At 41.1% G+C, this 72,089-nt stretch overlaps 1 pseudogene; it reads left to right on the top strand.

The window, feature by feature from the left end:
- Window positions 1-17,971: 17,971 nt before the first annotated feature.
- LOC148017532 (putative polygalacturonase) lies at window positions 17,972-46,079 on the top strand (annotated as a pseudogene).
- Window positions 46,080-72,089: the final 26,010 nt, after the last annotated feature.

Below are 72,089 nucleotides of genomic sequence, written 5' to 3'. Positions count from 1 at the left end.
GAGGATGTTGTTGGTCAATTTATGCAGATGCCTAGAAAGCCTCATTTGGATGCAGTTAGACGTATATTGAGGTATGTGAAGTCCACTTTACATTATGGACTTTTTTATGAGGCAGGTAAGGATGTACATGTCTTTGGATACAGAGATGCAAATTGGGCTAGTAGCATGTTAGATAGAAGATCTACAAGTGGATTCATGTTTTCCCTTGGTAGTGCAGCAGTTACATGGAGCTGCAAAAAGCAACCTACAGTTGCTTTATCGAGTACAGAGGCTGAGTATAGAGGTGTTGCTATTGGCAGTATGTGAGGTGGTATGGCTGCAAAAGTTATTAGGTGATTTGGATGTGTAGGGAGATGGTCCAGTTGTCATTCATTGTGACAACATGAGCAGCATACAACTAGCTAGAAATCCAGTGTTCCATGCTAGGACAAAACACATTGAGGTGCACTACCACTTTGTGAGAGAGAAGGTACTTGCAGGAGAGATTGACTTGGTATATGTCAACACACAGGATCAGATAGCTAACATTTTCACAAAGGCATTGGCTGCAGAGAAGCTTTGAAAGTTTTGAAGCATACTTGGAGTTGCAGAGATAGAGTTGAGCTTGAGGGGGAGTGTTGAGATGGCAAGCTCAACATGTGTGGACATTGATGATGGATCGCTTGGCTAGATGGGTCCGCATGTCTACACTTAGCACGTTGGTGGTCATTATGATACTCACATGGCCACTAACTTATCACTTATTATATTTAGTTTGTTACACCTACCTACAATTGGCAAAGACATAGCGTTAGTCGATTAGTGTAGTCGGTTATGCACTGTTTGACTTAGTAGGCCACTTTCCTTTATGTTGTATCTTATCTATACTTTGTGTGCATTGTATAGTGTGTGGAAGAAGAAGAAAAAACTAGCAAGAAAACGTTTTGGTATCCATCTCTCTTCTTGTGTTCTTGAGTAAGCTTCCTCTTGTGTATACAGTGTGTGTTTGGCACCGCAGCTCAAGCAATCCCTCCCCCCCCCCACGCGATTCTTGACAAGTGCAATAAGTTGGATCCCAAGTCTATTAAATGCATCTTTCTTGGTTATGGGGATATTGGTGAGATGGGATATTCCCTATGGGATCTATAGGCTCACAGGGTTATCCGCAACCATGATGTAGTTTTTTATAAGGAAAAGATGCATAAGCAGTCTGAGCAGGTGGTTGAGGTATGCGGGGTGATCTTTCAAGAGGAACCTCCTGCTCTCGTATAGCCACCTAGAGAACCTATAGCAATTGATGATCCAGTGGCCCATGCTCCGCTTATTGCGTAGGATCAGCCTATTTTGAGATGTTCTACTAGAGCTAGACATGAGCGCTTTATGCCCTCCATGGATTATGTTATGGTGACAAATGCACATGAGCCTCTCTTATGTTGAGGAGGCCATGCATAAATATGATAGTCACTCATGAAACAAGGCTATGCAGTCAGAGTTTGACTCCTTATAACCATACATGGGATTTGGTTTCTTTGCCTAGTGGCAAGAATGCATTACCATGCAAGAGGGTATACAAGTTGAAAAGCATCCCTAGATGCCCTAAGCCCGCTTATAAGGCCAAAATTGGTAGCTAAGGGTTTCAAGCAAGAATATGGTGTTGAATTTCATGAAGTCTTTTCTCCTGTGGTCAAAATGACGACCCTACACTTGGTACAAGCATTGATTGCTCTAGACCTTTATTAGATGGATTTCAAGACAGCTTTTCTACATACATTATGAGATTTATATGCAGCAATGTAAGGGCTTTGAAGAAAAAGGCAAGGAGCACCTAGTATGTAAGCTGAGAAAGAGCCTTTATGGCCTTAAGTAGACACCTAGGGAATGGTATCATAAGTTTGATGCTTTCATGCATTCACATGGATATAGTCATAATGCTATAGATCTATGTTTATACACAAAGAAGGCTTGTGATGGTAGCCTTATGATTTTGGTACTCTATGTGGATGATATGCTACTACTGGGAGTGCTCACGATAAGCTAGATGCCTTGAAAACTTAGCTCAATAAGATCTTTGAGATGAAGGATATGGACATGCCTAGCATATTATTAGGATGCACATCACGAGTGATTGCCCTAAGGGGCTCCTTTATCTATTACAGAAGGAGTATATGTGAAAAGTCATTAATTGGTTTCATATGTAGGATGGTAATCTTATTGGGTGTCCTCTACCTTCTCATATGAAGGTTAGTAAAGTTGATTGTCTGTAGTCTAATGAGTAGAAGGCCAAGATCCCTTATGCATCTGCCACAAGTAGTTTGATGTATGCAATGATAGCCACTCATCCTAACATAGCATTTTGCAGTAGGAATTGTGGCATGCTATATGCCTACACCTAGCAAATGACATTATGATGCCATAAAGGGTATCATGAGGTATGTGAAGGGTATAACATCTATGTGTATATGTTACGGTGGCCAAGATACATGAGTTGTGGGATACACGGAATCTGATTATATAGAACATATAGATAGTAGGAAGTCTACCTCTGGCTATGTCTTCACCTTTGCTAGAAGTGTTGTTTCTTGGATGTCTAGGATACACAAATGTATGACCCTCTCTACTACCGAGGCCAAGTATGTTGTAACCAATGAGGCTTGCAAGGAGGCTCTCTGGTTAGGCCGTCTAACTACAGACCTTGGTATTACTGATATGGTCCCTACACTTCATTTGGATTCTATGAGTGCTATCCAATTATAGCCCAAAATGCAATCTTCTATGCAAAGATGAAAAGCATTGAGGTGTGTTACCACTTCATTCGAGAGGTCATTGAGGATAGGTATGTTGACCTTGTCAAGATCTGAACCAACTAAAATCCTACAGATATGCTCATGAAAAGTCTCTTAATGAAAATTTTGCTTTCCTTAGAAAGTTGAATGGGCATTGGATGAGATGATGTTTTTTCTCATCATGTTGTACTTATGTACTCCTCTCACTAGGGGCACATTCACCTTTAAGTGGGAGGTTGTTGGGGGGTAAAGGCATCTATGCCTAGTCGTTGATGTATTACTACATTGACAGTACTCACAGACTTGTACACTACATGTGGAAAATGCCCATCATGGTCACTTCATTCTTTATTCTTTCAATGATATTTGAATAAAGGGAAGGCCAGTCACGCATTATGACTTTTGGAGTTCCCACATCTTTTGTGTGTCTCTCTCTCTCCCTTGCTCTTGCTCCTTCCACCATAGCTCTTGCTTGCGCTCGTGTGCTTCCACTCTAAGCTCACTCCCTTTATTTATGCATGGGAAACTATATGTGGCTTTTTATCGAGTTAAATCATCTAGTGGACTTAAGATCTTGCTACATGATAATGATCTTGCTACAAGTTCCTTTGTGTGAATATTGTGTAAAAAGAAGTGTTATAAAGAGTGTGATAAAAGATTGTTTCTTGCAACATGTTTTCTATTTGATTGTTTCAAACATTATTATTTTTTGTACATCATTTGATCCTACTTTGTTTTTCTTTCTCTCACTAGGTTTCTAGGGAAATGAATAGCACAATTTTTTGCTACTATCGTGCATCTCAGAATCAGATGAGATTACAATAGAAATTTGTACCTTTGGCACAAGTTCCTAAAATACATAGATCTCCTACATACATGATTGAGCATCTTTAGAGGCTTCCATTTTTTTAACATGGTGAAGCTATTTTTGTTGAGATTGTTTACAAGTGATAGATGTAGCGTTATTATGTGGCACACATTGTCTTACACCATGCTATGTCTCAGTCACACTGAAGGAGAATTTGTTAGAATATCAAGGGCCGCTCTCGTTACTCTTCAATTAGTCTATCTTTATGTGTGTGACCAAAATTAGCTGGATAAAGCTATACATGTGCATGACATTCAATAAGTCAATGTAGTGAATGACTTAACCACAATTAGTCTTGGTTAGTCTTACCTATGTGTGTAAGTCTCTTTCAGTTTGTATGATGGAAGAATAATGGAAGAAGAACAACAATGAGCTAAGGCTCATCTTCTGCTCCACTCTGTCTCTCTCCCCCTCTTCCAACATAGTATCAGAGCTTGAACACCTGAAGCCTGAAGGCTTGGCAGTGGCCATTTGACATCAAGACATTAGATCTGAAGAAAACATCATCAAAGGAGACTATGCCTATAGCCCGTTTTTTTGCAAAAGTTATATCTTGCTAAAGAAATGGTTTTTGGAGAAATGGCCCGCGATTCCTGACCATTTTGACGTGATCTACAACTTTGCAGCATAAAGATTTTTCAAATTTCTCACAGATTTTGAGATATTCAACACAGACCTATGCAGACTGGTTGTTTGCTGCAGTAAACAACAGATGATTCCAGGGCACTGGTGGCTTTCATCCTAACAATGTATATGCCCTTATTATCATGCATTTGAGCATGATATTGGAGTGTTAAATGCTCAGTTTTAGAGATTATTTGCAGGCTAGAAACAGTGAACTGGTTGCTTTTTTGAATTTGGAAATAATATACCTATAGGGTTGAAGTATATGTGATCCTTATTTGCTAGTGACAAATGCTTGGACCATACCACTTAAGTGGTAGATGCTTTTTGGGATATTGTGAGTGCTCAAATTTCAAAATTTGGACTAATTTGTTGTTGGTTATACCAGGGTATTGACTGGTTATGGTCTGCAAGAAGGATACCTATCATCTTCACTTGACATACATGCAATATATTCTAATCGGTTGGACATGTATCAACTCCTACATAGAGTGGCAATTGAATTAGATGTTTTGGGGTTATTTTGAGGTCTAAATAATCTTGTTTTAACAAAGAATATACTGTTGGTTATAGCAGTGGGCTGGTTGTATTTGGTACTGCTACTTGTATACAGTACAAACATTGATACTTGTATGGACATAGTTTGTTGCTGGGATGTTTTGCCACTACCATCGAATGTTTTGAACTGATTTGAGCTTGGTTTATGCTCAATTGACTGTGTTTTTTCATTGTTGGAATATAGTTTATAGCAAGTAGGTTGTCAGGAAAATTGTCCTAAATTGCAGGAAACTGTCCTGAATAGTAGGAAACTAATCCTGAACTATAGAAAAAAGAGTCAGATACTTGCAGGTTGTATACATCACTGAATACCTAAGTTGCAACTATGGCAAATCCTCAAGACATTGACAATATCACTCAAATTGTGGGAGAAAAGCTGGACAACAAAAAATTTGTTTTTTGGAAGTTCCATATGAAGAATTTTCTGGTTGGCAGAGGTTATTGGGACTTATGTACAGGTGATGAGGCTGAACCTGAAATACATGAAAGGAATCCGAAAAATGATCAGAAAAGGGCTCATAAGCTATGGACTAAGAGAGTATGCAAGGTGTTACATTGGTTTTTCTTATGTATATCGAATGTTATGGTTATAAAAATTACTAGATGCAGTTTCCCAAAGGATGCATGGGATATACTCATGAAGAATTATGGAAATGTAACACATGCAAGAAAGATTCAGCTAAAGCAATAATTCAATAACATGTCTAGGAATGGCAGAAGCATTCAGGCCTACACTACAGAGATCAAGAACATTGCGGATCAACTTGCCACCATTGGATCTTCATTGTTTGAGGATGATATGATTGCAGTAACATTGAATAGACTTGGCAAAGGGTATAAAACATTTGATACGTCTATTTCTGTGAGAGCTGAATCCCATGATTGGGATGAACTGATTGCTTTGTTGTTGCATGAAGAAGTTTAGCTTGGGCTGAATACATGTTCTAGTACGTCTCAAAGTAGATGTAACGTGTCCACCTGTTGTCTTCAAGTCACGTCTTAGCAATCCATCGAAAAGGATGTCTAGAAAGCTCTGCCCGATACTCCCATGGAATGTTACGGGGTTTGCGATCTGGGACTTCCGCGTCTACCATGTAGCAGAAGTATTCTAGCCGTTCCCACTTAGGACCGACCTGAATTAGGGTTTTTCTTATTGGTCATTTCCTAAATGGCAACTAGCGTCGAACCCGAGCGAACTACTTTACGTAGAAATGCCATGTTCGAAGTGGATTCACGCTGCAATTGGTTCAAGGAGAATGGGAAACGAAAGGGATGCAAGGCTCGACCTCTCTGCCATAAGGCATAGTCCCATTCCGTTTCCCTAAAACAGCATAAACCGGGATTATTGTAACTTAGACTTCTAGGTCAGTGCCCTTGCTGTTCGTGTCCTTTGAACGATCTTCTTGCTGTCCATCATGATTGAGAAAAGTTTCTGGCCAACCAGGACTACCCATTCATAGGACGGACCTAAGGCCACATCCTCCGCACTTTCCTCAGGTTATTTTAGTTATTTAATTGCCTAACACATTTAGTTGGACATGTATCAATCAGCTTCCTTAATTAGCCCATTAGGCAGCACTGGTTCCTTCACGTAATCATAGCACTTGACATAGAAAAGCAATGTCAAACAAGTTCCTTTTCAACAAGTTATCATATTTATCTTTGAAATACATAAAGTCCAGCCCGTAGGCTTATCCATAATCCGCCCAAAGGCTATCCCGTAGTCCACAGGGATTACTAATCCAAGATTCCGCCCTTAGACTAGTACGTGGGCCTCGAGATCCAATACCGAGTCACATTGGTCTCTTGTGCAGGGCCCAGAAGGTGAAGGATTTACGGCCAGAGCCCCCTTTGGCACCCATGCACCCTCCTGCTCCAAGTAGCGCTCAATAGAGAGACCTCTTGTGGTAGGTTCGGTCCACCTTCCCGGTGCGGTTAACAACCCCTTTGGTTAGGGTCAGGTAGGCAGTTGGGGGTAACTGAAACTGCCTCTCCCTTCAGGCCTTCAACTTGAAGCATTAGATATCCATTTATCCTTTAATTCTTTGAGTAAACAAAGCAAAACAGTGCTCTTAAAACTGATACAAGCACAATCATTTCCATTGGTTGTTTATTTGGCCAACTGCTAAGGAGTGAATCCTTCTTTCTGAATGCATCCAGCACTCGATCCGGGATCAATTGCGACTTGGCAAGATCCCCAAGAGTTTGTTTATTAACCGTATATCCTTGGGTTAGGGCCGTACCCTATTAACCCAACTTAATCAAAATCTCAAGTTCTATTAGCAGTGAATATGTTATTCCAACTCACTGATTGGTCTTTTGCTTCCAAGGAAATATCTAATCCCCATATCCTGGTCACTTTACCCAAGAAAGGTACTATATTAGGATAATTATTCATCTTCTCACAAGATAAACTTGCATAAGAACCTGCCAATCTCATTCCGAGGAATTGGCCATTTCCTTGTGATCAAATCACAAGATCATGTGACTCTGCAACTTGTTGCACAAGTGTCGCATCAAACTATGGGACTATTTACTCATCGAGTGGAGTCTTATAATCATAAAATCATGATTAGATATAACAATCCGTTCCTGATTGCATTAGGCCGACATTGTCGGTCCTAGGGTTCCAAGTTCAAACCAAGTTTCATTTTTTTAACGAGAGATCCCTAGGGTAGAAACCCTAGATCGTCTCTCACAAGTGTGTCCTATTATCCCTACATTCCGTGAATGTGGTTGAGTCTTTAGGTTTAGGAGTTTTGGCTTTAGCATAAAGAGCGATTATGTAATGTCCTCAACATGCTAACCCTAGTTAGCTCTTTGGGATATGTTGCATTGAATTAACCCTTCCTAAACAAGTACCTCGCATTTTTAGGTGTTTAGGTTTAAACCAATTTAACTTGTCTATTCTTGAAGATAGTTACGCTACCATTTCCGTAACCACATGATTCATTGTCTACGTATAAGTTCATTTACAAATCCTAACTTTTTGGGTTAAGATCAAAGCATAGATTAAGCTATAGCATAATTCCAATTGATCATCCTATAACATGCAAACAAGATTCATGCTACTAAGCTTTAGGATTTTATGTTTAAACATGCAGCCTTTTTCTACTTTCTTTTCCGAATGAATTTTTCGTATGCTAAACTTACACACCCTTTCGTTGATTTAACTTTTTAGCCCACTTGCCTAGAGTTAAATCTTCTTCATGTAGCCCTAGCAATTTCCTACGATTGCTAGTAACTTTCTTTAAGAATCATTTTGAAAAAGATATTCAATAATGGGATATGCGGTTTATTTCTTCCATGCTTAATCGAAGTGTACTGTCATAATTCCGTTTTGTAAAAATGGACATTAATTAATCTAATTTCATTTCTTTGCAATGCATAAAAACCACTTGCTAGAAATGCATAGGAATCCTATGCTCACTTTATTTTGTTCGTTTTATTAAAAAATACTAATGACTGAATCCCTCAATTGTGAGCTATTAGCCAAAGTATTTTCAATCGAAAAAACATGCATCCTAATTCCTCCAATGATACAAGCATAATTGAAATATTACGATGTTAATCAAATTTAGGAAGAAGAACCTGGACTTGCGGTGGAATGTCCACATGGATGTTAGGAGACGATCCTCCTGCGGTTGCACCTTGTGCTTTCTTAGGAGCCATCGCGAATGCAGCCTTTCTGCCTTGGATGCAAATTTATGATGTTGGTCTTCTCCTTTGCATGCGAAACTCCCTGTCTGATTCCACCGTCCTTCAGAATCGAACCTTAGAAATGGGACTTATGAAAATTTTCTTCCTTTCCTAGAAGCTCTGGGGTGCAAATTGTCTACTCGGAAAGGGGGAAAAGAAAATAACTTTGTGGTATGAAAAAGGGGGAAAAGGTAGCTTAGAAATCCGGGTTAAAAGACCCCTTTTGAAAAGGGTTTATAAAAGTCCCTAGGAAGGGCTTTTTAAGATAACGTGTGGGGGGGGGGGGGGGGGGAGGGAGGGGGGAATCCACATGAAAGGATTTGAGGATTTGTGGGGAACCTCACGGAAAGGGGGTTAGGTGGAATTTGCAAGGAAACGGGTGGAAAAATCCCAAGGCAGGGGGTATAAGAATTACAATAGGGCTTTGGATTTCGGGGCGGGGGGTTTTATCAAACCCACACAAACAAGGGCTAGGAGGAAGCCCACAAGGAAGAATTTGCGGGGGGGTAAAATATGAAAGGGGGGTTAGGGAGCCCCCTTGGAAGCTTCTGCCAACGTGGAGAACCCACGTGGAGGGGAGAAAAACTCGAATAAGGGCGGTAGCTGGTGGCAGGGAATCTTCATCAATCCCTCCTCACTCTTGGCCAGCAAAGCGGCGCGATGATTGTCCTCTCCTCCTCTTGACAATTTGTGCAACGCCGTCAGCCTCCCATTTCCTCCTCTACGATAGTAATTTTCCCTCCTCTCTCCTTCTCCGTCACCCTTTCCTCCTCCCCTCCAACTCCCTTGGCCATGGTTTTTATAGGGAGAGGGGAGGGGAACCTCCCTCCCCCACGCAGCCTTACGCATGGCCCTTACCCCCTCCAAGAGCTCCAGCGTGGTGCTCTATCATCGCGCCTCCCGTCCCTCTCCTCCAGCACGACTGTCGGCTAGGGGAGAAGGAGGGGATAATTAAAAAAATTTTCCCTTATCCTTTTGGCCTTGGTAATATTACATTCTCTCCCCCTTGGAGGAATCGAGATGTCCTCATCTTGAGATAAACTGGGGACATTGATGGTTGAGAGTGCTTTCATCTATCCACGTGGCATCCTCCTCGGGATAATCTTTCCACTGGATGAGGCATTCTCTCAAGGTTCTGGATCTCAATTGTCTCTCCCTAACATCTAAGATCCTGTCAGGCCTTAGTTCTGACTAGGCATTACAACTTGTTGGTCATCAAGTACATGGTTAGGAGTAGATACATACTTCTTCAATAGGCTGATATGGAATACATTATGAACCTTTAGGCTCTCCGAGAGTTGTAGTCTATAGGCATTGGATCCTAGGCACTTGAGAATCTTGTATGGTCCACAATACCTTGGACTTAGCTTCTTGCAATCTCCTAAGGATAGAGAACTCTTCTTTGGACGTACACAAATGAAGACCATGTCTCCTTCCTCAAAGATTCTATCTTGACGCTTCAAATCCGTGTATGCCTTCTATCTATCCTTGGCGGCTTGGATGTCCTGTCTTATTGACTTTATTTGGTCATCCATCTCTTCCAACATCTGCCTTGAAGCTTCAACCCTCGAGGTTGGATCTGAGAAGTTTAGGGGACTTCGACAGTCATGACCATACAATGCTTGAAAAGGGGTCATTTGAATGCTTTGTTGGTAAGAAGCATTGTAGGCAAATTCAACCAAAGGCAAGTATTGAATCCACCTTTTTGGCTCACGACAGCAGTGTGCCCTAAGCATATCCTCGATAACTTGATTGACTCGCTCCATTTGACCATCAGTTTGGGGATGGTAAGCTGTGCTAAAACAGAGTTGAGTTCCAATGGCTTCAAAGATAGCTCTCTAGAAATGTGATGTGAAGAGAGAATCATGATCACTAATGATTCTTCTGGGTAGCCCATGTAGCTTGAATATCTCCTTGATAAACAATCTTGCAATGTGTGAGGCTTTATAGTTTGTCTTTAGCTGGAATAAGGTGTGCAACCTTAGTCAGCATGTCAACCACAACCATGATAGAGTTGTATCCTCCCGGAACTTGGGGTAGGCCAACAACAAAGTCCATACTAATGAATTCCCATTTCATTTGGGGAATGTCAAGTGGTTGCAACTTCCCTGGCATCTTGACATGTTCGGCTTTGATACGTTGACAAGACAAACACTCGGTGACATATTTAAGAACGTCACCTTTAAGCCTCTCTGAATAGTAGCTCTTCCTAACTGCATTGAGAGTCTTGGCATAGCCACAATGTCCTGAGAAAGGGGAATCATGAGCTTCCCACAATATCTTCTGCTTAAGTGACTGGCTTGCCAGTATACATAGCCTCGTTCTATAGTAGACAAGTCCACTATTGATAGAGAATTCATGATACTTAGCCTGTAGTTTTTGCTCCTGGTCCTTGATAGGGATCTCCCTTAGCATCTTATGATAGGCTGGATCATGGCATGCTTCTTCTCTGGCCAGCTCAAGTATTGGATTGTTTGGCATGGATACCTTTGTGGCTAGAGATCTAGCTGTTGATGGATTTTGCAAGATTAATGAGTTAAGGAATGCCTTGCGATTGAGTACATCAGCAACTACATTCTTTTTTCATGCTCGGTATTTGATTTCAAAGTCATACTCCTCCAGCACTTCAATCCATTGACGTTGCCTCATGTTGAGCTCGTTCTAGGAAAAGATCCACTTGAGAATCTTATGATCAGTCACTAGAGTAAACTTGTTACCCAACAGGTAGTGTCTCCAAAGCTTTAGAGCATGGATGATAGCTAACAATTCTAGATCATGGGTAGCATAATTCTTCTCATGAATCTTCAGTTTCCTTGAAGAGTATGCTACAAGATGACCTTCTTGCATGAGCACACATCGTAAGGCAAGTGCACTAGCATCAGTTACTACCTCGAACTCCTACTGAGGTCTAGAAGTTTTAGGATAGGTGTTGTTTCCAAACTTTGCTTCAATCTATCAAAGCTAGTTTGTTCAGAAGTTGACCATGCAATGGAAGTTTGCTTCTTCAATAAGTCCATCAGAGGTGCTGCAAACAAAGCATAGTTTTTTATGAAGACCCTATACCATCCTGTCAATCCAAGAAAACTGAGTATTTCTTTGACAGTTGTTGGTATTGGCCATTGTAGCACATCTCTGACCTTGGCTAGGTCCACTGAGATTCCTTCTGCTGATACGATGAATCCCAGATATTCAATTTGATGCTTGAAAAATGCATACTTCTTCATCTTAGCATACAACTTATGTGCCCTCATTGTCTCAAGGACAATCCGAAGTTGGGGTTCATGATCTTCTTCCTGTTTGGAATAGACTAAAGTGTCGTCAAAGAAGACGAGTACGAAGTCATCAAGATATGGCCTAAAGATATCATGCATTAACCTGTTGAAGGTGGCAGGCGCATTCATAAGCCGAATGACATAACTAGGAACTTAAGGTGCCCATATCTTGTGTTGAAGGCCATCTTTGGGATATCTTTGTCCTTGATTCTTATCTGCTAGTAACTAGACCTAAGATCAATCTTGGAGAAGATCTTTGCACCCTGAAGATGATCAAGAAGCTCATCTATTCTAGGAATAGGGTACTTGTTCTTGATAGTTGATTGATTCAACCCTCTGTAATCAATACACAGTTGAAGTGTTCCATCTTTCTTTTTTTGGAATAGTACTGGAGCTCCCCATGGTGAACTGTTAGGATGGATGTAGCCCTGATCTAGCAATTGCTTGAGTTGTTCCTTCAGCTCAATTGCTTCTGGTATGGACATTCTATAAGGCCTCTTTGCAATTGGCACAACTCCTGGTACTAGCTTGATCTCATGATCCACTTCTCTTTGAGGCGGGAGTTCCATCAACTCTTCAGGAAATACATCCGCGTATTCCTTTAGCCATGAAGGTCCTTCACTAGACTCCTTCTTTTGATCTAACTTGTTGAGCTTAATCAAGTAGACATGTAGTCCTTTTCTGACTCCCTTTATAATCCAAGATGCCTTGGCCAATTGAATTTTTGGTACTCCGGCCTCACCTTGAGTTGAGACTAAATCCCCTTCAAAGTTCTGAAAGGAAATTTGTCCATTTCCACAATGAATGTGGGCATCATTAGGTTTAAGCCAGTCCATTCCAAGTAGACACTCATGGATGCCTAAATTCATGACTCTGAATTTGACCGAAGTCGTCTTTCCTCCCAGAAAGAATTCCACCTTAGCAGTTTGCCTGGTACAAGTAACCTCACGACCATTTGCCAATTTCACAAGCAAGATATGTGCTTCTACTGTGGCTATTCCTAATCTTTTTGTAGAAGCTGGTGAGATAAAGGAATGTGTACTGCCACAATCAATCAAGGTTTTGAAACCTTTACCTTGATAGTCCGACGGTGTCTGAATCATTGAGAACTGGCGATTCGGCCCTTTCTTGTGAAGAGCGGCATGGACTATCGCCCTTTCAAATTCTGCTTCCATGGTCAGATCTTCTTCTTCTTCGCACATTTCCCAGTTGGCAACACAGGCGGTTCTTCCTCTGCCTTGAGTATTGGCTCCTTGTCCACAGCCCGTTCCTTAGAAAGGTGCTTGGTGGTGTCCTCCTCCAAGCTTGGGACATTGCCTCTTGAAATGATTGGGCTCATTGCAGTGGAAACAACGAAGGTTTCGGCCATTGCTTTGAGTAGGAACAAAGTTGTTGACATTATTATTCCTTACTTTCTTTCTTTGTACCTGATTCTAACCTTGAACTCTCTTCATTTGAGGCCTATATGCTCCTTTGTTTGGGTCATTATAAGACCAAGTTTTGTTACCCCTTGGTCTAACCTGCACCTCCTGAATTATAGGCATAACTTGAATGAGTGCGTCCTGTAGATCTGATGGGCACATAGATTCGAGATGGGTATTCACTAGTGGATTTAAATCAGCACAAAATTTTGACACCTGCTGTGTCATGTCCATTTGTGGTGCATACTTAAGAAGTGAGATGAATTTACAATAGTATGCATCAAGAGTGAGTCCCAGCTGTTTTAGCTCGTAGAACTCATTCATTCTCTGCGTGCGATACATAGGTGGTAAGTGTCTTCCCTGCACGGCTTCCTTCAGCTTCTCCCAGGTAATGGATCCTTCCGCGATCCCTTGATCTCTGCACCATTACTTCCACCAAAGCCTGGCTTCGCCGGTGAGCTTCAGCTTGGCGAGCATAGCCTGATTGGTGGGTGCAATACTAGCTGCTTCAAAGTAATCCTCCATGGATTCAATCCAAATTTCAGCATCTTCTTGGATGACCTGCCTCTCCCATCAAATTCGGGCGGCTTAATCTGCTTGAGAAGAAACTTCTTCTCCTAGATTACAGCAGTACTTGATATAGGAGGTGAACTGGGGATTTGTCCCTGGGGTTGTACCTGGATAAAGGTTTCTGAACGTTATTACTCGTTAAATGTTATGATTTATATTTCATCTCCAATTCAGCTATCAACCAAGCAATCTAACCACTTAACTTTTTATCAATGAAGTCTTATTATATTTATATGGGCATAGTCCTTTCGGAATACAACATTTCTTGGGATGATAGGGCATCTGTTTACATTTAGTTTGGGGAGAATAATGTTGTATTACATTTATCTACGGGAACTGGATAATAGTATGGTTTTGAGTCATGGATCTTCAGGAATCGGTAAGTCATTGGAAGATCAGGGTATCCTTTCCTTTGGAACCCATTCTTCTCATGGTGCCCCAATACCTTGATGTTGTCGGCGGGGATTACACGGGTCACTTCCTCATATACATATGAGTTTAGCTCAACCCTCCGACCTCGAATATGTAAAGTTGAATTTACGTGAGCCTCCATAAAAATGAACAGCTTCACGACTTTCAGGTCTTCCAACCACTTGATCCTCTTAAGGTTGGTCTGAAGGTATGCAAACCGGTGGGCAGCTATATAGTAGATTCCTGAGGCGCCCATCCATCTTCATTCCATATACAAAGGTGATGGACTATAGATACGCTCTAGGATGTTCATCATCTCAACCCTTTGTCAATAATGCGAGGAATGCATTGCAGTCATAAACATGACTCAGAACACTAAGAACTTGTTCCATGCTTCGTAATTCTGCAAGACAGCATTGAAAGTAAGGAAATGTTCGGAACATCAACATTTGCTTCACTTCATCTTATTAAGATTTCATAAAAATAAATCCTTTTTTGGTTGGCTCTGATACCAACTGTAACGTGTCCACATGTTGTCTTCAGGACACGTCTTAGCAGTCCATCGGAAAGGATGTCTAGAAAGCTCCGCCCGGCACTCCCATGGAATGTTACGGGGTTTGCGATCTGGGACTTCCGCGTCTGCCATGTAGTGGAAGTATTCTGGCCATTCCCACTTAGGACTAACTTGAATCAGGGTTTTTCCTATTGGTCATTTCCTAAACGGCAACTAGCGTCGAACCCGAGCGAACTACTTTACGCAGAAACGCCATGTCCAAAGCGGATTCACGATGCACTTGGTTCAAGGAGAATGGAAAATGAGAGGGATCCAAGGCTCGATCTCTCTGCCATAAGGCATAATCCCATTCCGTTCCCCTAAAACAACGTAAACTGGGATTATTGTAACTTAGACTTCTAGGTTAGTGCCATTGCTATTCGTGTCCTTTCAACGATCTTCTTGATGTCCATCATGATTGAGAAAAGTTCCCGGCCAACCGGGATTACCCATCCATAGGACGAACCTAAGGCCACATCCTCCATACTTTCCTCAGGTTGTTTTAGTTATTTAATTACCTAACACATTTAGTTGGACATGTATCAATCAGCTTCCTTAATTAGCCCGTTAAGCACTAGGTTTAGTTGGACATGTATCATCTTCCTTAATTAGCCCGTTAGGCACTGGTTCCTTCACGTAATCATAGCACTTGACATAGAAAAGCAATGTCAAACAAGTTCCTTTTCAAAAGGTTATCACATTTATCTTTGAAATACATAAAGTCCAACCCATAGGCTTATCCATAATTTGCCCGAAGGCTATCCAGCAATCCACAGGGATTACTAATCCATGATTCCGCCCGTAGACTAGTATGCGGGCCTCGAGATCCAATCCCGAGTCATGTTGGCCTCTTGTACAGGGCCCGGAAGGCAAGGGATTTACAGCCAGAGCCCCCTCTAGTACCCAAGCGTCCTCTTGCTCCACGTAGTGCTCAATGGAGAGACCTCTCGTGGCGGGTTTGGTCCACCTTCCCGGCACGGTTAACAACCCCCTTGGTTAGGGTCCAGGCAGGTAGTCGGGGGTAATTGAAAGTGCCTCTCCCTTCAAGCCTTCAACTTGAAGCATTAGATATCCATTTATCCTTTAATTCTTTGAGCAAACAAAGCAAAACAGTGCTCTTAAAACTGTTACAAGCACAATCATTTCCATTGGTCGTTTATTTGGCCAACTGCTAAGGAGTGAATCCTTCTTTCCGAATGCATCTAGCACTCGATCCGGGATCAATTGCGACTTGGTAAGATCCCCAAGGGTTTTTTTGTTAACCCTATATCCTTGGGTTAGGGCCGTACTCTATTAACCTGACTTAATCAAAATCTTAAGTTCTATTAGCTGTGAATATGTTATTCCAACTCACTGATTGGTCTTTTGCTTCAAAGCAAATATCTAATCCCCGTATCGTGGTCACTTTACCTAAGAAAGGTACTATATTAGGATAATTATTCATCTTCTCATAAGATAAACTTGCGTAAGAACCTTCCAATCTCATTCCGAGGAATTGGCCATTCCCTTGTGATCAAATCACAAGATCATGCGACTCTGCAATTTGTTGCACAAGTGTCGCATCAAACTATGGGACTATTTACCCATCGAGTGGAATCTTATAATCACAAAATCATGATTAGATATAACAATCCGTTCCTAATTTCATTAGGCTGACATTGTCGGTCCTAAGGTTCCAAGTTCAAATCGAGTTTCATTTTTTTAACGAGAGATCCCTAGGGTAGAAACCCTAGATCGTCTCTCGCAAGTGCATCCTATTATCCCTACATTCTGTGAATGTGGTCAAGTCTTTAGGTTTAGGAGTTTCAGCTTTATCAATAAGAGCGATTAGGTAATGTCCTCTACATGCTAACCCTAGTTAGCTCTTTGGGATATGTTGCATTGAATTAACCCTTCCTAAACGAGTACCTCGCATTTTTAGGTGTTTAGGTTTAAACCAATTTAACTTGTCTATTCTTGAAGATAATTACGGTACCATTTCCATAACCACATGATTCATTGTCTACACGTATAAGTTTGATTTACAAACCCTAACTTTTCGGGTTAAGATCAAAGAATAGGTTAAGTTATAGCATAATTCCAATTGATCATCCTATAACATGCAAACAATATTCATGCTACTAAGCTTTAGGATTTTATGTTTAAACATGTAGCCTTTTTCTACTTTCTTTTTCGAATGAATTTGTTGCATGCTGAACTTACACACCCTTTCGTTGATTTAAGTTTTTAGCCCACTTGCCTAGAGTTAAATCTTCTTCATGCAGCCCTAGCAATTTCCTACGATTGCTAGTAACTTTCTTTAAGAATCATTTCGAAAAAAATGTTCAATAATGCGATATGCGGTTTATTTCTTCCATGCTTAATTGAACTGTACTGTCATAATTTTGTTTTGTAAAAATGAACATTAATTAATCTAATTTCATTTCTTTGCAATGCATAAAAACCATCTGCATAGGAATCTTATGCTCACTTTATTTTGTTTGTTTTACTGAAAAATACTAATGACCGAATCCCTCAATTGTGATCTATTAGCCAAAGTATTTTCAATCAAAAAAACATGCATCCTAATTCCTCCAATGATCCAAGCATAATTGAAATATTACGATGTTAATCAAATTTAGGAAGAAGAACCTGGACTTGTGGTGGAATGTCCACATGGATGTTAGGAGACGATCCTCTTGCGGTTGCGCCTTGTGCTTTCTTAGGAGCCATCACGAATGCAGCCTTTCTGCCTTGGATGCAAATTTACGATGTTGGCCTTCTCCTTTGCACACGAAACTCCCTGTATGATTCCACCGTCCTTCAGAATCGAACCTTAGAAATGGGACTTATGAAATTTTCCTTCCTTTCCTAGAAGCTCTGGGGGTGCAAATTGTCTACTCGGAAATGGGGGAAAGAAAATAACTTTGTGGTATGAAAAAGGGGGAAAAGGTAGCTTAGAAATCCAGGTTAAAAGACCCCTTTTGAAAAGGGTTTATAAAAGTCCCTAGGAAGGGCTTTTTAAGATAATGTATTGGGGGGGGGGGGGGGGGGGGAATCCATGGGAAAGCATTTGAGGATTTGTGGGGAACCTCATGGAAAGGGGGTTAGGTGGAATTTGCAAGGAAATGGGTGGAAAAATCCCCAGGCAGGGGGTATAAGAATCGCAATAGGGCTTTGGATTTCAGGGGGGGTTCACACGAACAAGGGCTAGGAGGAAGCCCACAAGGAAGAATTTGTGGGGGGGGTGCAATATGAAAGGGGGATTAGGGAGCCCCCTTGGAAGCTTCAAGAAGCTTCTAGAAACTTCTGCCAACGTGGAGAACCCACATGGAGGGGAGAAAAAGTTGAATAAGGGCGGCAGCTCTGGTGGCAGGAGGCAAACTGCAGTGGCGAATCTTTGTCAATCCCTCCTCACTCTTGGCCAGCAACGCAGCATGATGATTGTCCTCTCCTCCTCTTGACGATTTCCACAACGCCGTCAACCTCCCATCTCCTCCTCTACGGCAGTAATTTTTCCTCCTCTCTCCTTCTCCGTCATCCTTTCCTCCTCCCCTCCAACTCCCTTGGCCATGGTTTTTATAGGGAGAGGGGAGGGGAACCTCCCTCCCCCACGCGGCCTTACGCATGGCCCTTACCCCCTCCAAGAGCTCCAGCATGGTGCTCTGTCATTGCACCTCCCCTCCCTCTCCTCCAGCATGACTGTCGGCTGGGGGAGAAGGAGGGGATAATTAAAAAATTTTGCCCTTATCCTTTTGGCCTCGGTAATATTACAGTAGAGACACTGTTCTTTACTCTAGCCAGCATAGTAGAGGCGGAAAAGGCCGTGGCCCTTTTCGAGGTCGAGAAGACACTCGAAATGCTTATGGACAGTATCAACAGAATGCTTGGCATGGCACAAATACACAGGGCTAGCGTGGATCTGGCGGCTTTAGAGGCAAGGGGAGATCACCCCATGGTAGAGGTGAAATGATCAATCAAACAAAGATAAGGACTGTCATTATTGCGACAGATATGGACACATTGCAAAGGATTGTTACAAGAAGTAGGGAGATATGAAGGCAAAGGGCAAACAACATGGGCACTATGCATCTTCTAGCAATGCTCATGATGAGCAAGTTGAGAGGTTGTTTGCCATGCAACATGTGTCTAAGAATGCATCTAGGCAGAACAGATATGAGAGATGGTACATTGATTCAGGGGCTTCAAATCATATGATACCCCATGGAGAATGGTTTGATGAGATGGTTGCAAGTTCACATGGTTATGTGTGTACTGGGGATGACACCCAATATGACATTCAACACATAGGAATTGTTCCATTGTTGATGCCTGATGGAAAGAAAAAGAGCCTACATGATGTACTACATGTACCTACAATAACCAATAATCTTTTGTCAGTGGACAGATGGCAAAACAAAATTTGCAAGTGAGATTTAATAGAGATGGATGCTTTGTTGAAGAATTTGATAATGGCTGCAAATTGATTGCTAGAGATTGAAGAGATGGCAGAATGTTTACTCTTGATGCGTCAATTCTAGAATTGAAAGCAACCATGTTTGCACATGATAAAGGTGCTATACGGGATGTTGAGATATGGCATATGCGGATTGGCCATGTGAATGTACAAAAACTGAAATCTATGCAGCAAAAGGAGATTGTGCTTGGACTACCTAAGTTCAAGTATCATGACTTTGAACATGTATGTGATGCATGTCAGTTTGCAAGGCAAGGATGCTTTCCATTTATGAGACATGTATGGAATAGCTCATGACCCTTATAGTTGGTACATTCAAATGTATGGGGTCTGTCTCATAATGCTTCGTTTGGTAGTGCTTGTTAGTATGTATCCTTCATTGATGATTTCAGTAGTATACTTGGTTTTACATACTGAAACATAAGAATGATATGTTTGATGCATTCAAGGACTTCAAGAAGCATGCTGAAAATGAGTTGAACTGTAAATTTTCATGTCTTAGATCAAATGGAGGTGGAGAATATGTCTCTAATTACTTTGACAGGTACCTTGCTAAACATGGGATTAGAAGACAATTAACTTGCAGCTATACACCGCAGTAGAATGGTATAGCAGAAAGGAAAAATAGGGCACTGATGGAATCGGCAAGAGCTATGCTGAATGAGAAGAGTTTGCCAAATGGTTATTGGGCTAAAGCAGTAGTAACTGATGTCTATATGCTGAATAGAACCCCCACAGCAAGGATGCATGATGTAACTCCATATGAGATGTTGTATGGTCATAAACCTGACATTTCACACTTGAAGGTATTTGGTAGCATATGTGCATGTTCTTGATGAAAAGAGGAAGAAAATGGATCCTAACACTATCAAGAGTGTGTTCCTTGGTTATGCCCCAGACCGGAAAGCTTACAAATGTTATGTACCATCTACAAATGAGACATTGATTAGTAAAGATGTTTTTTTAAATTAGCTGGCATTGTGGTATGGTAATCCTATTGCAATGGCTACTACTGATGGATCATCCAGCACTAGTAATACTAAAAATACACCTATAGTGAGTACATCTATGAGTGGTCCTATAGGTGATGGGTCACCTACAGTAAGTCCTTGGTCAGGACGCTTGCAGAGTCATACTCCTATGTCCACTGACACGAATATGTCAGTGAGGGGGAGATTGGATAAGGGAAAAGAAAAGATGTTTGAGGATGTGACAGGTCCACTTACAGCAAGTTATGAGTCATCCAACAGTGACAGTTTGGATAGTGAGTTAAGAATTCCATCTATTATGATGCCTGGAGCAAGGCAGAGTCGTTATATACTGCCTCATGAGAGGCAAGCTCAGAGTGAGCCACAATTATGGAGATCTGAGAGAGTAAAAAAACCAGTTGATAGGTTTACATACACTTGTTATTCATCCCACCATTATGCATATATGGCTAGTGTGACAGGTTACAAAGAACCTACAAAGTTTGATGATGCAATTATAGATAATAACTAGTGTGCTACCATGGATGAGAAGTATGCAGCCCTGGCTGAAAATGAGACATGGGAATTGGTTGAGTTGCCTGAAGGCAAAGTCCCCATTGGCTGCAAAGACTTGAAAGGGTTTACTAATATTGATTGGGTCGGTTGTGCCTATGACAGGAGGGCAACCAGTGGTTATGCATTTGGATTGGCCAGCAGTATGATCAGTTGGCAGAGTAAGAAACAGCCTATTGTTGCATTATCTAGTATAGAAGCTAAGTACAAAGAAGCTACCTTAGCGGCTTGCAAAGAAGTTTGGTTGATGAAACTACTGAAAGACTTGGGAATATAGCTGGAAAGCAAAGTGAGATTGCATTGTGGTAACCTCAGCAGTGTTATGTTGGCTAGCAATCCTGTCTACCATGCTAGGTCCAAACATATTGAGGTTCACTACCATTTCATCAGAGAAATGGTTCTTATAGGGCAGATTGACTTGATTCATGTGAAGACTGAAGACCATGTAGCATACATATTTACCAAGTCTCTTGATAAAGAAAAGTTCATATACTTCAGACATCTTCTTGGAGTTTATCAGATGGTTTGAGCTTGAGGGGGAGTGTTAAAATATCAAGCTCCCATTACTCTTCGGTCACTCTATCTTTATGTGTGTGACCGACATTAGCTGGATACAATTATACATGTGTGTGACATTCAATAAGTCAGTGTAGTCAGTGACTTAACCACAGTTAGTCTTGGTTAGTCATACCTATGTATATAAGTCTCTTTCAGTTTGTATGATGGAAGAATAATGGAAGAAGAACAACAATGAGCTGAGGCTCATCTTCCACTCCACTCTGTCTCTGTCCCTCTCTTCCACCTCATTGGTGACGATGGGAGTGTCATGATGTGTGTTGCTTGGTTATGCTACATCAATTGAAAATGGATATCCACCTAGGTATTTCTATATCTTCATTCAATAAATAATATTTCTTTTCATTTGATGTGCATAATAAATATTATCTACGTTGTGTTGTTTTGTGATCTTGCAACCCCCCATAGCATATTCTATGAGGATGAGGCCTACTAAGAGGAGACATCAGTTATGCATGTGAAAAGGAGGACACTTGCTGTCATTGAAAGCAAAGATACAAGAAAAAAAATAACTTAAAGACTAAATAATACTTTGGACATGTGTAAAATGTTGTCCTTATGTGCAGATAATCAAAATTGAGATTGTTTTGGTTTTCAAAGCTATATAACAAATATATTTTTTGGCTACAATAAATAAGTTTAGGGTCTACACCAGGGTGAAAGGGCAAGTATGGTGGCTATTAAATAGCACCCCCTGGGAATTTGTTGCAACACAAATTTGGAGGAATCCTTTTGCACAAAGGTTGGGCAGAGTAAGGCAAGGGGAGAAAATAAATATGATGTTCTATACTACTCCACGTGACAAGATCAAAGCTTAGTAATTTTTTTATTGCAATAAAAAAGCTCGTTAAATAGTTGCAGACCTACATCAATAGAGAAACACACTTCATGACAATAGGAGATTACTCCATGATTTTTTGCCTGAAAGGGGGGTGCACTATTGCTATACAAGGGATGTCACTTTATTGGCCCCTATACCCTACAAGTTTCAAACCCTTGCATTACATGAGCTTGAAAGACCTGGGGTGGGTGCACTATTTGCTGTGTAGACGCCTATTACTTTATCGGTCCCCTTACTCTATAGGTTTCCTACCCTCACATTACACACATGAGTAAGACCTGCACTTGGAGGGGTACAAAGGGCCTAGTATTATTCATTGCTAAAAATACTACACTAGTGAATAGCGCCACAACACACGTAAAAGTGTGTAGGTACCATTAGTATCAGTATTTTATGGGTGTCACACTTTGTAGATGGAGACCGACTATAGGCAGGCACGAGTCAGGGACGTACACACTTGTTCTTGTCATTTTGTTGTGATTCCCTTTCAAGCCCATGCCTCTCTCTGAGCTTCTTCTGCATGCCCATGAGCAGTCAAGCATCACACACACACACACACACACACACACACACACACACACACACACACACACACACACACACACACACACACACACACACACACACACACACACAATATATAACCTTCACCGAATAACTCCTCTCTTGCTAATTACCACAGCTGCACCCTCGTCATCCCCTCAGCCTTTCCCCTGCATGATGAGGATGATCATCATCATCAACCCAGTAAGTAGCCCTGTCATCTTATCTATCACCCACATTGCTCAAACATGCTAGCATAGAGGGGCTCAATAATTATAATATTGCCTTCATCATGCACCTAATAATTGGGCTTGTAATCCAATCTGTGATCCAGCACTACTGAGCTATGCTATATGATAAGAGGGCTGAATAATTATGCTTCCCTTTCTCATGGAGCACAATGCTGCATCCCTGTCATCTGATAATGATCTATGAAATCTACTTCCTAGCTTGCATTCTGCAATTACTCAGCCGGTGCTAGCAATAGTTTTTAAAAACTTTGGTCCCTCAAATTAAGGGCTTAAACAAGGCGCTGGAGCTAGGATGAAGCTTATTGAGGAATTTTGGTCCCCCCAATTGAGTGCTTAAGCACGGGTGCTGGGGCTACAATTAGAAGCCTATTAAGGACTGCTTTTGGAATTGTACAATGTCTTATAAGAGCCCCATAGTGAGCTCAAGTAATTCATGTACATATAACCTTTTGCCAACCATACCTATTTAGTGGAAACCTAAAAATATAACTTAAATATCCAGGTGCAGCTCTCTCCCTCCCTCCCCCTCTCTCTCTCTCTCTCTCTCTCTCTCTCTCTCTCTCTCTCTCTCTCTCTCTCTCTCTCTCTCTCTCTCTCTCTCTGGCACCTATCAATTAGCACTAATGTAGCATTACGTGCATCATCCACACTACCAAGGGAATGATCAAAACTATTATTATATATTTCCAATGTGCATAATTTGTTAGTCTTTTCTTGCAGGCCTCTTGGTTCCTTGTGCTTCATTTGATTTGCATTCTTTGTCAAGGGGATGAATGAAACTGCTATATATTTCCAATGTGCATAATTTATTAGTCTCTCCTTGCAGGCCTCTTGCCAATGCCTTGTGCTTCATTTGATCTGCATTTCTTAGCTTGCATACATTGCCAAAGCTACCCACCACCATGCAACAAGAACTCCAACCATACATGAAGAAGAGCATGCACCAGCTTTGATATGGAAGGTACCTGATAAGGATGTATGTGCCAACCTAAGGAACATACCAAGTAGGCCTCACACTATCTCCATAACTGAGTTTGGGGCTGTGGGTGATGGCACAACACTCAACACGGTCGCATTCTAGAATGCTATCTTCTACTTGAATTCATTTACAAACAAAGGGGGTGCTCAATTGTATGTGCCACCAGGGAAATGGCTCACAGGAAGCTTCAACCTTACCAGCCACCTCACTTTGTTCTTGGACAAGGAAGAAACCATACTTGGATCATAGATTTAGGGATTATAACAACATTTTCCTTTTGCCTACTTGTGCTTTTCATCTCACATATTTGTTCCTGGATCCTGTTAATTCACCTCTGCATACATTCAATGGGTCCAGGCCCTGAAGCATTGGCCAATCATTGACCCACTGCCATCATATGGGAGAGGAAGGGAGTTGCTTGGTGGAAGGCATATTAGCCTTCTCCATGGCTGGAACCTTATTAATGTCATCATAACAGATGCACTTACGCTACACAGATATGTTTCTTGTGCTTGAAAGTTTTTGCCATGTTTTCTAAGAGCTATTGAACACCATATTGGGGAATATGGGAATTTCCCATAAGTTTGGGACATGTGGTCAAATCTTTGGATTTGTCATAGCTTGAACATTATAACTCCAAATGAAGCGCTCTATAGCTCAATAGATTCCATTTTTCAAGTGCTTTCCAATGATAGGTCACATCATATGGTTTTGAGAAACATATGGGCGGGTGCCCCTTTTTTAGTATTCAAAAAATGGAAATTGGGAGATTCCCAAACTTAGTAATATTGTGTTGTTGTGCCTACTTTGCAAAGCATTAGGTCAATGTTCTTAAAGCTTTATGATATGTCAATTCATCTACAATAACATTGTGTGCTGAAGATGTTGCGATATTTCGAGAAGATTCATGTGCTAAGAATATGAAAGCCTGTACACAAGCAATGGTGGAACTGTTGATGTGGTCAAGGAGTAGTTTGGTGGGAGCTCCACAAAAATGGTCACTTGGACTATACCCGAGGACATCTGCTAGAATTGATGGAATCACAAGACATTGTCATTTCAAACCTCACTTTCAAAGACTCTCCCTTTTGGACCATCCATCCAGTCTATTGCAGATTAATACTATTTGAAATATTATGTTCCAATATTTCACATTCCACTCCAAGGATATGGCGGTATAGCAACGGCGGTTTCCGACGTAAAATAGCGGCATCGCTATTAGCATCACAAATGCGACGCAAATAGCGATGCTACTTAGATGAAAAAAATACGAGTCGAAACCCGAGTGCGTCATTTTGTGAGCATACATGAAAGAGAGTGAAAGGGAGAGCGAACATTTTGCATTTGAGAGGGAGAGGGAGAGAAAGAGAGAAAGAGGGAGAAAGAAAGCTTCTCACCACCGCCAGCGGCATTCGCGAAGAAGAGGAGGAGGTGTACGGAGGGTGAAGAGGAGCCGCCGTCACGAAGAGAAGCCGCCAAGCCCTTCTTCGAGCCTTTACGGTGAGTGCATTGTTCCTTCTTGCTTTGCTTTTGTATTTTCTCTTTCTCTTTTACTTGGTTTTGTTAAAATTCGTGTATATTGAGAGAGGAAGAGGAAATAAGAGAGAAAAAGAGAGAGAGGGAGAGGGAGGGAGAGGAAATGAGCGAGGGAGAGGGAGAGGGAGAGGGAGAGGGAGGAAATGAGCGAGGGAGAGGGAGAGGGAGGGAGAGGAAAAGGGAGAGGGAGGGAGACGGAGAGGGAGGGAGAGGAAGAGAGGGAAACATTAAACATAATAGGGAAAGAGAGAAAGAGAGGGAGAGGGAGAGAGAGAGGGAGGAAGAGGAAGAGAGAAAAGGAAATGATAGAGGGAGAGGAGAGAGAAAAAAAATTAAACATAATAGGGAAAGAGAGAAAGAGAGGGAGAGGGAGAGGGTGAGGGTGAGGGAGGGAGAAGAAATGAGGGAGGGAGAGGAAATGAGAGAGGGAGAGGAAGAGAGAAAAGGAAATGAGAGAGGGAGAGGAGAGAGAAAAAATATTAAACATAATAGGGAAAGAGAGAAAGAGAGGGTGAGGGTGAGGGAGGGAGAGGAAATGAGAGAGGGAGAAGAAGGAAAAAACTTTAAACATAATAGGGAAAGAGAGAAAGAGAGGGAGAGGAAGAGGGAGGGAAATGAAATGAGACAGGGAAAGGAAGAGAGAAAAGGAAATGAGAGAGGGAGAGAAGAGAGAAAAAACATTAAACATAATAGGGAAAGAGAGAAAGAGAGGGAGAGGGAGAGGGAGAGGGAGAGGGAGGGAGAGGAAGAGAGAAAAGGAAATGAGAGAGGGAGAGGAGATAAGAGAAAAAACATTAAACATAATAGGGAAAGAGAGAAAGATGGGGAGAGGGTCAGGGAGGGTGAGGAAATGAGAGAGGGAGAGGAAGGGAGAAAATAAAATGAGAGAGGGAGAGGAGAGAGAAAAAATATTAAACATAATAGGGAAAGAGAGAAAGAGAGGGAGAAGGTGAGGGAGTGAGAGGAAATGAGAGAGGGAGAGGAGATAAGAGAAAAAAACATTAAACATAATAGGGAAAGAGAGAAAGAGAGGGAGAGGGTGAGGGAGGGAGAGGAAATGAGAGAGGGAGAGGAAGAGAGAAAAGGAAAGAAAGAACGAGAGAGAGAGAGGGAGAAAACATTAAACATAATAGGGAAAGAGAGAAAGAGAGGGAGAGGGAGAGGGAGGTAGAGAGAGAGGAGGAGGGAGAGGTTATTGTTTTCTTGTTTGTAGTAGTAGTAGTAGTCGTTTTTTTTTTCTTTTCTTATTTATTGTTGTTTAGTTTTCTTGTTTTTTGTAGGAGTAGTAGTAGTAGTAGTAGTAGTAGTAGTAGTAGTAGTAGTAGTAGTAGTAGTAGTAGTATTTTCTTCTTTTCTTGTTTATTGTAATAGTAGTAGTAGTTGTTGTTGTTGTTTTTTTTTTTCCTTCTTTTCTTGTTTATTATAGTGGTAGTCGTAGTCGTAGTCGTAGTCGTAGTCATGGTCATGGTCATGGTCGTGGTGGTGGTGGTGGTGGTGGTGGTAGTAGTAGTAGTAGTAGTTGTTGTTGTTATTGTTGTTGTTATTGTTGTTTTTTCTTCTTTTCTTGTTTAATATAGTGGTAGTGGTAGTGGTAGTGGTAGTGGTCATCGTGGTCATGGCCATAGTCATAGTCGTAGTCGTGATCGTGGTCGTGGTCGTGGTCGTGGTCGTGGTCGTGGTCGTAATCGTAGTCGTAGTTGTAGTCGTAGTCATCGTAGTCGTGGTTGTGGTAGTAGTGGTGGTTTTCTTGTTTGTTGTTGTTATTGTAGTAGTAGTAGTAGTAATGATTTTTTTTGTTTTCTTGTTTATTGTTATCTAGTTTTTTTATTTGTTGTTGTTGTTGTAGTAGTGGTAGTAATATTAGTTTTTCTTTTCTTTTCTTGTTTGTTGTTGTTGTTGTAGTTGTTGTTGTTGTTGTTGTTGTTGTAGAGAAAGAGATATGTTTTGTTAAAGAAAATGAGAGGGGGGGAGGAACAGAAAAAAGAAGAAGGAATGAGAGAGAGGGAATAAACATACAGCATAATAAAGAAAGAGAAAATGAGAGAGAGAGATGGAAGGAGAGGAGATAATAAATGGATAAAAAACAAAGAGAGAGTGGTGGTGAGGTCCGATGAGGTCCGATGCAACACCACGAGATGGGAAACACTCCGACATACGTTAATTTGTGGGTGGGTGGGTGGAGACTTTACATACGTTAATTTTTACCGAGTTACAAGAGAAGAAATCCCTTCTCAAACAATTTAAGAAAGAAAAAAAGAATGGTAACAAAAACAAATTGTTTATCGTAATGTAGACAAAATGGAAAACAATGAAGGTCTTGATGTTCAAGATCGTGAGGTGTATCTTAATCAGCGTGTCCCATGTCCTTGCTCTCAATGCAAGCTGGCAATTAGACGAAAACGTCGATTGTCTATAGAGCACGTATGATGCTTTGGTGAGTTTCAATCTGAGATCATTGATAAGGCGATCTTGGATTTTCAGCAAATGATAAGAAAAGTTAATATCAATTATGCATTGTACTCGCAAGCTAATTGAATACCATATACAAAAAGATTGGGTGTGACTAGTAAATTTTCTATCTAGGGAGGTGACATCTCCTCCCAAGGAGGAGTGCACCCTTTGTGGCTAATTAGAAGAGTTCGTGGGCGTATGATGGATGGAGTGCCTGAGCCAATCCACCACTTGGAAGGTACTACCCAATCTATACTGTCAATACCAGAGGAGACAGGAAGCCTTTCAGACTTACCTACAATCTTGGAGCCTGAGATGGAGGCAATGATCGATGCATTGATTCCCATGGATGTCGAGACTTCTGATCCGCTTAGAGAGGAAGCATCCATACCATTATATGATGGGTGCCGAGTATCTCACCTAAAGACATTGCTTGCACTCATAAGTGTGCAAGCAAAATACGGGTGGAGCGATGGGAGTGTGACCGAGTTGTTCAGGTACCTTGTACGTACGCTTCGTTGATTTCTTTTCGGCACTATCATTAAAAACATTTGTGATTTTTCAAGGTGTTTTAGGATTTTTTTCAGGTTACTGAAATATCATATATTACCACCTGCAAATACCATGCCTGAGTCTCGTGATGATGCACAACATATTTTATGAAAGCTTGGCATGGACTACAACAGCATCCATGCATGTATCAACGATTGCATACTGTTTCGAGGAGAATACAAGACTATGGAGACATGTCCAAAGTGTGGTGCTCACAGGTATCGACAGGTTGCAAGGGCAAACCATCCCTCAAAAAAACTTTCCGCTTATCCCATGCATAAACCACATGTTTCGTATGTCCGGCATGGCGAGCTTGACAAGGTGGCATGCGCAGAATAGGTCCACAGATGGAGTTCAACGAATATCAATGGATTCATGCACGTGGAGCCACATTGACTCTACCTTCCCAAGCTTTGCCCGAGAGCCAAGGAATCTTCGGCTCGGTCCATCAATGGAGCCATATTGACTCTATCTTCCCAGGCTTTGCCCGAGAGCCAAGGAATCTTGAGCTCGGTCCATCAATGGATGGTGTGAATCCATTCAATCTATGCTCAACTTCTTACAATGTGTGGCCTATAGTCCTTGTCAACTACAATATCCCTCCATAGCTTTCTACGATGAAAGGACATCTCATCCTTAGCTTACTCGTCCCCGGCTGCTACAAAGTCAAAAATATGGACGTGTATCTTTGTCCATTAGTCGATGAGCTTAAGATTTTGTGGGAGGAGGGGGTCACCATGCCAGATATGAGCAAGCATGATGGTCGACGGTATGCCAAGAAGTGCTTAAAAATAGCCAAAAATTATGAATTTCAAGGGAAAAATAGACTTCGACGAAGGCGGAAGTGGCAATCAGTGCAATTCTAAGTGGCAATGCTCGGAAAGTGCTTAAAAGAGCCACTAGATGGCAGTCGGGAATTTTTCATAAATTTTTGGCATCACAGACGAGACCCTGGGAGATGCTTGGCAGTGGAGGATTTCAAGACGGACATCCAGGATTTTTTAGACCACGATTCGGGTATCCGACGTGGGAGAGGGAGTGCCCGAAAGTCCAAAGGCCAAAATGCCAAGTGGGAAAGGACTTTAGGAGAGTCCAAAGGGTGTGACCCTTTGGGGCTCCCCCCAAAAATAAAAAAACGTGGGGAGGGGGGAGGGGCATTTTTTTTTCACGCAGGGAAGAAAGAGGGCGCCATGAATCGAAATGGAGGAGAGATGGGTTATGGGGGCAAAGAACAACCCCCCAACTGATCTTAGGTCTGTTCTTCTTTCTATCTTTGCTCTCTATCACTCCACTCCGCTCCTCCAATGGCTGCCCGGTTGTGGAGATACAGATCTAGTCTTTCTCCCTCCTCCATCTCTCTCCTCTAAGCGCGGTGGTTTGCATGCAAGAAATCAAGAAGAAAAGGGGCTGAAGAATGCTTGTCCGACTGTGATCGCATTGCTTCAAGATGAAGAGGAGGCTGAGGAAAGAGGTTCAGCATTGAAGAATGGTTGTTGGTAGGTCCGTGGGCTACCCGGAATAATTATTAAAAAACCCGCAACATGCAAAACACGCAGTATGCTCCAATTTTACAAAGAAAATTGTTTGTTTTTGTTTGTTTGAATCTTTTTTGCATCATGTTTGAGGGATGCAACTACAAAAATGTAGAACCTGTAATGATTTAGAGCCGTTATTAATTTTTTAAAACCCGCAAAATGTTATTTTTTAATGAAAATTAGTGGTTTTTTCGATTTTGAGTTGGAAAAAAAGAGTGAAAATGGGATAAAATCAGAGAAGATGTTAAGTTTCAGTCACAATAATAAGCCAATACAAATAAATTGGAAAATACCTATTTTTTAAGAATAATAAATATTAAAAAATAGTAAAAAATAAAGAAAATTGGGGTTTTCTGGCTTAAAAAATATGGAAAAATAAGATTTATGAGTGAATATTTGGCGAGGTTAAAGCATGAGATCAAGCCTTAGTTTGGCCTCGTCCTTTGTATTATAGTATGTGTTTATTATTTTTTAACATACAAAAATGACACAAAACAACCATTTATACCTATGCAACACAGCAACACTTAAATGGTGAGGGGGAAATGAAGTTTGTGCGACGATCTAATTGCTGAAAAGATACAAATTCTGATTTCTCTCTTTGTGCATAGCATTTAGGGATCGTTCCATAATTAAATATAGGCGACTAGTAGCACGGAAGTTCCGATGCTAGTCCCTAAAACACCGCAGCACGTAACGCTTAGTTAAAATTCATGAAAGGGATGTTTTCTGCACCTCACATGGCTGGTTTTTTTTAAATCATAAAATGATTGTGCACAATCATCATATACCTTGCATCAAGCATGTCACGTGGTGGTATCTCCTAGAATGCATTGCAATTGATTGATAAACTTTGACCAACGCTGAGAGAATAGGAAACCTAAGTTGTGGGTTAGACGGGCGCTTCCGTTGGGGAAATTTTTGTGAGGCAAATCAAAATCTCCTGGAACGCTGAATTATGAAAGAGTGGAGTTTGTGTAAATGTTATATGTGTTAGCAACGTATCTTGGGGCCAATCCCCGAGGTGTAGGAGAGTTGCAGTGGAGCCGCAGCAACAATCAGCCAAGAGGTGCTTCCCTATGGGTGTATTACGAGGCATTATGCCTATATGTTATGGGATCTCCCTTTGAAGACAAGGGAAGGTGAACATTGGACTAAATATTGGATACAAACACAAAATCATCATAAGTATTTAGTGCAAAGTGAGTTTTAGACTCTCCTAGTCCGCGAGGCCGTGTGGTGGGATTGTCTATCATATGCATGAGGTCCTCGGCTAGTGCCATAGCTACTGTCGGCCCATTTTAGGTCCCATCAGTGGTGAGTCTGTCGAGAGCCGCCAACAAGTGGTGGTTCTCGAATCTAGGGTTTTTAGGGACCAAATACTTGGTTTATGTCCTCTGACAAGGATCGTCAAGCCAAAATACAAAAAGCAAAACGTGCCAAGAGGGCTAGATGGCGGTTGGAGATTGTAAGATGCTATTCTCCTCAAAGGAGCAGCCCGTTACGCACAAGTGGCAGTGGTTCTGGTAACCTAGGTGTTAAGAGTAGCTCTTCGAGTGCAAGTGGAAGTCATGGTACTTCCCTATTTCCAGTTAATCAACCCACAACAAGTGGGGGTGTAGTGTTGCCTACACAAACTCTTGTTGTCAATCCGGTTGTAGCCATGGCACAACCTATCACAATTCCAGCAGGTACACCAGATTTACCGACATTAGGATCACCGTTGCCCATTTTCCATGGGTTAGCAGAAGAAGATGGAGAACTCCACATTAAGGAGTTTCAAATGCTCATGTTCAACTATCGAATCCAAGACAAAGGACACCTAATGATGTTCTTCAACATGACATTAAAAGGAAGAGTGGCAGTGTAGTATCATGGTCTAGAAGCCGGAACCATAACTAGCAGTGCCCAATTCTTTACGGCTTTCCGTAGGGAGTTTTCCCCTGAGAAGGGTGGACATATTCGTTGCATGTTCTGAATGTAACATGCCAAGAGCCAAATGAGAATGTCTAGGCATATGTCAAGAAACTAAAGCAAGTTTTCACAAACTTAATGCTTATATTCCCATTCCAATAGCTGCACAGTTGTAATATTTTCTACATGTATTGGATTTTAATATCCAAGTGCAGTTGAGTAATGTTGCTTTGGTCGATATTAACACTTCCATTACCCAAGCAGAAGGAGTAGAGTCGTGCTTGCAAGCAACTTATGCAGCAAGGATAAATTAGAATGGTAATAATTTGACCTTGACCAATGGGATTCAAGGGGACCCCATGTTAAATACGAGTGGCAGAGGGAGTATTATGTCAAATTTTCCTATGTTACCATCTCTTCCTAGCATAACTATGCCTATGGCTAGTCAGGTGGCCTCGCTAAATAGTGGTAGAAACCAAACAATGAATCCTAATGTTGTCCTAGTTGGTGAGCGGCCGATTCCTAATCAAGTGGTTAGGCCCATGGGACAATAGACTTACTATCGCGGCTATGAGTCGAGTGCTTCTAATGTCCTTGGTGAAGTCAAGGACATCATGAAGCACTACACTAATATGATCTCTGAACAGTATCGACAAATAGATGTGGATGTCAATTTCCTTAAGAAGCAATAGAATTTGATAGGGAGCCGATGCCCTGAAGAGGGTGGCCCCTCAAGATTCAACTGTAAGTGGTAATGTCAAATGTGATATTTGCGGGAAGTCTGGCCACTTAACTGCTACCTATTGGAGTAAGATCAGTTCTCTCCAACAAGGGAGTAAACAACTAGGTCTAGTTAACCATAGCGCACAAGGGAATAATCTCCAACAAGATGATGGACCAAGGCAAATACTGCAAAGAGGAAAGGCTGTTGTGTTGAGATGGCAAGCTCAACACATGTGGACATTGATGATGGACCGCCTGGTTAGATGGGTCCACACATCTACACTTAGCACGTCGGTGGTCATTATGACTCTCACATGGCCACTGACTCATTACTTATTATATTCAGGTTGTTACACCTATTTACAGCTGGCATAGTTATAGCGCCAGTCGACTAGTGTAGTCGGTTATGCATTGTTTGACTTAGTAGGCCACTTTCCTTTTATGTTGTATCTTATCTATACTTTATGTACATTGTAAAGTGTGTGGAAGAAGAAGAAGAAATCAGCAAGAAAACGTTTTGGCCTCCATCTCTCTTCTTGTCTTTTGAGTGAGCTTCTCCTTGTGCATTCTATGTGTGTTCGGCGCAGCATCTTGAGCAACCCCCTCCACCATGCGATTCTTGACATGGTATCAGAGCCGCGCCATTGAGAGAGGCTGATTTCGAAGGTTGAAGCAAAGGAGAAGAAGCAAGGTTCGAGCAAGCAAGCTACGGGTAAGAATCTCTCCCATTCTTCCACTCCTTCTCTTGGATAGTGCCTGTGGAGGCACCGGAAGCAGGGTAGAGCAAAAATCTCAGATTGCAGTGAGATTTGGTGTGCGCGAAGAGTGCTGTGTATTCTGCAGATCAGCCCTTTAGGGCTGTCCCGCAGTTATTTTGGGCATCTGAGGCCGTTTCAGGGCCCGTTTTAGAGTCGCAAGGTTGCAAACAACAGTTTCAGGGTACGCTGTGACTTCGACTGTATTGACCGAACGTGGGTGCGCAAGTTACAGATTTCAGATCTGTAAGTTCAAAGGTGTTTATCAGTGAGTAAACACAAGGTTTATCTGCAAACTGGTTGCAGATTGCATGTATTGTTGAGCAGACAGTGGAAAAGGCTGTCTGGTGTATTGCTGTGCACTACAGGTCAAGGGTTGCAGAAGATTTGCTTGCTGTTTGGTATTAATTTTGTGATAATGGCAAAGAATAGTGGAAGCCCCATCATTGAGAAGCTCGACAAGAACAACTACCCTTCATGGAAGTTCCGTGTCACGAACTTCCTTATTGGAAAAGGCCTCTACGAGTTTGTTTCAGGTGAAGAAAAGGAACCGGAGATGAGTGATCCTCCAACTGCAGAAGAGACAAAGGCACGGAAGGAATGGAATGCAAAGGATAAAAAGGTCATGTATTGGTTGTCTGCAGTAATTGACAATAATATGCTGGGACACATTAGAAATGCAGAGAATTCATATGCAGCTTGGACCATACTTGAAAGTATGTTTTTTGTAAATACAAAGGCACGAAAGATTCAACTCAAGCAAGAGTTGAATACATTGAAGAAAGGGAAGATGTCTATCAATGAGTATGCATTGAAGGTAAGAAGCATTGCAGATGCATTGGCAACGATTGATGCAATGCCCGATGATGATGATTTGGTGTCGTCTACCTTGGGTGGACTTAACAATGAAAAGGCTTGGAAGTCTTTTGTAACTTCTGTATATGTCAGAAAGCCATTTCCATATTTCGATGAGTTGGTCTCCCTTATGATCACTGAAGAGATCAACATGCAGAGTGAGACACCTGAAAGAAGTGGTGAACAGGTCCAAGCTTTCTACTCCAGTTCAGGAAGGGGACGTGGCAGGTTCTCTTCAAGAGGCCGTGGAACAGGACGTGGTAGTGACAACCAGCAAAACAGATTGAATCAGCAATTTGGCGATATACAGGTTTCAGGAGGTCGTGGTAACTTTAGAGGCAGGGGGAGCTTTAGAGAAAGAGGTGGATGGCAGAACAGAGGTTCTAACAACTCTGGTATTGTGTGCCACTACTGTGGCAAAACAGGTCATATTGCAGCCCAATGTTATGCTAAGAGAGATGATATCTGCAGTGGTAAGTTGCAGCAAGGAAACTATGCATCGCCTTCACGACAGAATGAAGATAAAAATGAACGTTTGTTCGTTATGCAGCATATGCTGAATGCTGTTACAGGAAAGGGAACACATGAAGATGTTTGGTATGTTGATTCAGGTGCATCCAATCATATGACCAGCCATGCAGAATGGTTTGGGGAGATGCAGGATTTGCAGAATGCAGGTTATGTGCAGACGGGTGATGACTCATGCCACCCAATTTCACACATTGGAAAAGTTCCCTTGTCCTTACATGATGGTAAGACAAAGAGTCTTTCAGATGTATTGCATGTGCCATCTATTACAAAGAACTTGGTATCAGTCGGTCAAATGGTAGAGCAAGGGCTGCAAGTCAGATTTAATGCAAAGGGCTGCTTTGTAGAAGACTTCAATGACAAGTGCAGGTTGGTAGCAAAGGGAAGTAGAGTTGGACGTATGTTCACTCTAGATGCTGGAATTCCTACTATGAATGCTGCTATGTATGCCAAAGGAAAAGGTGTTGTTGCAGACATTGAAATTTGGCACAAACGCATTGGACATGCAAATGTACAAAGGCTGAAATTTATGCAGTCCAAAGGGTTGGTTACAGGTTTGCCTACATTTAAAGTTGCAAAATTTCAGAAGGTATGTGAAGCATGTCAGTTTGGTAAGCAGGCAAGACAACCCTTTTCACATGACAGAGATGTAAGCAGAAATATCCTTGATGTTGTGCATACAGACATTTGGGGGCCTACACAAAATGTATCTCTTGGAGGTAGTTCATACTTCGTCACATTCATTGATGATTGTTCTAGAAAGCTGTGGGTATATTTTATGAAGGAAAAGAGTGAAGCATTTGAGCACTTTAGAACTTTCAAGGCTGCAGTTGAAAGAGAAACAGGCTTGAAAGTAAAGTGCCTGAGGTCAGATGGAGGGGGAGAGTACCTCTCAAATGAGTTCAGTGATTTTCTGAGGTCTCATGGGATAAAGAGACAGTTCACATGCAGGTATACCCCACAGCAAAATGGGGTTACAGAAAGGAAAAACAGGCATATTGCAGAAGTTGCACGCGCCTTGATGGCTGAAAAGAATATGCCTAAGCATTTTTGGTCTGAGGCTGTTCATACTGCTGTTTATATTATGAACAGAACTCCCACAGCTGCAGTTCATGGTATGACCCCCGAAGAATGTTTTACAGGTAAGAAGCCTGATGTTTCACACTTGAAAGTATTTGGCTGCATTGCGTATGTTCATGTGCCAGATGAGTTGCGGAAGAAACTAGATCCAAAGGCTGAAAAGTGTGTCTTTATTGGATACTCTTTAGAGCAGAAAGGGTATCGCTGTTACAACCCTGTCACATGTAAGTTCAGAGTGAGCAGGGATGTCATCTTTGATGAAGTGAGTAGTTGGTATGCATCTAGTGGTGATGCATTGGATGATGATGATGATCATGACACTCATGTGCAGGCTGAAAAGCAAGAATCACGAACTCTTAGTGGACCAGAGACATCATCTGGTAGTCCTTGGTCTGGGAGACTAAGGAGTACCTCTACATCTTCGGGTGCATCTAGTAGCACTACAGGTAAAGACAAAGGAAAAAATAAAGTGTCAGAAGGCATTGATGCAGTTCTTGATGGAGACTCCAGTGGCTCAGAGAGCTTGGATGATGAGCTTGGCATTCCTTCACTGAGGACTCCAGGTGTGCAGAGAGCACGTGTTAATGAAAAGACTCCATTGAGTGATCCAGTGGTACGCAGGTCTAGCAGGGTGAGATACCCTGTTAAAAGATTTGGTTTTGAGGGTTATGCAGCTCACCATTATGCTTATATGGTAAAACTAGTTGAGGATGTTGAGCCCACATGTTTTGAGGAGGCTGTTGGTCATGCTCATTGGGATGCAGCAATGGATGAGGAGATGGCTGCATTAGAGGCCAATAAGACTTGGGATCTAGTATCATTGCCAAAGGGAAAGAAAGCTATTGGATGTAAGTGGGTTTATAAGATTAAGCACAATGCAGATGGTTCTATTAGCAGGTACAAAGCTAGGCTGGTTGCAAAAGGCTATGCCCAAACATATGGCATAGATTATGATGAAACCTTCAGTCCAGTTGCTAGGATGGCAACTGTCAGATGTGTGATTGCTTTGGCAGCAGCCAAAGGTTGGAGGTTGCAGCAAATGGATGTAAAGAATGCCTTCTTGGATGGTGATTTGCAGGAAGAAGTGTATATGGATCAGCCAGCAGGTTATGAAGATTTAGAGCATCCCACGTATGTGTGCAGGTTGAAGAAGGCACTCTATGGGCTCAAGCAAGCACCTAGAGCATGGTCTGACAAGATCAGAGAGTATCTTGTCAATATTGGCTTCTATGTTTCTGATGCTGATCACTCACTTTATGTGAGAAAGGGAGATGCAGGTTTGGTCATGATAGTCATCTATGTGGATGACTTGATTATTACAGGTGACAGTGATAGTGGGATTGCTGAAGTCAAGGACTTTTTGAAGAAGAAGTTTGAGATGAAGGATTTAGGTGAGCTAAGATACTTCCTTGGCATAGAGGTGATCAGATGTGATGATGGTATATGACTGTCCCAAAGACAGTATGGCTTGGATATGTTGTCCAAGTATGGTATGACTGCATGCAAACCACTTTCAGTCCCGTTGGACCAGAATGTAAAGCTGAGTGCTGATGTTGGGGATGAGATAGAAGACCCTACTATGTTCAGGAGGATAGTAGGGAGTTTGATCTACATGACCATTACAAGGCCAGACTTGAGCTACGCTGTTGGTCTTGTGAGTCAGTTTATGCAAGTACCTAGAAAGCCACATTTGGATGCAGTCAGACGCATATCGAGATATGTGAAGTCCACATTACATTATGGAATTTTCTATGAGGCAGGTACAGATGTACAGGTATTTGGATACACAGATGCAGATTGGGCTGGTAGTATGTCTGATAGAAGATCTACCAGCGGATACATGTTCTCTCTTGGTAGTGCAGCAGTTGCATGGAGCAGCAAAAAGCAATCTACAGTTGCTTTGTCGAGTACAGAGGCTGAGTATAGAGGTGCTGCTGTTGCAGCATGTGAGATAGTATGGCTGCAAAAGTTATTGGCTGATTTGGATGTCCAGGTGGAAGGTCCAGTTATCATTTATTGTGACAACATGAGCAGTATACAGTTGGCTAGGAACCCTGTGTTCCATGCCAGGACAAAACATATTGAGGTACACTACCACTTTGTGAGAGAGAAGGTACTAGCAGGTGAGATTGACTTGGTGTATGTCAGCACACAGGATCAGATAGCTGATATCTTCACGAAGGCATTGGGTACAGAGAAGCTTCAAAAGTTTCGAAGCTTACTTGGAGTTGCAGAGATGCAGTTGAGCTTGAGGGGGAGTGTTGAGATGGCAAGCTCAACACATGTGGACATTGATGATGGACCGCCTGGTTAGATGGGTCCACACATCTACACTTAGCACGTCGGTGGTCATTATGACTCTCACATGGCCACTGACTCATTACTTATTATATTCAGGTTGTTACACCTATTTACATCTGGCATAGTTATAGCGCCAGTCGACTAGTGTAGTCGGTTATGCATTGTTTGACTTAGTAGGCCACTTTCCTTTTATGTTGTATCTTATCTATACTTTATGTACATTGTAAAGTGTGTGGAAGAAGAAGAAGAAATCAGCAAGAAAACGTTTTAGCCTCCATCTCTCTTCTTGTCTTTTGAGTGAGCTTCTCCTTGTGCATTCTGTGTGTGTTCGGCGCAGCATCTTGAGCAACCCCCTCCACCACGCGATTCTTGACATGTTGTAGAGGAGTTACCTCATGGCAGTGGAGTCAACCTTATTGAGGTTGTACATGTCAATGATGCTAAAACTTATAATCTACGAGCCATAACAAGAGGTCAAAAGATTAAAGAGGGTAACAAAAGAATTGTAAAACCTGTCGAGGGAAGCCCTAAGCAAGATGCTACGGAAAAGTGAGTCCTAACTCCTGATAAGGAAGGTGGACCATTAAGACCTATTGGCAGTAAAGTCGATCCCGAGGAGGATAAAGGATTGCCAGGAAAGAAGGTAAAGGCTAAAAAAGGGGCACCAAAGCCGATGGAAAGACCAAAGGAGAGAATGGTTTGGCGTGAGAAGAGAACTTTGGCTAATTACCACGACTTTGATCTAGCAAGTTCCCTTTGCGAAGTCAAACCAGACGTGAATCTCCTGCAAAATTGATTAGACTTTCTCCAGAAGTACGCAAAGGAATTTAAGAAAATCCTGCATATAGGGTATATAGTAGAATCTTTGGGCATAGCTAGAGTGGGGGAAGATTGGTTCGATCATGCTGAAAAGCATTGCCCTTGGGTTCTAGCATATGTGGATGGAATATTAGTGGAGCATGCTATCATAGACACTGGATCCTCCGTCAATATCATAAGTTCAGATTTGATGGAGAGGTTAGATCTAGAGATCCAAAAAGATGGCTCCACACTTCTTAGGATGGCTGATGATAGTCTAAGACAACCAGAAGGTTGCATTACTAAGGTCCACGATACAGTTGCAAGCATGGAATGCTATTTGGACTTTAGGGTGATAAGGTTTGCAAGACGTCCTAGTTATCGAGTTTTGCTAGGCAGGCCATGGATTCTAAGGACAGACTGTCAAGTCGATATACCCACTGGTCGAGTAATTCTAGGTCGAGGTGCCCATCTTGTAATAGTGGATGCTTACCCTGAGTCTCCTCAGAGTGAGAGAGCTCCACTAACCTCCACTAAACTAGAAACAGTAGATGATCCATCTGGTAGTGAGACATCATCAAGTGATGGATCTAAGGAAGGGTCCACTACAGAGGATATTTATCAGATAACCTTGAATGAGCTGATAGAGCCTCATGATCGAATAAGAGATGCGGACGTTATTGAGCTGGATCTTGGTATGCTAAATGATTTGTGGCCAATTAAACTAGGGTCCATGCTCAGTTCGGAAGAAAGAGAGGATTATGTGTCCTTAATTCTAGAGTTTTGTGATATCTTTGCTTGGAGATATGAAAAAAATCGGGGTATTCCTCCTAGTCTAGCTGTGCATACTATTCCTGTAAAGGAAGGTACCCGCCCTGTACATCAGAAAGTAAGGCATATGTCTTTTGAATTAAGCAACGGGTTGTACGACGAACTACAAAAGTTGCGAAAAGCGGGTTTGATCTTCCCTGTTCAACATACTGAATGGTGCTCACCAATTGTGATCAGGAAGAAGAATAATAATCAAATCCGTCTGTGTAGATTTTAGAGAGTTGAATAAGCAAATTGTTAAAGATTACTACCCATTGCCATTTATTGACCAAATTTTGGATCAACTAGCAGGTAGGGAAATATATTCGTTCATGGACTGCTTTGCAGGGTATAACCAAATGGCGATTGCTGAGCAAGACAAGCTAAAAACGACATTTATTACAGACTTCGGTACCTTTGCGTACCATGTGATGGCATTTGGGTTGTGTAATGCACATAGTTCGTGGCAAAGAATAGCCGACAAGACCTTTGGAGACATCTCCCTAGAGGAGCTAAAAGTATTCATTGATGATCTAGGGGTAGCCACCGTAAGGGATAGACAGTTGATCATTTTGCATAAGTGTTTTGAGCGTTGCAGACAATTTTACATAGTTCTTAACTCACGGAAGTGCGTCTTCGGAGTCCCTTATGGGCTCTTGTTAGGCCATGTGGTTAGTTCCGTAGGGATTGCGACTAATCCTGAAAAGATCAAGGTCATAGTCGCCATGAGTCTGCCACGTACTCCAAAGGAAGTGCATAGCTTTTTGATCAGTAGGGCATTATCGGAGGTTTATCAATGCCTTGGCAGAAAGAACGTTGCTATTGACAAACTTATTGTCCTTTAACTGTCAATTTACATGGAGTGATGCTTGCAAAGTGTCTTTTGATGATGTGAAGCAAGAGCTTGCCAAAGCACCTGTTTTAAAAGCACCAAAAAGGGGTAAAATGTTCTATATATTTTCAGTAGCAACCATGCATAGTATCAACTATTATTTAGCTCAAATCTGGGAGGAAAAGTGGTATCATCCGATAGCTTTTGCTAGTCGAAAGTTGCGCATATCGAAAATTAACTACACCTATATGGAGAAGTTGTGCCTTGAGATGGTATTTGGGACCAAAAAGTTCAGGCACTACATTCTTTATGAGAGGGTGGTTTTTTATACGAAGGTGGAAGGGTTTTGATTGTTGTTGAATAAGTTACAGCCACCTGACCATTTAGCAAAGTGGTTAATCACTTTGCAAGAATTTGATTATGAGATCAAGAGCAAGCCGTCAAAGCTTCAAGGCATTGTAGAGTGTCTTGTGGATTTCGGAGAGCCAAAAGAGATCGTGGTTGAAGGAAGTGACATGGAAACTTTGTTCAAGATTGATGTGCAATCTATTCCCTGCTGGTATGCTGCTATAACACACTATCTTTCTACGGGAGAGACTGGAGCTACTTTATCAAAATTGGAGAAGAGGAAAATTAAATAGCAGGCATTGAAATTTTCCTTGATCGCAGGCATATTATATCAGCAGGGTGTTGATGATATCTATCACTGATGTGTAATGCCTAACAAGGTTCCCTTTATTTTGGAAGAGTGCCATGACTCCGCTTGTGGAGGGCACTTTGCTGGGTGGTTGACGGCACAAAAAGCTTTAAGAGCTGGATATTGGTGGCCGTCCATTTTCCAAGATTCCTTTGAGTATGTCAAGACATGTGATACATGTCAAAGACATGATAGTTGAGAGAATAGGAAGTGTCCACTTACGTCGACTATGGCTACCCTTCCATTTGAGAAATGGAGCATTGATTTTGTGGGACCGATTACCCCGTTGTCTACTACTCAGAAAAGATACATTATAGTAGCAACTGATTACTTTACAAAGTGGTCAGAAGCATGGGCAACGAGGCAGGACAATGATTTGGTCTGCCAAAAGAAATAGTATCGGACTGTGGAACTTGCTTTTTAAATAAAGTGATTAGAATTCTAACTGAAGCTTGGAAAATCGAGCATAACAAGACGACCCCCTATAATCCACAAGGAAATGGACAAGTTGAAAGTACCAATAAGCAGCTTGTGGGTATCCTATCCAAGATAGTCTCTGAAACGAAGTGGGACTGGGATACAAAATTATATGTGGCGGTTTGGGCGTATAATACGACGTTTAAACGAGCCACTGGCCACACCCCATTCAAATTAGTTTACGGGGAGGAGTGTGGCTTGCCCTTAGAAATTGAGTTGTCGACCATAAGATTCACAATCGATCATTCTCTGGGTGATGAAGATGCCCTATTTGAGCGGTTTAAGACTATAGCCCACTTGGACGATCTCAAATTGCAGAGTTTGTTGCACCAAGAGGTAGCTAAATATCAGATGAAATGGTTGCATGATCTGAAAGCGAAGAAATATACTTTTAAAAAGGGACAGTTAGTTCTATATTACGATGCACGTAGGGTGCTATTTCTAGGAAAGTTGGAACCTCGATGGGATGGCCCTTACAAGATAATTCGGATAGCTAAAAATAAGTCCATAGTTCTATTAGCTGATCTACAAGGAGTGGAATTTAAGAATAAGTTTAATCTTAATAAGATTAAACCTTATTATTTCTAAGTATGCTAACGAGGAAAAATGCATTGCAGGTCCATGCTGGGGCTGATTGGAGACCTGCAGGAGAGCTTAAATTGGTTGATGGGGCGATTAATCCCTTATTTGGAGCACCCATATCTCACGTAAAGATATCATCAAGGGAGGCTTATCTAGTGGAGCAAGGGATATAAAGTGATTGAGCAAGAAGACGGTACCTTTGTGTGGGAAGTTAAAGTTTTCTGCCCCATCACTGCTTACAAATCTTGGCAAGCATCCATGTTGAGTTTAATGAAGAAGGTGCGATGGAGCCATCAGCTCATCCTCTAAATATGTTGAACTTTGACTATCATAATTACAAATAGGGGAGTTCTTGATGGCTGGCCATATAAACCCATTATGGACATATGCATTATACTTTAATGGAGCATCCAGGGGCCCTAATAGAAAAGGAAGTGTTGGAGTAGTATCCAAGATCCCCAACGTAGAGTTACAATGAAATTAGCTACTTATCTCGGGGTAGGATTTACTAACAACATGACCGAGTATAAAGCTCTGATTATGGGATTGAATATTGCTAAGAAAGGTGGTATTAGGCGGTTGTTAATAAAAGGGGATTCCCAGAGCTGATCTTAAATCAACTTAATGGGACATATACAGTCTAGAATCCTCTTCTTCGTATGTATCATCAAACTGCTATAACCTTGATGAATTTGAGAGCATATCTCTTCAGCTCATTCCACGTTATTGGAATCAGTTTGCGGATTCCTTAGCTAATTTTGCTTATGAAGAGAACCTCTTTTTCAACTGTGGTTGTAGTTCGGACATCGTTATTGATAATGAGACAGGACCTGGTCACTTGTGGGGAATGTTATCAGACCATGCATTATATGGCAAGTGATGGTTGATATGGGTAATACAAAGAGTAGCCGAGACCCATCTACCCCTATTATCTTGGACCCATAGGTTGATCCGATGACATGTTATACGTACTCCTCTTGTTCTATATGCAGGAGGTATAGACCATAACTTGATGCATTTAGTTTAGGGATGAGAGCCCTATTTTTCCCCTTAGAATGGAGTGTATTTGCGTATATCTTCCTTCTTCCAAGGAGGGATCTCTATGAGCTAGTTTGTTTGTTTCATTAGGCCAAGAGGGCCAGTAGCTTTAAGTAGTTAATGTCTGATTTCTTTAGGCCAAGAGGGCTAGTTGTTTTCACGTTTTAATAATCTATCTCTTTAGGCCAAGAGGGCCAGATAGTTTGCAGTGAAATGTGCTATTTCTTTAGGCCAAGAGGGCCCCATCTCTGTTTGGTGCAGGTACGTTTAATGCTTTGTTGTTTTAGTGATTGCGGCATACAGGTTGACGAAGTCGCTAAAGGGAGGCTTTGCTACAAAGGAGCTTCTTGTGGCCATTCCAGGTGGTTTCGTCCCCTTTTTGAGTTTTTCCCTTAAGCAATTAATGATATATGTGCGGGTGAGAGTTTTCTTTCTTGTTGGGGACCGGCAATCAAGGCATGCAGTCCCAGGTTTAGGTTAGGTATGTTTGAGGGAGATTTAAGTGGTTGTTGGCTTCTGTAAAGACATTGCCAGGCATTGGAAGCCCTGTTTTAGAAGGCAGTTCTAGTAACCATGTTCTGCCAGCCCGCTAGGTAGCCGTTCTAGGAGTTCTTGCTTAGTTGTGAGGTAGTTAGAGGAGCCTGCCAGGAAAAAATGATGATGCTAAAAAGAAGAAAAGCACCATGAATATCTCAAAGAAAGTATATATATACAAATGTGTGTAAAAAGGGGTTCTAACCCCTATAAAAATAGAAAAAGAAAAGAAAAATTTCTAATGCAGTGTCTATCGCCTTGCGAAGGCTTGGTAGGTTCTTGGGGACGAGTTAGACCCGGGGCTGATGCCTTGCCCTTCCTTGGGGTGACATCTTGCCATTTAAAAAATAAATAAATAAGTAAAGGAAGATTGGAGCGAAAATGAAAGTGAGAGTTAGAAAAGGAAGTGTCGCCTCGCAAGGGCTTGGTAGGTTTTTGGGTATCGAGACATGACCTGAGGCCGATGCCCTATTCTCCTTGGGTCACTACGCTCAGCTCCCTCCTTTTTACACGCTCGGGTATGGAAAAATAAAAGCCTAAAAGAAGAAATGTGCTAAAAGAAAATATTTCTTGATCAGGCTATAGGAGTCCTTGCCTAGTAGGAGCTCCTGGTTGAGTTGTCCTTAGTTAGGAAGGTAGGTCAGACCACCACTTAGGGCGACCTCTTTAATAGCTCTTTTTAGTCTCATTGTGTTGGAGCAGTCGGTTAGTGACTAGCTTCAGGCCTTCTATCAAATCATGCTGGGCCTACTCCTCATGGATTTCATGCCTTGGTTTTATCAGGGGGTAGGGTATGAGATGTGATGTGTTGTATTGTGTATTTTTTGTATCAGCTTGATGCTTCTTTTTGTTGTTTATGTGCAGATCTCTTCATGGGATTTGACGGGCTGAGTCACCCTATCCCGTGGTCGCCAATGATAGATGACTTTTTATGTCGAGAAGTGCTTAAAAATAGCCAAAAATTACGAATTTCAAGGGAAAAATAGACTTCGACGAAGGCGGCGGTGGCAATCAGTACAATTTTAAGCGGCAATGTCCGAAAAGTGCTTAAAAGAGCCACTAGACAGTGGTCAGGAAATTTTCATATTTTTTGGCATGACAGACAAGACCCTAGGAGATGCCCAGCAGTGGAGGATTCCAAGACAGGCGCCTAGGATTTTTTAGACCATGATTTGGGTATCGGACATGGGAGAGGGAGTGCCCGGAAGGCCAAAGGCCAAAATGCCAAGTGGGAAAGGACTTTAGGAGAGTTCAAAGGGTGTGACCCTTTGGGGCTCCCCCAAAATCAAAAAACGTGGGGGGGGACATTTTTTTTCCCACATAGGGAAGAAAGAGGGCACCATGAATCGAAATGGAGGAGAGATGGGTTATGGGGGCAAAGAACAACCCCCCAACTGATCTTGGGCATGTTCTTTTTCCTATCTTCACTCTCTATTGCTCCAATCCGCTCCTCCAATGGCTGCCCGGTTGTAGAGATGTAGATCTAGTCTTTCTCTCTCCTCTAAGTGGTGGTTTGTATGTAAGAAATCAAGAAGAAAAGGGGCTGAAGGATGCTTGTCCGACTGTGATCGGATTGCTTCAAGATGAAGAGGAGATTGAGGAAAGAGGTTTAGCACTAAAGAATGGTTGCTGGTCTTTTGCAGATTCAAGTAGTAATGTTTGTATTGAGGACTACTTGATTGAAAATGGGGATGATCTGATATTGATAAAGAGTGGCTGGGATGAATATGGCATTGCATATGGAAAGTCGAGCTCCAACATCACAATCAAGTGCATTACAGGATGGACAAGGGCGAGTTTGGGGATCGCCATCGGCAGTGAGATGTCAGGTGGGGTCTCTGACAATAATGAATGTGAGGGCAGCTATTGAGTTTACTAGGTTCTATGGGGAGCACCCAGATGGCAGATACGATCCGGATGTTGTACCGCAGGTGGAGCGAGTAGTATCGATAAGGGATGTGGTGGGTGCTAACATGACAGCGGCAGGCAGTTTTGAAGGTCTCTCTGAGTCTCCTTATAATGATGTATGTCTAAGAAACATCACCCTGCAGGTCACTGCTTCTTCGCATTCTGCTTGGAAGTGCTCTTATCTGCAAGGGTATGCAGAGGATGTGTACCGTGAGCCATGCCCTGATTTGCAAGATGTTCACAGCTAATTTGTAGAGGCTAATCATGCGTGCTCTGACAACCATGCCTGATTTGTAAGTTGTTCACATCTAATTTTTAGAGACCAACCATGCCTGCTCTGACAAATTCTGATCAATTTGTTCAGGGTTCTTGCTGATCCCTCAATCTGATCAATTTGTTGCCAATTCCTTGGTTTGATCAATTTGTTGCTCATGAAATTTATTACTTAGTGATGGGACCTAAAACGGGCCGGCACTGGCTCATGCACTAGCCGGGCCGCTATCATGAGCTCAACAACCCCACAGCCTCGCGGCCAGGAGCATTGATGACACATACATCATACATTGCCTTCCTAAACATCTTGCATTTGTATCACGTCTCGTAGTCCAACTCTAACCCAATTAACACTCCTCAAAGGGAGTCCCAACACATTGCCAAATGGCACAAAGTACAAACATAGGAGGTCCTCCCACGGCTGACTGCCGCTACCTCACTGCAACTCTCCTACATCTTGGGGATTGGCCCCTCGATGCGTCGCTAAACATAAAACACAATATCACACATATTTCCACTCAAGGTACCAATTAATCGTATCCAGGAATATACCATACCTCACTTTCTTTCCCCTAGACCCAACGCCTAGCCTACAGCTTGGAACAACCTTACTCACTCAACGTTGGTCACGATCTAGAGAATACAGGTGCTATGCATCCAGGAGGTATTGTCTGATACCTTTAAGTTTCTTTATGATTTATGAAAATTGTGAATGTCCACGTGCTCAAACAAAGAAAAATCAGCATTTGTGCTTAGTGCAAAAACATTCTTTCAATGATTTTGACTATCGCTCGTATGCAGCGTTGCATGAACCTAGCACCGAGAAACCCTCGTGCTACTAGGTTCTCAATTTTTAATTACCGACTAACCTAAATGGTATGCATAGAAACCAACAAGATTTTCATCATTTCATTCAGCATTTAAACACCTTTTATACACTCTACCCCCTCACCCGTTTAGATTGTGCATTATTGATCGGTTTGGGGTTTAGTTTTCCATGTTTCTATTGTATGAAAAGCAATAAAAACTCACTAAAACATAAAGGTAGGGCTGAAATGAGGCTAAACCACATACTTCAGACCCCCCATACATCCACAAACATGAATCTTATTTTTTCTTAATTTTCGGCACTCAAAATCCATTTTTTTCCTATTTTTCCCCATTTTTTGGTATTTTTCCTCTATTATTTTCAATAAAAAATAACTAAAAATTGAGATTAATTATGGGCTATGGTCCTTAGGTTCTTTGACAGCAAAATTTTAGGTTTTATTGATGTTATATCTCATGTTTCCCCTTTATTTTGCAAAAAAACCCCATTTTGCCTCTTAAACGCGCGTTTTACGGGTTTTATACCATTAATTTCAGTCACAACACTTATGATTTTCTGATTTTCTGACCATAAACTGATCAAACTCATAGCAAACAACAACATAATGCATAATCAGCCCATGGGAACAAATATTCATGAAGCAAATTACATAAAACATCTATTCCCTTTGTAAAAATAAAATTACCATTCTTTGCGGGTTGCGGGTTTTTATTTGCCATGTTTCGGGACTGATTTCCAGCAGCCATTAATGTCCATGACAGTCCAGAATCAGCAATCTACCCTCCTCTTGCATCACGGAGCAATCCCATCTCGGTTGGACAAGCGATCCTTCTTCTTCCCACATGAATCTGCCTCTAAAGGAGAAAGAGGGAGGAGAGAGAAAGACTGATTTCTATTCTCTTCATTCAGGCCACCATTGGACGAGCGAAGACAGGCAATAAGATCGGCCAAGAAGGAGAAGATCAGCCCCAAGATCGGTTGTATGGGGTACTCACAGCCTGCCATCTCCATCTCCATCCATGGAGGCGCCAAAAAAATGGCGTGAAGATGGCGCCCACTTCCTCCATTCTCTCTCCACGTTTTTTTTCATGCTTCTTGATCAAAAATTTGAAGGGGGGAGGGGGGTTTAAATGTCCCAAAGGGCACCCCTTTTGGTCTTCTCCAATGTCCACCTTTTCATATCTTGACCATTTGTTGGCCATTTCCCTGTCCGGTGTCCAAATCGAGTGCTATAAATTTATGCGCGTCCAGCTTGACATCCCGCATTGGCTAGCAACTCTTGACAACCTGTGTGGCAGTTTGAAAAATTATCAAAAATCAACAAGTGTCGCTCGAGCGCCTTTAAAGCACTTGACGCTTAAAATCGTCCCAGCTGGAGCCGCCGGCTTCGACGTTGAATATTTTTCGCTTGATATTCATAATTTTTAGCTATTTTTAAGCACTTCTCGGCATCAAAACTCTGCTCTCACTTAGCTTGATCAAAGTATTGGTGAGGAACTTGCTGCTGATCTAGTCCCATCAACCTAATCAGTTTGTTGCTGATGAATTTGTTTGTTGATTTCCTCAATCTGGTTAAAAGTGAACTTGAAACTCAATGAATAGCTACTAAGTTTGCCGTAATGCTTAAGCTTAAGCTGAACAGTCTTGTGTGCCCACCCTTAGTCACATTAGGTTCCATTAGTTTAAATTTGCCAATGAACTTGAAATTGGTGCATGATAGCATATGTACAAGCATCATGTCGAGTAATATACTACTCAAGTGTGGCATATGCTTTGAATGTTTGTATGCATATAATCAAAGTTGGAGATGTTGTAACAATTCTACAATAGTAGGCAAGAGATTAGACTATGCACTGCATGATCCATGTACCAACCTAGATGTTATAGCTATTGAATACAAAGGAAGGGAAAACTTGATTGCTTTAACACTCTTACATATAATCCTAATCAAATAAAGAAAATCTAGATGTGACAAATATTGTTGGAAGGTTGCTTTCATACTCCTATGTGATCGTAAATGGGTAACCATATTTTATGCTTTTCTAGCTAGTCAAACCACCCACTCTTTTATGCGAAAACTCTAGATTTGAAGTGCTTAAACTTCAAAAAATGCCCTCTTTCACAGATATGCTAGTGTTATGTAGTTCCAAAAGGGGCTTAACCTTTTGACCTAGAGGATTGTGACTCAAAAGCTATCAATATCAAATGCATTGAAGAACCTATGTATTAAACCTCTTGCATACATTTTTAAAGGCAATTTAAAACCCTCTAATGTAGAACATCCCTTTCTACTTATAGGGTTTATGTATGTGTATATTTCACACTAAATATTTAAGAATCACCTTGTGGATGAATGTGCATATGACACATCACCTATATAGACCTAAAGAAATGAAAACAAATAGCCAAACTCAAGTGATATTTACTAAGTTGGTCTACCACAATCGTTAACTCTTTTATATGAAACTTTTGAACCCATTTCTACAACAATTTAGTTTATATGAAGACTCGATTCAAGTGAGAGGATATGTTTATAAAAAAAACAGCCACCCTAGTGCCACTTTCCACATCTACATAATCTCTTAAATGGACCTTTTGAATCCATGATCTTGGGCTAACCTAAGAGAAGTTTCCTAAATCAACATTATCTTTTCTTTAAAACCCTCTTCAAGTAGACCCGTGACTTCTCGCCTCATGTATCAAAACCTACCCACACCCCATTTGGGTAGAGTAATGGACATGCCCCTACTACTAGTGCCTAGGCACTCAATAGTTGCCCCACTAAGCAAGGTGCTTGGGTAGAGATCCTAGTCTAATATAAATCCCTGATGGCACCTTGAGGTCTTAGTCAAGTTAGATGTTAGAAGGAAGTCATCACGTTCAAGAACCCTAGAGGATAGGTCTTTCATATCTAGAAGGTGCTCTACAAGAATCTCCCTAATGCCTGCTTGCTTCAAATGCCTAAAGTAGGGACACTTCATAAGAGATTACCCTAACTAGGGGAAGCAAGAACAAAAGCCTAACCTTCCTGAAGGCTCCCCTACTAATCAAATGGAAGAGGACCAATAGGGTTTCTAGAAAGTACAATCTCCCTATTGATCAACCTAAACTCAAAAAATAGACTGAAGCATCAGATCGCGCCGAAGTAGATTTAATAGAGCGGCCTGACGGTGTCCGAGATAGCTCCTAGTCCGCCATGTCTCTGAATCTTGCCATCTGATCTGGAGACATGCACATGAAGATCTCCTGCAACTCCTCATCGCTCATCCCTCGATTTATCTTGATGATCTAAGTATCCACAAAGGTCATCTGCACATATAAAAAATGATGTTAGCATAATCAATTTAAATCATACAAAGCACGGTAATATAAATCTTTTAAAAATGATCTTACTTAAAATACATATCTTATGTACCCTTATAAGAGATTCATCAACGAATTGAGTAGATGGATGATCCAAGTATGAAGTATCCTATGGTCCCATGTCAATCTCTTGATACAACTCGGCATACATTGGAAGGTCGATAGACATCTCACCACAAAAGGATAAGTCCACCTCGTTCTCAAAGAATTCTTGGACTCCTATATTTCCATCATTGTTACCCGATGCTGGCTCCTCTACATGTTCCAAGCTTTCGGTGGCCTCCACCCCTTGCAATATCAACCCCTCTATTTGCATATTGCCCTCATCTATGCTCGAAATATCGCTTTGATCATATACTCTCGCACTTCGGGAAGCTGAAGGTATAACATACCACCATCTAGGTTGTCAGGGGTTTGGATAGAAGATTACATGTTCACAAACATGTACAAGAGAGATTTAACTATTGTGACATATACCATGTCGCAATACAATTAAAAAACAAATGAGTTCATGCACCTATTCACAATGGGCCGACAACACAAAGGTGTTGCGCAAATCCATCCATTTTTTTTCAGAATCTATTTCGAGAAATCCAGATGGACCTCGTCGAACTGTTGCTTCAGCTCCTTTAAGTACCACTTTGAACCACTGCATATCGAATAGTATCATGGAGAAGCTACGGTAATCCACTATAACAATACTTTGCAAGTTCCCAAAATACTCCATCTCATCTATAACCATGTTTGGATCCATTGCTCGTCGTCGGCTCTCTTGCTCAGACCTTGCCATGATACCACAGTCTGTTGTGAAGCACATTTTATCAATACGCTCCACGTGGAAATATCGTCCGTGCGACCATGTTGCACTATATATTTTGTACTGTACATTGAAACACTCAATTAGTTGTCGCATATAAAATATAGATATGACAAACCCTAAACGTGTCATCACCTTTGGACTACATCCCCTTGAGAATTCCCACTCCTCGATTGAGACCTCCACCCCTTCGCGAGGCGCTACGGTCAAAGCTCCATGCAATCATCGCATTCATATAAATTGCAGCATCTCGTCCATGCGCTCGGGATATCAAATCGGTCGATGGCGCATACTACGTCGAAATTTAGATCGTGCTTCCTCTCGATCTTGCCTAGCTTGCTGGTACCTAGCGAGCCACGTCTCCATAGAGGCATGGTGCAACATACAAAAGTGCTTCACTTTCTCCTCCATTGCAGCATCCATTCTTTTTTCTACCCCATTTCCAACCACCACATCTCCGGTTAGTCTATTATCATCCTTCAGCGAGACCATGGCATTCTATTGTCTGGATCCACTGTTGGTAGCCATTGTGAAATATGTACTAGCGCATCAGACACCAACCAACCTTCAACCATGCTACCTTTTGGTCAAGCTCATTATCGCACAAAGCCTTTCAGGGTTTTCATGAAGCGCTCTAAGAAGAATATCCATCACGTATGGATGGGTCCAACAATCTCCACTTCATCTACAAGATGCACAAGAAGGTGGATTTGTATCGTGAGCATGCTAGTAGGCATGTATTTCTCAAAGAGATAAATAGTCTCCACTACTCCCCGCCTCGCGAATTCAATAGAGGACGTCTTAATCTCCTTTTGTGAGATCCATTGCACTAAATTCGACAACCTATAAATTGCCCTGTGTATTTCTATAAGGCATCCTGCGATCATGATCGGTAGTACAAACTACCACAAATGAGAAAGCATTATGAACAATGACTACACTCTAAATAGCAAAATACACAGGCCCCTTACAATCCATTTGTAGTACAAACCTATTCTGCGCATGCCACGTTGTCAAGCTCGCCATGTCGGACGTACGAAACATGTGGTTTGTGTGCGGGATAAGCGAAAAGTATCTAAGAACTTTTTGAGGGATGGTTTGCCCTTGTAAGTCCTATCAATACCTGTGAGAACCACACTTTGGACATGTCTTCAGAGTCTTGTATTCTCCTCGAAACAGTATGCAATCATTGATACATGCATGGATGATGTTGTAGTCCATGCCAAGCTTTCGTAAAACATGTCGTGCATCATTACGAGACTCAGATATGGTATTTGCAAGTGGTAATATATGATACTTCAGTAACCTTAAAAAAATCATAAAACACCTTGAAAAAGTACAAATTTTTTCAATGATAGTGCCGTAAAGAAATCAACGAAGTGTATGTACAAGGTACTTGATCAACTCGATCACACTCGCATCGCTCCACCCATATTTTGCTTGCACACTTAGGAGTGCAAGCAGTGACTTCAGGTGAGATACTCGGCACCCATCATATAATGGTATGGATGCTTCCTCTCTAAGCGGATCAGAAGTTTCGACATCCATGGGAATCAATGCATCGATCATTGCCTCCATCTCAGGCTCCAAGATTGTAGGTAAGTCTCGAAGGCTGTTTGTCTCCTCTGGTATTGATGGTATAGATTGGGTAGTACCTTCCAAGTGGTGGATTGGCTCAGGCACTCCATCCATCGCACGCCCATGAACTCTTCTAATTGGCCGCAAAGGGTGCACTCCTCCTTAGGACAAGACATCACCTCCCTGGATAGAAAATTTACCAACCACACCCAATGTTTTTGTATATGGTATTCAATTAGCTTGCGAGTACAATGCATGATTGATATTGAATTTTCTTACCGTTTGCTGAAAATCCAAGATCACTTGATCAATGATCTCAAATTGAAACTCACCGAAGCGTCGTACATGTTCTATAGACAATGGAAGTTTTCGTCTAATTGTTAGCTTGCATTGAGAGCAAGGACATGGGACACGCTGATTAAGATACACCTCGTGATCTTGAATATCAAGACCTTCATTGTTTTCCATTTTGTCTACATTATGACAAACAATTTATTTTTGTTATCATTCTTTTTTCTTTCTTAAATTGTTTGAGAAGAGATTTCTTCTCTTGTAACTCAGCAAAAATTAACGAATGTAAAGTCTCCACCCACCCACCCACAAATTAATGTATGTCGGAGTGTTTCCCATCTCGTGATATTGCCCCGGACCTCACCAGACCTCGCTACCACTCTCTATTTATTTTTTATCCATTCATTATCTCCTCTCCTTATATCTCTCTCTCTCTTTATCTTTCTTTATTATGATGTATGTTTATTGCCTCTCTCTCTTTTCTTCTTTCTTTTTCTCTTCCTTCCCCTCTCTCATTTTCTTTAACAAAATATATCTCTCTCTCTACTACTACTACTACTACAAAAACAACAACAACAACAACTACTACTACTACTACTACTACTACTACTACTACTACTACTACTACTACTACTACTACTACTACTACTACTACTACTACTACTACTACTACTACTACTACTACTACTACTACTACTACTACTACTACTACTACTACTACTACTACTACTACTACTACTACTACTACTACTACTACTACTACTACTACTACTACTACTACTACTACTACTACTACTACTACTACTACTACTACTAAAAACAAGAAAAGAAGAAAAAACTACTACTACTATCACTACTACAACAACAACAACAAATAAGAAAACTAGACAATAATAAACAAGAAAACAAAAAAAACTATTACTACTACAACAATAAAAACAAACAAGAAGACAAAAAAAACTATTACTACCACAACAACAACAAACAAACAAGAAAACCACTACTACTACTACAACCACGACTATGACAACTACGACTACGACTACGACTATGTCTACGACCATGACTACCACTACCACTACCACTACCACTATAATAAACAAGAAAAGAAGAAAAAACAACAATAATAATAACTACTACTACTACTACTACTACTACTACTACTACTACTACTACAAACAAGAAAACTACTATTACTACTACTAGTACTAGTACTACAATCACGACTACGACAACTACAACCACCACAATAACTCTCTCTCTCTACTACTACCACTACCACTATAATAGACAAGAATAGAAGAAAAATCAACAACAACAACAAACAAGAAAATAAAAAATAACTACTACTACTACTACTACTACTACTACTACTACTACTACTACTACTACTACTACAATCACGACTACGACCACGACTATGACTACCACAACAACTCTCTCTCTCTCTACCACTACCACTACCACTACCACTACCACTACCACTACCACTACAATAAACAATAATAGAAGAAAAATCAACAACAACAACTACTACAACTACTACTACTAGTACTACTACTACAAACAAGAAAAGAAAAAAAAAACTACTACTACCACTACTACAACAACAACAAACAAGAAAACTAAACAACAATAAACAAGAAAAGAAACAAAACTACTACCACTACTACTACTACTACTACTACTACTACTACTACTACTACTACTACTACTACTACTACTACTACTACTACTACTACAAACAAGAAAACCAGCACTACTACTACTACTACAACCACGACTACGACTATGACTACCACTACCACAACAACAAACCACTACCACTACAATAAACAAGAAAAGAAGAAAAAACAATAACAACAACAACAACTACTACAATAACAACAAACAGGAAAATAAGAAAAAACTACAACAACAACAACAACAAACAAGAAAACTAAACAACAATAAACAAAAAAGAAAAAAAACTGCTACTACTATAACAACAACAAACAAGAAAACTACTATTACTACTACTACAATCAGGACTACGATGACTACGACTACCACAACAACAACAAACTAGAAGAGAAGAAATTAAACAACAACTATTACTATCACTACCACTACCACTACTACTACTACGATTATGATTACCACAACAACAACGAACAAGAAAATAAGAAATTAAACAACAACTACCGCTACCGCTACCGCTACCGCTACTACGACAACCACAAAAACAACAAACAAGAAAATAAGAAATTAATCTCCAACTACCGCTACCGCTACCACTACCACTACTATGACTACCACAACAACAACAAACAATAAAAAAAGAAAAGAAGAAACAAAACAACAACAACAATAACAACAACCTCTCCCTCCTTCTCTCTCTCCCTCTCCCTCTCCCTCTCCCTCTCTCTCTCTTTCTCTCTTTCCCTATTATGTTTAATGTTTTCTCCCTCTCTCTCCCTCATTCCTTCTTTCCTTTTCTCTCTTCCTCTCCCTCTCTCATTTCCTCTCCCTCCCTCTCCCTCTCCCTCTCTTTCTCTCTTTCCCTATTATGTTTAATGTTTTTTTCCTCTCTCTCTCGTTCCTTCTTTCCTTTTGTCTCTTCCTCTCCCTCTCTCATTTGCTCTCCGTCCCTCTCCCTCTCCCTCTCTTTCTCTCTTTCCCTATTATGTTTGATGTTCTCTCTCTCTCTCTCTCTCTCTCTCTCTCTCTCTCTCTCTCTCTCTCTCGTTCCTTCTTTCCTTTTCTCTCTTCCTCTCCCTCTCTCATTTCCTCTCCCTCTCTCAATACACATGATTTTTTACAAAAACAAGTAAAAGAGAAAGAGAAAATACAAAAACAAAGTAAGAATGAATAATGCACTCGTTGTAAAGGCTTGAGGATGGATTCGGTGGCTCCTTTTCGCGCGGCGGCTCCTCTTCACCCTCTATACACTTCCTCCTCTTCTTCGAGAACGGCGACAGCTGTGGCGAGAAGTTTTCTTTCTCCCTCTTTCTCTCCCTTTCCCTCTCAAATGCAAGATGGAGTTTTCTCTCCCTTTCACTCTCTCTTTCGTGTACTTGTGCAAAATAATACACTCGGGTTTCGGCCCACATTTTTTTCGTTTGAGCACCGTCGCTATTTGCGTCACATTTGTGACGCTAATAGCGATGCAAATAGCGACGCCGCTATTTTTTTATCGGAAAGCGCCGTCACTATACCTCCATATCCTTGTAGTGGAAGCAAAAGAAGGTAGTCCAAACCTAATATGAGCTAGGTCAGCCTCATCAACATTGGGAAGTAGTGCCTAAAATCTATGGAATTCTCTCCTTAACACACAAAGGGGTTGATGGACCCACTACAGGCTAAAATCATTCATGATTGGCTCTGCTAAGAGGCATTGACACTTGACTTTCCATGTCTCTAAGAGATTAAGGCTCAAGGACCTTGCTTAGACAAAAATCTTTAGGCCATCTCCTAGGACTACTCTTCACACTCCACCAACCATGAGGGTTGAAGTGGAGACACCTGCACAATAGACTCAAGGAACAAAACATGGAGATCGTAAAGGATAGTGACTACAAATGGGTAACAACAGTGATTAAAGGGGAAGAGGAAATTGCTACCACCATACTCTACACTATGGGATTGGCCTCAACCTACGGCAAGGCTCTAGCCCCCTGATATTAATAGGTGACTTCAATTTGGTAGAATCCTTGGAGGACAGATTTGAGGGGACAGGACAAGTAATTTTTAGGCAATAAAAAAAGGAGTGGTCTAGTTTGAAAGGATTCCATGGCTTAGCTGATGTAGGACCTTATTCAAGATTCACATGGGAAAATAGTTAGAGGCTTGCCCACCTATGTAAGGCTAGACTAGGTAGTTGCTATATCTCGGCAGGCCTCCTTGGCTCCTACATGGATCGTAAAAAAAGAGTCTACTAGTCTATCATCCTCTCTGACAATAGTCATCCCGTTCTCACAACCTTAATCCAAACAGCTTTGCCAACATTAGGATTGGCTGGTTTCATGTAGACCCGTCTCTATTCCAATTCCATCACACTCAAAAACGTATAGCAAAAATTTGGAGGAAGTGTTCCCCCCCTCCCCCCCCCCCAAAGGGAGCGTAACTAAGGCTTGGACCCAAGTGCTCAAAGAATCTCAAGACTTCTTAAGGAATTCCAAGAAAAAACCAACATTAGGCAACAATGGAGGGCTAAGGCATATAAGGAGGTAACTAGACTAGAGACATGCATCATGGCCTTGGGTTCCCACTTTCAAGAACCCTTACTTAGGCTATGGAAACTTTCACTAGGAGGAGATTATAGAAGTAGAAAGCATCAAAATATCTTTAAAGGAATGGTGGTGGTTGCGGACAAACTCAATAGACCCGACCAAGGAAAATTGCAAGAAGTCCTCATCCCCAAACTTTTGGAAGTTTGGAAAGAAGCAATTCACTATGGAGCCCTTCTTGCTTTCATTAATGAAGGTGTTGTGATATCAATTCACAAGAAGGAGGAAAATGAAATTCTTAGTAATTGGAGACCAATCACTTGCCTTAATACAACCTATAAAATATTTGCCAAAGCACTTTCACATCATCTTATACACCATATAGACCCATGGGTTTGCAAGGAAAAAAAAGGGTTTATTAAAGGAATATATATTCCAGATGCCATTATAAATCTATGGGAGGGCCTCAATTGTGCACAGAAATAGAATCAAATTATATATTGTCTTCTTGAGTATCAACTTTGACAAGGCATATGACCACTTGAGTGGGAATTTATTTTGCAGTCCCTCTTGGATACGGGAAATAGATTTATTAAGTTTGCTTCAATATTATTTGGCAATACCTCCACTAGGATCTCAATTAATGGGGAACTAACTACGCCATTCCCTCTCTATATATCCATAAGGCAAGGATGCCCCCTTGCTCCCCTGTTGTTTGCCATTGTAGCAAATAGGTTGGGCTAGCTCACAGATGAACAAGTCAAATTCAATAGAATTAATGGGATCAACCTCCCCAATGGGACTAGGAAAATGATTCTCAATATTTTTGCCAACCACACCAACACCGCACCAATAATGACCCTACCTCTCTAGTTGCCTTTTGGGAATGCCTTGAGATACTCTATCGAGTCTTTGGTTCAAAATTCAATCACAAAAAATAGGAGCCAAGACCCTTCTAGATAACCCACTAGATTAACTAATAGAAGAAGATTGCCAAGTCATTAAAGAGGGAAAAGTCTTTAGGCTACTTGATATTCCAATGGGGTTTGGAGTTGGCGGGCTATTGAAGTAAAGATGGGAATAGATCATAAGAAAAATCTAGGATAATGTTAATAAGTAGAATAAACTTGGGATAAATTTTTCTTCCCGAACTGTCATACTTCTCAATCACATAATTTTCCCCTCTTGTATGTATTTCTTGCATGTTGTCACCCCCCCCCCCCCCCCAAAACAAAGCCTCAAACAACTAGAATCTCTAGGAGGGAACTGTCTCTAGGGCAATGATTCAACTCAATTAAAAATCCCAAAAGTGGCATGGCATACCTACATTCTACCTAAGAGACAAGGTGGCATGGACATTATAGACCTTTAGAAAATGGCTCACAAACTAGCAACAAAAGGGGTGTTGAGATGTTAGGAATAGAATTTAAAAATGTGGGCTCTCCTATTCTTCTCCAATTTCTCAAACTTTAGAGCCTTGAAATATTCCAAATTAACCAAGTTGCCAACCCACTCTCTTATATTCTCGAGAACCCTCTTCTCCCCTAAGTGTTCCTCCCCCCTCATAAAATGCATCTAGGAGGCTTGTCAATAGTACAAACTCTAGATTAAATTCCTTGATAAACTCAAAAACATGGCATAGCTAGCAAAATATTCAATCTCGTATAGCATTGTAGTTGCCCCAATAGAAGAGGAAGCCATGGGGAAGACATGAAGGCACTAGCCTGCTGACTTAACCAAAAAGGTATATGTATCTAGGGGGGTTGTGGGACTTTAAAAACAAATCTTGGCTTCAAGATGTTACAATTAAGGCCAAGTTTAGACTCCATGATATGGACCTTCAAGTGATTAAGTCAAGAAAAGACTGATGGTCCAAGTCCAACCCTCAACTTATTTACTGTGATTTGGAGATCAATACTAATAATTTTTTTGGTATATGCAAGCTAAACTCTTACCCCTATCCACTCTTCCTTGTAATAACTCTTCTCTAATTGTGAAACTGAATAACAGATGGCACATTGAGTGGTACAAAAGATAATGGGAATACAGGTTCCATCGAATATGGTCCCCCTATCTCCAACCAAAGATCTCTTGTCCTCTAACTTCTCCTCCATAGAAGCCTTTGGACTCAAGAGAACGCGGCTAGCCTGGGCATTGTCCTTGGCCCCTACCCTCGTTGTAGGAAAGAACAAGAAATAATTCCACACCTATTCATTGTGTGTTCTGACAATAAAAATTACTTAACTTGGCTACACATGACCTATTGGATATATCACCCCTATTCCTTTAATTGGAAAGATTTGATAATAAGGGGAGTTAATGGCTTGCCTCCCCTAATCTAGACATGAATGGTCTCTATCTTTGGCAAATCTTTATTACAAGTAATGAGAAACTTTCAAGTAAGGTTCTTAGTAATGCTAGAAGCCTAATTTTTGAATTTTTCTCATAGGTGTTGTGCTAAGCAAATTTCAAGGAAAGCTATTGAAATTGAAATCACAGGGGTTCAATACAAGCTTAGTAAGACTGAGTGAGAAGGAAGCCATCCTTGAGCAAAAAGTTAAAGAAGTGGCCCAAATCTTTTCCAACATGGAGAACTCTATTTATGTCATGGTGCCCCATGAAGAGATTGTTTGGGCCCTTAAGGTTTGGATGGGACAAGATCATGAAGAAGAGGAATTTGTCTCCTTGAAGAAATTCAGGATCCTTGAGGAATACATAATTCAAATGGAAAGGTGCAAGGCATGCTTCACTGAGTGCTAAAGCTATCCTCTAGTCCTGCATAGCACCAAAGTCCATCTACCTTTTAAATAATCTTGTGGCCCCAACTATGTCTACACCTAGCATACTTTTGTAAGTGTCTTTAGTTCATGACAAAATTGGCCTAGTTACTATGCCCCCCATTTTTCCCATCTTACAGTCCTCATACATCCACTCCACTTTCACTGTGAATTTCCATATATTTAATACAACTTAACACGTTTTCCTTAAATGCTCACCTCTCTCTCTCTCTCTCTCTCTCCCTCCATGGTATCAAAGCCTCATCTTAGGTGAGGAGTTGTGAGCCATAAAAAGAAGAGTCTACATGGGAATTGAATTGTGGAGCACACGTGGAGATCTCTCTCCTATGATCTCCAATTGAAGAGCCCTCTTCATGAGCTTGGAGTGGCTTATGAAATGTTATAGACCTTTTATTTAAGCCTATGTGACAAGGTTCATGCTCTAGGCACATTTCATCCTCCATTCAAGAGTTATAGGATATTCACATGCAAAGTTGGTAAGGTTCTAGAACTCTATAAGCCTTGTTTATTTTACAAACATGTTGTAGATGTTGGGTTGGATGCCATTTAATGTATGATGTGAAGTGGTAAGGTTCTAGAACTTTGCAAGCCCTGTTTATTTTACAAACATGTTGTAGAAGTTGGGTTGTATGTCGCTTAATGTATGACGTGAAGTGATCACTATAAATGGCATGTTGCCCTGATTAATATGCTACCAAATGTAGCAAGATTGTAGGTTTTTCTTCAAATCTCTACGGGGTTTAATTAGAAGATTATAAACAAACTTAACATGTATAACTTCTGTGCCTAGAAGTTTAGATTTAATGATTTTCTTATGGATACCAAGGCTACATTAGAGATAACGTAGACACTCTAGAGTTACCAGAACAAAATCTTATATATGAGCATGCAAAGGCATTTAAGGAACAAAACCAAGGTGGTAGGAAAGTTATATACTAGCTTTCCATATTCATGATCGAGCATATACAATATGTAAACAATTTTGCAAAAGCATGGAATAACTTTGTCACAACTATTTGGTAAAAATACCAAAGTCGATAAGCTACAATTGAAGTTTGAACTCAACAATGTCAAGTATAGCTAGTCTTGTCCTCAATGACATGTATTGAAGATGTACTTCCAAAGCTCTTAGGTCTATCAAAGTGCATGTTGATCATGATATAGTGGTCGCATGTTTAGGTTTTCTGCATGAGGAGTACAAGCAAATTTGAACCTCCATTAGCACAAGGCATACCATTCTTGATTTTGTAGATCTAATATCTATGTTGGTATTGTAAGAAAAGAGCTTGATTCTTGTTGCAACTTCATCACAAAGAGAGAAAATTTTAGAATAGGTGCTTTGCTCTAACATAGGTAGAGGTAGAGGTCATGATGGTAAGGGATGAAGTAGTGATTGTTATGGGAAAAATTAGGGGAAATATTATGATTCATAGGAGCATGCACATATACATGATAGAGGCCAATTGTGAGGCAGGGGAACCCATAGAGGACATGGTAGGAAGAACATAGGTTATAATAATAGGGAATTCTACAATTGTGTTTAGAAAGCTTATATTATATATGACTATATAAGAAAGAAAAGAAGGCAATACTCATGCTACCTTTATCGTGTTATTAATGAATAAACCATGAGTCGAATAAAATTATTTTTTTGCTTGTAAAACACTAAAAAATAAAATTTGGATCATTCTTTAGTGCACATAACTTGAATGTTTCTTGCTTATAAAATGATCACATATCTTTTTAAGTTTCTTTCTATTTGTAAATCACTATATCTTCAACGCATAAGAATCCCACTTAAACACATGAAGGAACATGGTACCAAGCATTCCCATTCTATTAATATACCCCAATACGCACTTAAGCATCTATACTATTATTATTTTGGTTGTAGCATCAATAAAAATCTAAAACTCTAATTGATTTCTGAACCTTCAAGTAGGCCCAAATAAAACCTCCAAACATGTCTAAACCAAATTCAAATTTGCAACTTGCAAGTCTCTTTTATTCTCTCCTAACATGAGTAGCTTTTTGCTCACTCTCTCTCCCCCTCTTTCTATTCTTCTTAGCAGGCCAATGAACCCTCTCTCTCTCTCCTTCTCATAGTCTAAGACAAAATACATTGTTGAGAGCATGAGCAGCAAGAGCTGACATAGGTATGGGTGCCTTTTTCTCTCTGTAGTGTAAACTCCATGTATGGAAGGGTTTACAGGTTGTGAGGGTACAATTGATGAAGAATCCACAACTCTCTCTCTCTCTCTCTCTCTCTCTCTCTCTCTCTCTCTCTCTCTCTCTCTCTCTCTCTCTCTCTCTCTCTCTCTCTCTCTCTCTCTCTCTCTCTATCTCTCTCTCTCTCTCTCTCTCTCTCTCTCCCCATGTAGTAAGCGATAGAGCAACATCGATGGAAGGAAAAAGTCTAATGAAGTAGTAGATGTTGAGAATCTACCAATCACACCCTATGTATGCCCCTTTGTATGGAACAGCTAGGCTAGGGATATCCAGTTTATTCTAGGAAGAGAGCCAGATCCCATAGGCATAGTGGATGTAGTGTGCTACCAAGCAATCCTATATAATGATGTACTTCACTATCACTTTCATATGATGATAATGCAATAGTACATGTCTCTTTCTGTCAAGTGTCTGTGTCATTGTCAGTCCTACACAAGATTGTGTTTATGAGTTCAAGTCTCAATCTTGAAACCTAATTCACTTGTGTAACAGTTGTCTTCTTTGTCAATGTCAACATGAGTAGTATATTCATCTTCCATCCTCCATAGCTTCTGCCTCTGCCATGCTCTAGATCCCGCTCATTTCGACAGTAGAGAAGTAGCAGAGGAGTGGCAAGCAATTGCTCTACTACAACATTGCGAGGAGATAGCATTGTTGAGCAGAGTGCAGTGGTAAGAGCTAGGCACAATGGCAAAAACCAATGCAAAGATGGCTAGGAGATAGCATTGTTGAGCAGAGTGCAGTGGTAAGAGCTAGGCAGGAGCACTTGCCCTCTCTCCAATCTATCCCTTATCACTCCAAGTACGTGTGATTATGGTAAATTTATTTTTTAAGTATCTCATTAAAAAAGTGGTAACATGTTGACTTTCTAGGGCGGCATCACATTAAAATGAGGGCTTAATAAACCCTCTATGTTAAAACCAACTATATATAGAAAGTAGGGATCTCACTACAATAAAGATACTATTGTGATTAGTGTGGATGTGCACTTTACCCATAGGGAGCAATGAATTATGTTGCTCATATGATGAATGCAATGAATTATTAATACGTGCCTTATTAGGATTGATTAGGACTATTGGACAAGATAAAGATGAGGGAAACACGTATGTAGTCAGATTTAGGGCTAAAGTGTTGAATGATAGACAAAGAAGGTATCCATAGATTAAAAGTGAATTATGGGGAGTGGTTATTTTTAGATGATTACAAGTTGTTTCGCTCGAGACATTTCTATGTTATGGTGGATTGCTACATTAAATCCATGAATCCTAAATTTTGACATATAGTAGGAAAGGATAACCCAATGGTTAGATATGTTATCAAGAGAAAGGTATAAAGATGAAGAAGATATGATGGTAGATGATAAAAAGACTGAAACTACAAGCACTTGATCAAGAATGTTGTGTCCTTTTTGTAGAAAATTTTTCAAAAGAGTTATATGAAGTTGAATGGCTACAAATTGGGCAATATTTGAAGGGAATGATGGTCAAAATTAGAAGAAAGGCATATGGCTACTTTCTAAAGAATGGCTTTCTTTGGAAACACTTGAAACATAAAAGAGGTGTCCTATTGTAAGTAGTGTGTGACAAGGATACTTAGCTTCGCAAATTATGAGGGAATTTCATGAGAGCCTATGGGATGGTCATAGAGGAGTTTGGGATACATTTAAAAATATTAAAGAGAGATACTAGTGGAAAGCCATGTACAAGGATGTCTATCAATTTGTTGAGACTTGTAGTACATGTCACATGTATTCTTTAATAAGACACCATGATGTTTTGCATCCTACTTACCCTCTCTCTATGCATTACAAGTGGATTATGGATTTAGTGACCATGCCTATGGGATTAAATAGATGAGATATAGTGTGCTTTCATGGAGGACCTCACAAATCAAGTTGAAGGCCAAGCTTTGAGGACAAAAGCTACTATTATCGTATGCAAGTTCTTATTGGAAGATGTGATATGTCATCATGGATGTGTGGGCAAGGTCATAACTTATAGAGGGGAGTTGGATACTAATGAGGGTAGAGATTCCTTCTCTAGAATGGGAAACAAGCTTGCACTTATATAGGTATAAAATCCTAAAGGCAATGAAAAAAGTGAAAGGGTTCACCTTATAAGGCTTTAGAAAAAGGTTGCACATGAAATATACGAGAGTAGCCATGATTAGTTCCATATGCTTTATGGGTTGATAACACTACTTTTAGTGCTACAACGGGACATGTGCCTATAGAGATTTTATGTATGACCAAAAGCCAATCATGCCAATAAGGAATTGACAGCCACATGGAATGTCCAGCCATGGAAAGAAGGGATGAGTATAGAATAGTTGTTATCTCTAAGGATTTTTCAATTGGAGAGAAGACCAAAGATATAAAGCCTATAGTAAAAAGACCAAAGGAATCCATGCTACAAAATAAAGATAGGTTTCATAAGAGGCACACACTTTCACCAAGAGCTATAGAAGAAGAAGATTGTGTACTTGGGTACAATAGCAATTCATATAACTAGCATTGCACTATCAAGAAGGTCTCAAAGAGATGGATTGGTCCTTACATCATGAGACATGCATATGATAATGCTACATATTCTCTTTGTGAGCTTGATGAAACAAAATTGAAGATAGAAAAAAGACCAAACTATTCGAGAGAAGAGTTTCCACCATTTACGAAGAAGAATAGCATGACATTAGGACTCCTCACAACAACATAGAAGAAAAAGAAAAGCAAGATAATGATGATGAAGCAAATAATCTTGAACTTGCTAAAGACTAAGATATGTGGCACATGATGGTTGATGTGTAGGTTTAGAGGGGGTGGATGTCATGTGGTTCTATGTCTAGGGAAGTTTAGTAGTGATAGTATTTTGCATGTGTCCCTATGGGATTGAATTGCATGTGTTCATGCTGAATTTATGCTATTTATGAATATTTGTCATAAATTTCTAGTTGCTTTTACATATGTATATTAGAGAAGAGAAAAGTCTCAAGTACCTTTAATGGGAAGCAAATAGGACCAAATTAGTGATCATGTGGACAAGATTTGAGTGAGGTTGTAGTATAAACTATCTTCACAACAGCCCTCACTTTTTTGCAACACAATTTTGAGCATGTTGTAGGGTACTTATTGCTACAAGGAAAGTGGCAAGGAAAAAGCATTTAGTTGTTAGTTCAAATAAGGAGAAAATAAGTGATAGACTAGAAGCTTTTGATGTGTGGAATAGGACTAACACGTGGATTCTCAATGCTATGGGTTGTTCAAAATAAGGAATGCAAGATGTCTACTACTATTCATGAAGGTGTAATATCCCCCCCCCCCCCCCCTCGGTGCTCCCCTCGTGCCTTCCCCCATGCGAACCCCCTTCAAAAAATTTTACATTTTTTTCAAATTTTTTTACTCTCCCCCTGCCAACTGCATGGCGGGGAGAGAGAGAGAAAGAGTGAGTAAGAGAAAGATAGGGGGCATGCAGCCCCCCAGGTGGGAGGGGTGGCGGCCATACCACCCTCCTCCCCCTCTTTAAAAGGGGAGTAAGAGGAAGATAGGGGGGGCATGCAGCCCCCCATGTGGGAGGGGTAGCGGCCATACCACCCTCCTCCCCCTCTTTAAAAGGGGAGCCTTCCCCCTCCCTCCGGAAGCGTAGCCTCCCTTTCCTCATCAATCTGCTACCGCGCCCCCCTCCCTCGAGGACTGCACCCTCCCCTCCAATAGAAGCAACCCCCTCCGTCGTGAACACAAAACCCCCCCTTGTCGTCAGGTCCCCCCTCGTGATTACAGCGCCACCCAAAGAGAGAGAGAGAGAGAGAGAGAGAGAGAGAGAGAGAGAGAGAGAGAGAGAGAGAGAGAGAGAGAGAGAGAGAGAAGGAGAAGAAGAAGAAGAAAAAGAAGAATGAGGGAGAGAGAGAGAGAGGAGAGGAAGAGAAGAATAAGAAGAGGAAGAGAAGGAGAAGAAGGAGAGAGAAGAAGAAGAAGAAAAGAAGAAGAAGAAGAGGGAGAGAGAGTAGGAGAAGAAGAGAAGGAGAAGAAGAAGAAGAAGAAGAAGAAGAGGGAGAGAGAGAAGGAGAAGAAGAGAAGAAGAAGAAGAAGAAGAAGAAGAGGGAGGGAGAGAGAGGAGAAAAAGAGAAGAAGGAGAAGAGAGAAGAGAGAAGAGAGAAGAGAGAAGAAGAAGAAGAAGAAGAAGAAGAAGAGAGAGAAAGAGAGAGGAGAAGAAGAGAAGAAGAAGAAGAAGAATTCTTGAAGATACGCCCCTCCCCCTTCATTATTTTATTTCCCCACTCAAGGAGAGGTGGTGAGAGTTTTGCTAGGAGAGTGCGAGAACCCCATCACTCGTACATGCGTCTTCGAGTATGGTCCCGAAGCGTAGTTCCACAAAGATGGCCAGAAACCCTGCAAGCATGGATGGAGGTTTGAAACAAGGTGGCACCGCAAATGCGAACGGTTCATCAGCCAGCATCAATACCACTGGAATCACAGCATCACTCCAAACCCAGGTATAAACTTAGTTGTGACGTATGTAACGAGCAATATAATTTCTGTTGTAAGATGGCATCACAATAGGTGAAATTGATTAGATAATCGCACCATAATTTATCAAAAACGACATGCAAGAATTCCTACATAAAGTGCATTGTTCCATGCACAAGTTCTTGCTTAAAATGCATTTCGAAGGACATTAAAAGAGACAAAGTGCATGTCCACATCAAAAGAAGGATTCTAAGGTACATGTAATAATCTGTTGAAAAGATTAAAGTGCAACTAGACTCATACAATGATCACATAAAGTTAGATCATTCAAGAAGGTTATAGATCGTGTAAATAATTACATAGAGGATAATGCTAAGATTGCATGCATAGAAAGTATCTTCGCATGTGTGGCATAAAATAACATATGGATTATAGCAAAATTGTAAGCATTGAAATGAAGGCATGGCATTACATCGCGTGCATTAAAGCTGTTGGGAAAATTCACCGTTGGGATTGAGATCCATGAATCCCATGTCAAGTCCTTGGTGACTTCAAGAGGGATAGGTAAAAGCTTAGTGCTTGTGAGCATTATTAAGAGGGCTTAAGAAGATTATACTTAAGTCATAGTAGGAACTGTTCTAAACAGAACTATCTTGACCAACCATGGTCAAGGGGATAGACAATCTTGATCAATTAAGATCAAAGATAAAGGTACATAGTTACTTCAGGGAATCTAGGAGATAACCAACAAGTTGATGAACCGAGGACAACGGGGTTGTCCATGATCTATTTTACAAGGAGAGCTAAGGTAAGGATAATTAGGGTCGGCATGCTACAAACCCTAACCCAAAGATGAAGGGGAAACAAGCAACCAAGCTTGCCAAGCCCTTGGAATCTCGCCAAGTCGTAAACAATCTAGGATCAAATGCTAGGAGCATTTGGGAAGAAGGAATCACACCTTAGCAGTTGGTCATACAAACGACATTTGAGATGATCATGATTGTACACTTAGGTATATTGTTTGAACTTATTTGCTCAAGGAACTAACTCAAGGCAAAACACTTAATTCTTCACGCTAAAAACCTGGAGGGAGAGGCATGTTCAGTTACCTTCGAGTGTCTGCCTGGCCTTATCCAAGGGGGTTGTTAGCTGCATTGGGTATGTGGACCAAACCCACCGTGAGAGGTCTCTCCGTGGGTGTTTCTTGGGTGCCAGTGGAGGCTCTAGCTGTAAATTCCTTGCCTCTGGACCCCCCACAAGAGGTCGATGTGACTCGAGATGGGATCTCGAGGCCCGTGTACTAGTCTACAGGCGGATTTTGGAGCAACAATCCTGTTGATTGCTGGGATAGCCTTCGGGCATGATGCTTGATGTATTCCAGGATTGACATAAATAAAGATCAGATATATTTGAAAAAGAAACTTGCTTGACATTGTTTTTGTGTCAGTGCCTAAGTTACCTGAAGGAACCTGTGTTTAAATTGATTAATTAAGAAAGTTGCTTTTGCATGTCAAACATAATATGGTAGGTAATTAGATAACTAAGGAAACCGAGGAAAGTGCGGTGGACGTGACTTGGGTCTGTCCTACGGAAGGGTGGTCCCGGTTAGCTGGGAACTTTTCTCAAAAGACGAGATAATGAGACTATGAAGACCTAGCATCAATAGAGTTAGAATCCCGATTTATGCTATTTTAGGGGAACGGAATGGGACTATGCCTGATGGGCAGAGAGGTTGAGCTTCGCATCCCTCTCATTTACCATTCTCCATGAAGCAAGTATAGCATAAATCTGCTTTGACTACGTTGTTCCTATGCAAAGTGGTTCATCTAGAGCTTGATGCTAGCTACTTCCTAGAGACTTTGCTGATAGGAAAGAAACCCTGACTTCAAGTCGGTCCTAAGTGGGAACATCCGAACACTTCTGCTCGGAGCAGACTCGGGAAGACCTAGATCGCAAACCCTGTGACATTCATTGCGAGGGCCAGGTGGCGCTTTCTAGACTCTCTTCCAGATGGGCTACTAAAACATGTCTCACAAGTGGATGAGTGGACACGTTATAGTTGGCATCAGAGTGAACCAACGAGATCTAAGGATTACAAGGGAACTTAATGGAGAAAAATGAAGGGAATAAGGGGATAAACAAGGGAAGGTGAGTAGAACAGAGCAGTGTTTTCACTTAAAAACATTTCTTTACTCACTTATGGATGCTGGGTTGCAGAGTCACAAAGTATGGAGCAAGTTCTTGGTGTTCCAGGTCATGTTCATGACAGCAATGCATGCTTTGAATTATCGCCAGAGGCTTGGCATGATGGATATTCTGGACCGCATCTATAATCCTTCGCCCTTATATGCGGAACAGAGATGGATGGGAGACTCAAGAATATATTACATAGCAGCCCACCAACTCGCGTACCTTCAGACCAACTTGAAGAGAATCAAGTGGATGGAGGATTTAAAGATCGTGAAACTGTTCATCTTTGTCGAAGCTTGCATAAATGCAACTTTGCACGTTAGCGGACAGCAAGTCAAGTAGAACAAGTATGTCTATGAAGAAGTGACCCGGGTGATCTTTGCTGACAAATTCAAAGTGTTAGGGCACTATGAGAGGAACGGGTATCAAAGGAAGGGATACCCCAAGCTTCCTATGACTTATCTTTTTCTGAAAATCCATGACCCCACTCCATATTACTATTCCGTCCCTGTAGCCGATTGTAACACAATCCTATTTTTCCCAAACTGATGTATCAATCAGCTTGTCCTAGCTATCCAAAATAAATGTACTCAAAGGGTTATGCCTTGATGAATAAATAAGACTTTTTATCTTGATCATAAATGTTAGTTAAGGTGTTAAGTGATTAAATCACTTGGCTAAAAGCTGTGCTAGTCATATAAACGTAATATGGGAGTGTATGATAAGATGTTAACATAAAGAATCTTATTGTTCAGATGCAACCCCAAGCACAAGTTCCAAATCCGACTCCTGCACTAAGTCTAGCTGTGGTTCAAGAGAAGAAATTCCTTCTCAAACAAATTAAGCCACCTGAGTTTGATGGCAAGGGAAGAACTGTTCAAGCCGACGATGAGATCTGGATTGAGTCCATGGAGGACTACTTTGAGGCAGCAGGAACTGCACCTGCTAACCAAGCCATGCTCGCCAAACTTAAGCTTACAGGTGAAGCGAGACTTTGGTGGAAACAGTGGTGCAGAGACCAAGCAATCTCGGAGGGGATAGTCACTTGGGATAAGCTTAAGGAAGCTGTGCGAGGGAGGTATCTACCACCTGCCTATCGCACACAAAAGATGAATGAATTCTATGACTTGAAGCAGCTAGGATTATCCTTGGAAGCATATTATTCGAAGTTCATTTCACTCCTAAAGTATGCACCCCCAATGGATATGACACAACAGGTGTCAAAATTTTGTGTTGGGTTGAATCCACCCATAAACACTCGATTGGAATCAACGCACCCAACGGACCTACAAGACACACTCATTCGAGCTACTCCAATAATACAGTAGGTGCAGATCAAACCAAGGAACAATAGGGTTTGGCCTTACAAAGATCAGAATAAGGGTATGTCTAAGGCTCAGACCAAGAGACGCACGGTCAGAATCAGGACCAAAGGAAGAAATCTAGGGCCAATGCTATCAACAACTTTGTTTCAACACAAAGCAATGATCGCAACCCATGTTGCTTCCATTGCAATGAGCACGGACACTTCAAGAGGGAATGTCCCAAGCTTAGTAGAGGACATCCCTAATGGCAATTCCAAGGTCAAAATAGAGCCGCTCATGGCCAAGGAACCATCGTTATGTCCAGAAGGAGAACCTCTAGTGTTTCCAACAAGGAGCTGGATAATGAAGAAGATCCATCCATAGATACTGACATTGAGAGGGAAATGGTTCACACCACTCTTCATAAGAAGGGTCCAAATCGCCAATTCTCGGTGATCCAAAATCCATCTGAATAACAAGGTAAAAGCTTCAAAACCCTCATTAACTGTGGCAGTACACACTCCTTCATTTCACCAATCTGTGCAAAAAGATTAGGGATAACCACAATAGATGCACCTACTTTACTTGTGGAATTAGCAAATGGTCGTGAGGTTACTTGTACTAGGCAAAATGCTAAGGTAAAATTCCTACTGGGTGGGAAGCCAACTTCTGTGAGATTCAGGGTAATGAACCTAGGTGTCCACGAATGTTTACTCGAAATGGATTGGCTAATACCCAATGATGGCCACATCCACTATGGGAAGGGTCAAGTCTCCTTCTGAAATTTTGAAGGGGAACTAGTCACGACTCAAGGTGAGGCTGATAAGCCAAAAATACAATTGACAAAAGCAACACAAATAATAAAAGGTGTTCAAAAGGGCCTACTTGTCTATCTAATTAAACTGAATAAGCTAGATCAAAATCAGGAATCTGGAAAAGGACCTTCATGGTTAAAGGAATACGCAGACGTATTTCCTGAAGATCTGACGGAGCTTCCTTCCCAAAGAGAAGTCGACCACAAAATCAAACTTGTGCCAGAACTGCACCGGTCGCAAAGAGGCCATATAAGATGTCCATTCCGGAAGCTATCAAACCGAAAGAGAAATTCAAGCAACTGTTAGATCAAGGCTACATCCGACCTAGCAATTCCCCATGGGGAGCTCCAGTGTTGTTCCAAAAGAAGAAAGATGGAACGTTTCGCCTATGCATTGACTACAGAGGGTTGAATCAAGCAACCATAAAAAATAAATACCCCATTCCAAGAATAGATGAATTACTTGACTGTCTTCAAGGGGCGAAGATCTTCTCAAAGATAGATCTCAGATCTGGATATTATCAGATAAGGATCAAAGAAGAAGATATCCCAAAGACTACATTCAATACAAGGTATGGACACTTCGAATTCCTAATGATGTCATTTCGGCTGACGAATGCTCCTGCTACCTTCAACAGATTAATGCAGGATATCTTTAGGCCCTATCTTGACGACTTTGTACTCGTTTTTTTTAACGATACCCTAGTCTACTCAAAACAAGAAAAAGATCATGAACCCCAACTTTGCATTGTTCTTGAAACAATGAGAGCGCACAACTTTATGCCCAGAAGAAGAAGTGCACATTTTTCAAGCGATAAATTGAATATTTGGGATTCATTGGATCAGTAGAAGGAATTTAAGTAGATCTAGCTAAGGTCAGAGACGTTCTGGAATGGCCAACACCAACTTCTGTCAAAGAAATACACAGTTTTCTTGGGTTGACAAGATGATACAGAATTTTCATCAAAGATTATGCTTTGATTGCAGCACCTCTGACTGATCTACTAAAGAAGCAAGTAGCAATTACACGGTCACCTACTAAACAGACCAGCTTTGACAAACTAAAGCAAAGCTTAGTATCAGCACCCATCCTGAAACTTCG

The sequence above is a fragment of the Lygodium microphyllum genome, chromosome 22 (genome assembly GCF_053477565.2).
Source record: "Lygodium microphyllum isolate KBCC chromosome 22, Lygodium_microphyllum_v1.1.10, whole genome shotgun sequence".
In the NCBI taxonomy this organism is placed as follows: Eukaryota; Viridiplantae; Streptophyta; class Polypodiopsida; order Schizaeales; family Lygodiaceae; genus Lygodium; species Lygodium microphyllum.
The sequence above is the reverse complement of the archived record's forward strand: the minus strand, read 5'-3'. Positions and strand labels throughout refer to the sequence as shown.